This window comes from Ipomoea triloba, chromosome 10 (genome assembly GCF_003576645.1).
Source record: "Ipomoea triloba cultivar NCNSP0323 chromosome 10, ASM357664v1".
In the NCBI taxonomy this organism is placed as follows: Eukaryota; Viridiplantae; Streptophyta; class Magnoliopsida; order Solanales; family Convolvulaceae; genus Ipomoea; species Ipomoea triloba.
The window spans coordinates 2,888,113-2,960,201 of record NC_044925.1 but is presented as its reverse complement, the minus strand read 5'-3'; the positions used below and the strand labels follow the sequence as shown (position 1 = coordinate 2,960,201).

Below are 72,089 nucleotides of genomic sequence, written 5' to 3'. Positions count from 1 at the left end.
ACTGCTTTAAAATTTAAACAAATTAATGAAGACTTTAAAACACCAACATATGGAAATTACAACTTTACTCCTGAAAGTCAAAATTTGGTGGTTGGCCAACAGATTATTCTTACTAAAATGTTAAATCCCTAACTCCAAGGGCCTCTCACGCCTCAACCTGATAAAATATATGAGAGAATGTAAATTATGGTAACTCAGCTGAACACAGAGGTTAGACATTTACTTACTGCGCATAAGGAATGCCTCTCACTTTGAGAGGGGTTGCTCCCACACTGCCGTTGGTGAAACTCAATCTCGGATCATTGTTCTCAAACTTCATCCCTGTGACCAACTGAGCAGCCCATACGGGCTACAAATTATTGGCTCTATGTTTGGTGGATGAGAAATAAGTCGATGGAATAATTAGTATAAACATTTAAATGTCTCTACGTAATAAAGATATCCAATGATAATATAAAAATTCATGTGTATCTTTTCTCTCAAAAAAGTGTGAAAAATAAAAAACCAAATGAAGAATTCATTTTCCATAGAATAAATTCTACCATCGACCAAAAGGCAAAATCTATTTTTTCTTAAATTCAAAAAAATGTATATGTTTTTTTTTAAAAAAAAATTTGTGAAAAAATATTTTTTCTGTGAACCAAATAGACGATAATAGAACTGAAGCATGTGCTTCATTTCAATTAAAAGTCTAAGCTAATAGTTCAATTTCACACACACACACACATATATATATGCTCAACACGCTCCTTCACGTGTGTGGATTGATTACTTTTGATTCAAACCCATAACCTTTAACATGGATCCTCTAATATCGAATTAAAGCATGTGTTTCATTTCAACTAAAAATCTAAGTTAATAGTTAAATTGCGCATTTATGTGTATATATTATATACTCCGTATATGCTAAACAAATAGAATTAACTTTTAGAAAAAGTACAATGATACAAGATTTAATACATATAAACAAATACATCATAATGCGATTTCATGCCAGCCATTAATCTTTGTTTATGCTTTTTAATCTCCATAGCTGAGATCAGAATATTAGGCGCATTGACCACTTAATTAAAAATGATATCCAGAAACTTTCTAATACTTATTTTAGGCATTATTACTTACTAGTCATCCTCATCAACTTGAATGAACTTAGACAAATTCACCAAGAAATGGTCTGCCGACATTAGCAAGAGAAACTTAGAAATGGTATGCAAGAGAAACTTATACACAATATCCAACACCGCCTTCTGAAAACGACAAACTTGACTGAATTAGTCTTATTTTAAAAGAGATGTTCTGTTCTGAATAAAGTTCAATTGACCTTACTGAATTAGTCTTGTCTCTTGAGAGCTGTTATGAATATAGCTCAACTGACTTTTGAAAGAGATGCTCTGTTCCGAATAAAGTTCAACTGACCTTACTGAATTAGTCTTGTCTCTCGAGAGCTGTTACGAATATAGCTCAACTGACTTTTGAAAGAGATGCTCCGTTCCAAATAAAGTTCAACTGACCTTACTGAATTAGTCTTGTCTCTCGAGAGCTGTTATGAATATAGCTCAACTGACTTTGTTGAATTAGTCGTATCTTACGAGAAGGCATGTATTAGAACAATATAAAAATTGGGTAAAATATAAGGATTCATAAACTATGGCAAGTACCAAGTTGCATTATCACTGCCTATGATTTCCTATGAGCCTTGCAACAAACAAAGCATTAAAACTCCATTATATGATGATATTTCACCCCCAACACAAAAGCCTAATTGCTAAGAACACAATAGTCTTTGAAGTTGATGTATGGCATTTCTAATCTTTTTATTTTGTGGCATTTATAGATCAATAAAAGAATTTTTTGAGTATTACAAACAAAAAAAGGTTACATAATGGAGGGGAGAACAACAGATGATGGATGGTTACCATTATAATACTGGCACAGAAATGGACATTTGCACTGAGACATCACTGGCAAAAGTTGTGTCTCTAGTGTTGGCCGAGTTTCCTGCGAATGCATATCCTACGCCCAGCCCGCCATAGTGCATCGAGGCGTGTTCACACCGCTGGAAAACCCGGGCGAGCGACGCTGCTTTTCTCCGTGCGCGTTTTGTCCCGGTGAAGAGCAGCGACTGGAGCAATCCCGCCAAGGCGGGCGCCTTTAACACCCTCTCGGTTGCAGCCTCCCCGCCACTTCGACACAGCTCGAGCAACGCTGCAACTGCGTTCTCTTTCCCTTTAGGCGTCCCGCATCTCATCATCCCGATTAGCCCTGCTACCGCTGTTTCTTCCTTCCCAACTGCGGCTGCCCCGATTGGCTGCCTGACGATCAGTGCCAACGCACCGGCTGCTTCTTCGGCCACGCCTTCGCATCCCAACGCCCCGACTAACGCGTTGACAGCTCCGGAATCTATCATTCTCACGCAGTTCTCCGTGTGAGTAGATAAATTGAATAGAGCTGTCACCGCATCCTTTTTCCCTCTCAACGACCCTTCTCTCAACAGCCCCGCCAATGCTTCTACCCCGCCATCTTGTTCTGCGATCCTTTTCTTGTAGTCATGAACCGCGGAGAGGCTGAATAACGTTGCTGCAGCGTTTTCCCTAGCCTCTGATGTGTGCCCAAACCTTAGAACTCCAACTATCAATTCTAGACACCCTATTTCGTCCATAATTCGGCTTTTATTCTTTTCGTAGATTGACAAATTAAGCATTGCAGTCACAGAATTCTCTTGTGCGACCGCATCGGGAGAAGAAAGCAGATCTTTCAGATGATGAATCGCCCCAACCTCAGCTATATAAGCTCGATTTTCCTTTCCAGTTTTCGCTAACAACCTAATCTCCCGAGCAGCAATAGTTTTTGCATTCTGCGTCCCATCTTCTAGCTGTTTTATTAGATGAGCTGCTGTGGCTTTATTAGCCTCGAATGTCGCCTTGCCAGGCGACACCGCTGCAAAACCTTCACTACACGACTCTCCCGGCTCTGGCAGATCATACGGGATTTTATGAGCAGCACACCACTGCATAATCAAATTCTTGAGAGCCCTATTGGGCACGAGACGAGTATGAACAAGCATTTGCCCCGTCTTTGGACAATTACAATGACCCTCCTCCATCCACCTCAAGATGGAAGCCCGGTCATACGTCTGTCCGGTGGATACAATCACCGGATCCCTCATCAAATCCAACGAAATCGGACAGCAAAAATCCTTTGGCACCGAAACAAACGTCTCAGCGATTTCTTGAGAAATTAAACCCTTACTCGGGTTCTTATTACTATGCCTTCCAACCCCAAACTCTACATCATCCTCATCGAATCCAAACAGCAAGAACCGGGAATATCTCGCCATTGCCACGAATCCATTAAGCACAGAGGCTGTGGGATCAATATCCCCTTCATGGTTCACAATCTGCTCCTCTAAGAACTCAATTTCCACCCTGCAGCTCCTCGCGTCACGAATCTCCAATTTCTCCACAAAGAACGAGTATAGCTCGAGAGAATCCGGGATTTTCCCGTTCTCAAACTCATCCAAGAATTCATACAACTTCAACCTCAACAACTCATCATTCTCATCAATAAAAAGTTTGGATTTTTTGGATTGTTTCTGTAACAAAACTACTTGTTCCCTAACATCATCAGGCAAATTCAATCCATTAATTGGCAAAACATCCAAAAGGGTGGAAATTTCTTGGTTCAGATCATGGAAATGACCCGAAATAGAGTGGTTTTGCAGCAAAAGCCAGAGTTTACTGGACTGTACACAATAATCAAGCAGGATTTTGGAGCGGTACAGCAGAAGGTACAGCTCTTTAAAGCACAGAAAAGCAGTAGAAGGAAACCTCGAAGAAGAAGAAGCTCTGTTTTCTCTAAGGCATTCCATGGCGACGGAGAAAATCTGTATTTTCCGGAGGAGAGATTTGGAGTTCTTCCGCTGATACGCCGGCCCCTCCTTGCCGGAAAACGACGAAATCAGCTCCGTTGCCAACGCCGCCAGCGTCTCCACCAGCGCCCAATCCGTCAGATCCAGCGGCGCCAAGAACGCCTCCAGCGACGGCGACCGCCGCCGCCGCAGCGACGAGAATATAGCCGCGGACGCCATTCAAAGTCAACCCAACGCCTCTTTCTCTCTCTAGACCAAAAAAGCTTCGGCCTTTATCCCTCTCTCTCTCTCAAGAATTCGCAAACCCAAAAATCCTCTCAAGAATTCGCGAACCCGAAAATCCTCTGAAGAAAAAAATCTTCGGAATCCCGGAGAAGAAGACGAGTTGGAAAATTAATGGCGACCCTTTTTTGCGCTATTTAAGGAAATTAAAACCAATATTTTTGAGTGCGTGAATTGAATTGAATATGTACACATATAATTAATTGTAAATCCGCGTGAGAAGATGAAGAAAGATATGAAAAAGGAAGAAGTTTGGAGAAAATGGTAAAGAACAGGGGAAGCGTTTGGGGTGGTTGTATACTTGGTATTTATTAATTAATAATTATTATTTCTTCTCCATTTCATCACTCAATTTTCAACCATTTCTACAGTATTCCATATTTCTTCTTCTTCTTTTTCTTTTTTTATTTGTAAATATTTCCTTTTCTTTTGTTTTTTATTGTGTTTTTCTTATTGTTGTTTTTCCCATTTATTTCCCCCTTAGCAAATTCTGGGCAGCCCTCGTGAAAATGACCTTTGCCTTCCTATGACGGATTGTACTATCCTAATTCTTGTCCATTCATTTTCTTCCCCTCTTCAAATATATGGCTCCGGCCTATACAAAAAGTCATGAGTTAGAGTTTAATAAAAAAAAATGGTGTGTATTCATACTAATCCTCGTTTGCACCGAGACGGGCTCAATTAAGAGATAAAGTGTTGGTCAGATTGATTTTTTCACACGAGAGGGTGTTCAAATTCTTAACCTCTCCAAGGGACAAGACTGCACGGCCACTCACGCTAACCAAGCTGATTTAATAATCATAAAATTATAAGTGATCCTCATAATATTTTAACTTTTTTAATTTGAATCGATCAAATATAAACAACTTAGGCTGATTTTTGCGAAGTTTCTCACGTCATGACCTCAAAGGAATCGGACAACTATAAGTAACGTGAGTTGATTTTTGCGAGTATTTCTTTTCATCTACCCAAAAAGTGAAGTGTTGCTTGTTAAAAAAAAAATATTTATGGGACGAATTAAGAAATGAGTGTTAAAAAATTTTTTTTTAAAAAAAAGTAGGGGAGGGGGGATAAAATCCATTTCTTTTTATATATTGTTGACTTACTATTCCTTTTACCTTTATGAAGCAGTTAATCGAGAGGGCAGAGTAAGAAGAAAAAAAAGGTTCAAAAGTCCAGATGTAGAATGTATGATTCCCATAATACATTGAAGGGTTGACTAAGGAAAAGCTCATTTGTCCTTTTGCGGGCCCAATACATTACGCATGCAATGTTTCCAACCTTAAACAACACTATTATTCTATTCTCATTAATTATTTCTATTTTTTTTTTTTTGGTTTGTCCAATTAAAAATTCTCTTATTTTAATATCCATTCTTATTTCACTTCATATTTTTGACATATTATAAAATAATATTCACTTCTTTTCACTTTACTCTATTATTACCCCTTGTTAGCATAGCATGCCCCTATTGGTAAATTTTTTTTATTTATTTCATTGTTCAATAAAATTAAACCAAGTATTTTTTAATGTAAATGTGTAATGACATCACTGAGATTTCAAGTTTAATTTTCATTCCAAAAAATTAAAGTATACACCAAGAATTTTAACATTACAAAATACACTTATCATTTTTCCCTAGCATTTATTATAATATTATTACAATCCAGATTAAATTATACATAAACATAGGGCTTTAACCGAAATTATTTCAATTAACCATTAACTTAATTAATTCTATTAACGGTCGTAGATTTTGAAAATTTTCATTCATATTAACAATTTTAAAATTTACTAAATTAATAATAAATAAGATGTTAAAATATATTTCTATAAGTCTACTGAGAACACCTGTGGTTTAACTAAAAAAATATTATTTTTTTTTTTTGTAAATGGTATCATATATAATGAATCGAATAATTTAGCTAACTACCTGAATGGCTGAATTAATCAAAACATAATTTCATAAAATTAATTTGATAAATTAAATTTCAATTTATTCAATAATTTTATCAAAACATAAGGTACAACTAATTTTTAACGGCTTATTGATCTTCTTTATTTATGTCAATCAACTATAACAACATAAAGTGTCTCTCAAATACTGTCTACTGAACTAGTGAGTTGAGTTCGTGCAGACATAAGAGTGTAAGGTGATGATTTATTTCTTTTTAGTCATTTATCAAGTAGGATCATAATTCATAAATTGATTTACCTCGTGATTGGTGAATTTCTCTCGTTATTCAAAATAATAATAATTTTTTTATTTTAATTAATTGGGTGTAAAAATAACGGAATTGTGTGGTCGCATAGAAAAGGAATCAGAGTGGGTGTTGGGAATAGTGTATTAATTGTTGGGAAGAAGAAGGTGGGAGGCGTTGTTTTAATGAAGCCATTAAAGTTCCCAACAACCAAGGATGGATGGTTTGGTTTGGATCAATAGCGGCTTTGTTGAACATGAACTAACCCTTTATTTATGACTGTTTTGACTTTTCAGTTCTTTACCGGACCATGATTTTTAATAAAATGACGAAATAATTCCGATGTGAATAATATCAAAGATAACCTTTCAGTTTAAAACAATTGATAAGGACAGTTATGTAATTGTATAGTTAAATGATTTGCTCTTGTATGTATATTAGTTTTTGGCAAAAGGGTCAAATAGGCACATGTACTATCATTGATTGTTCATTTAGCACCATGAACTAAAATATGGTCCATCTAGGTCATTATACTCTTAATTATTTTTCATCTAGCATTTTTAGCCTATTTCTAACAAGTAACCCATCTAATTTGATGACATGGAAAAATAAAATTAGAAAAAATGATGACATGTTATTTATATGGATGTTTTGGATGATTTCTACCATATTTCATTAATGACAAAAAATAATTTCTTGCAATGAAATAAGGTAGAAATCAAAATTGTTATATAAAGTTTTAACTACATGAGTGTATATATAGCGAGATATTCACTATCGTTCGGCAATGAGATTTCATGGAAATCGATATATGAAAATTAAATTATTTTTATAATAACTTAAGATATATTGTATTGGGTAAATTTTATTTTATTTTAAAAATAAATTAATATTTTTGGATAATTGAATTGAATAACTTAAGACATTGTATTTTTGGATGATTTCTTGGAAAGAAATAGGGCAGAAATCAAAGTTGCTATATAAAGTTTCAACTACAGTGTACTGTGTATGTACAGCGGAGTGTACTGTATATGTATAGCGGGGTATTCAATGTCGTTCGACAATGAGATTCCATTAAAATTGATATATAAAAATTAAATGATTTTTTAAAAAATAATAAAATTTACCCAATATAATATCTTAAGTTATTATATTTAATTTTAATATATCGATTTTCATGGAATTTCATTGTTGAACAACTTTGAATATCTCACTATACATACACAGTCGAGTCAGTCGTGCAGTACACTGTAATTAAAACATTATATAACAACTTTGTTTTCTACCCTATTTCATTGCAAGAAATCATTTTCTTCATTAATGAAATAGGGTAAAATCATCCAAAGCATTCATATAAATAACATGTCATCATTTTTTATTATTTTATTTTTCCATGTCAACAAATTAGATGGGTTACTTGTTAGAAATGGGCTAAAAATGCTAGATGAAAAATAATTAGGAGTATAATGACTTATATGAACCATATTTTAGTTCATGGTGCTGGATGAACAATCAGTGTTAATACATGTCTCTATTTGACCCTTTTGCCTTAGTTTTTTTATGTGCATTGTGAGAATGTGATAATGTGTAATAGACTTCTTAAATTTTAGGGTTTTTGACTAAAATGTGACAAACCATAAAGTAAGAGACAAAAATAGGAAATTTTTTTTTGACAAAAATAGGAAAATCAAGTTTGGGTAATGCGTTTAGCGTCAGAAACGCATTTCTCAAACTCGAATTATCTTTTATTTTTTCCAAATACGCACAGCATACGCATTTCTCAAATGCGTTTGATAAAAAAAAAGTGTCTGGTCAGGCGACTAGACTTTTTATTTTATTTATTTTATCAAACGCATTTATCGAAATGTATTGTATTTTAAAATGTAAAAGTGTTACATTTCGATTTATGTTAAACCAATATATGTAAAAGTGTTATATTTTAATTTCCCTTAAAAGTATTACATTTACCCTTATAAGTAACAAAATTTTTATTTCTGATTAGTATTACATTTGATCGTATAAGTATGACATTTATGCATATAAATATCACATTTGTATCTTGATCCGACCCGTCTCACGGTGAGACGGTCTCACACAATTTTTGCCTACTTTTATATTCTCTCATGCTCCGTCAATTTCAAATTATAAAATAATCCTTCATAAAAGTAACAATTCTTTTAAATGGAAATTAGGGTTTATTGAGAAGATATTTTGATATATATATATATATATACATAGCGTAATCTAGGATTTTCACTGTCGAACACAGTGACTAATCCTCTCGTTGTATTATAGGCACCTCTATTGGATGAGATAATTGGCTTGGAGATTTAAAGTTGTTCCATACCCAAAACTAAGGATCAAACTGTTGACATTTAATACCGATAATATATAGTACAAGTGTACATAACATTGAATTCTAATGACACCGTAGAAATTTTCCTTTAGGTTTATCCAATTAAGTTTTCTTCAACGTTGACTTTCACACACAAGTAGGCCACACGAAGGTTGTTCTCTTTGAAAAAAATATTGCATGTACTTCTTAATTTATTCTTAATTTTTACTCTTTACCTTCAAATTTGTAATGTAGACATTTTTTTAAATTTATGAAATGAAAATGTGTTATCCATATTACATTATTAAGAAGCTTAATTGAGGGAGTAAATTTTGAAATTCTTTAATTCAGTATGGTAGATTGGTAGAACTCTTCTCTATGGTAATCTTGGGTCGGGGTCAACTCTTAATCAGGCCCTCAAGTCCTATGATGCCGGCACGTGTCAGCTGAAGAGGCCAAGAAGCCTTCTTAGTTCTTGATCTTTTTGAACAATAGTTTTTGTTTTGAGTGTTAATACACACAATTGTGTACACTTAATTATGATGATATATTTGTAATTAATGAAATATATTAATCAATACAGTAATATATATATATATATATATATATATATATATATATATATATATGGGTCACACTTGTGTGAGACCGTCTCACGGATCCTTATTCGTGAGACGGGTCGGGTCGGGTCAATGCACCATACAAATGTCACACTTATATGTGCAAATGTCATACTTATATGCTCAAATATAACACTAATCAAGAATATAATACAATTTTTGTTACTTATTAGAGAAAAAGTAATACATTTTTCATAATAAGTAATGTTGACAAGTGCCCCTCACTTATAAGGGCAAATATAATACTTTTGTGTAAAAATGTAATACTTTTAAATTGAAATGTAAAAGTATTGTATTTTCTCTTAAAAGTATTACATTTACCCTTATAAGTAAAAAAATTTTTTATTCCTGATTAGTATTACATTTGAGCATATAAGTATGACATCTGTGCATGTAAGTGTTACATTTGCATCTTGACCCGACCCGTCTCATGGTGAGACGGTCTCACACAAGTTTTTGCATATATATATATATATATATATATATATATATATATATATATATATGCTTTGATATAATAATGTGTTAATATTAATTTAAATAATTATATAGACAACATATTGTACGAGGATGAATATCTAACATAAAGTAACAATGTTTGTAGATCTGTATAATTAGGAATATAAATGAATTTAATAGAAATATTTGAAAATATTATTGAAATTTTATAAGAAACCTTATTCCCATCTCTATATATGTATTGACTAAATTGAAACCTACTGTAATAAATTTTACTCCGTATTTATATTGCAATAAATAAAATAAAGAGAGTATTTTTTTTAATTATTTTATTTTTAAAACAAAACTACAAAAATATTATACTGATTATATTTTTTGGGGTGACAAAAGAAACCAGCCACTACTATTTCAACAATATTATGGAGGTTTTTTCTCTAATGTTTTTGGGTTGAAGAAATAAAACTTTAAAAAGAATAAAGAACAATTAATAAACTTCTCCTCAAGATATATAGTTCATCATTAAAAAAAAATTAAATATACTCGGTATTATGTTTAACAAATAAAATAAGAATTATTTTTTATTTGAAGTGTAGGAAAAAATGAGAGATATCTTTGAAAATATGAAGATAAATGTGCAAGCAACAAGTTATTTATTTATTTTTACAAATAGATATCAATTAAGAAGAATAAAATTAATCTTTAATAATGTTTGAAATAAGCATTAATGCATTGGAAGATGTGGCTAAGTGGATAAAGTATGATTATAGTTTCTGAATGGTAACGAGTTCAATTATTGTCAACACTCTCTTCATCATGCCTGTTGCACAAAAAAATATTGTATAGTTTGTAAACTAAAATACACAAAGATTATATTACATATATTGCTTGTTCACTTGCCCTATCATCTTAGAATCAAATACTTAATAATTGGAATAAATAAATGACTTTTTTGAACACATGACCTACACATTTTCTTGTTTATATATATATTTTTTTATATTTGCTCTATAAAAATAAGTCTAGATCATAAATATACTCAATCTTATTTACATATTTATACGTATCTTTTATGCTTTTTTTTAATCTTTATTTTTATGGTATATAAGTGTACACCATAAATATGAGGGTGTATATTGGATAGTCGGATACACTTGGCGGAAAGTTGTGGAAAAGACGCGTTGGCGGCACAGTTGGGTTGGATTGGGCAAACCGTTCATCTCACGGCACTTAATTATCATGCCGGTCAACCACTTTGACTTCTCTTTTTATTTTTAAAACTTGTTATATACTCCGTATATAAATACACACAATAAAATTCAATTAATACAAAGTATACACTTTCTCTTGGATCCACAGATTTTGACTCTTTAACATTTCAATTTTCTTTCATTTTAAAATGCATTATGATCTTACTGCATTTTAGAATATATTATACTTTTTTTGTATTCACAATTTATTATTACGTATTACCACGGTGATACACAAAAATTTATTCTTAATATTAAAATATTCATCAATAAAAATAATGTAAAACTTTTTAGTTTAAATTATATTTCATAATTCGTTAAAGTTGTCAATTTTTTAATTTTCACATTTGAAAAATGTAAAGAAAAAAGAATTTATATATTTTTTTAATAATAATGTAAAGAATTTTCGAAAAATTTTAAATTTTACAAAACTATTAAAAAAAGAAAAGAAAAAAAATTATAATAAGTGTTATTTTCATTTTTAGTCCAAGACTTATAGGTATCATTCCACTTTTAATTCTTGTTTTTAAGAATATCCTTTGTTGGTCCTATATTATTATGGCTTGACCAATTTTGGTTATCGGTTTACAAATATGTTTAAATGACGTTAAATACGCATTCATGGGCCAAAGTATTTGTCTTTGCTCAATGGCATGAAGAAGAGAGCATGGAGCAAAATATTAAATGAAGAAGCATAGAGCAAAATATTAAAGGAATACAGTGTTACTAAGGGGTATCAACCCATGACTTCTAACATAACAACACAAGTACCAACCAACTAAGCCACTCAAGGTATCATTTATAAAAAGGTAGAATGCTCTATTTATCCGTGTGAAGATCGTTGACATCCAAGTAGGGGGAGGGGAGGGGCACGTGTATGGCAAATATTGAAGTTAAGTTGGTGACGTACATTTGTCAACGATCCGAACAGTCTTCAACTATATATAAGGCACCCTTATTATTTTTAGTCCACCATTGGGCTACAACTTGTATCATTTATTTATTATTAGGACTGCCATTTTCCAATATCTCAAGCTTTGTACGTACTCTTTTGGGCCTAGTGCCCCGAGCAATAATACTACTATTTTCATACCCCAAGTTCTATACTTCCATACCGATTTATGATAGACCCGATTCCGACAAAATAATCATTGGCGTTGTCTTTGAAAACACTACAAAAAGAACACATTCCTAGTTTCTACCCGTTCTATCCTTCTCTTTACGCACCCAAACCTGATCGAGATACGCCAAAATGGCCGAGTTACAAAGCGAACGTTCTCCGAACTGCAGGAAAGCCTTAACTAGCGCAACAAAGCGGTGGTTGGCCTAGTTCGTGAGGGCCAGTTCCTCGCCTGGAAGACATGAGAGGTCCAACATGCATTATAGTCGGAGGAGAGGACGCTACTATCAGCGGGACAAACCAGGGTCCCCTAAGGTTCGGACTTAACTTCCAACCGTTAGCCCATGAGGTAGCCAAGATCATTAGCAGATGGTCTACTCAACAGCAAAGGGGAAGACATCCCGACCTTATCCAACCACCGGCAATCGATTTAAACACCCAAGTGAATCCTCCCCCAGCCTGGTTTAGGATTCCTCAAGCTAGCAGGAAAGCGCTACCAAGAGAAGGAATAAGGATCCAAGTAAGGAGACTAAAACTCAAGAACAGATCAAAATGAGTGAAACTGTCAAAGAGGGGAGCTTAAATCCATTCACAAGGGCGTCATCAATGACGGTGTCGATCATACCCAACCATTAGGGGCCCGCAGGCTAGTTAGTTGCCCCGGACCGAATAACAACACCTTGGTGGGCTTGCAAATAACCTAGCCTACAAGCTCCTAATGGTTAGGTACGATCCAGGGTACAGGCCCCTAGGTAGTTGCCCCAGACCGAGTAACAGCACCTTGGTGGGCTTGCAAACAACCTAGCCCCGGACCAAATAACAGCACCTTGGTGGGCTTGCAAACAACACAAGGAGGTAAGAAAAATATTTAAACATTAGAAAAACATTAACATATTTTTGGTTGGGCTTGCAGGCTAAGCAAACTATCAAAAAAGAAAAAGAGAAAAAAATGAACACGAGTTGGAAGTCATGCAATCAAGACAATAAATGTTATAGTAAAAAATAACACCCAAATGGGCTCGCAAGCATGGTAGGCAGCCCACGTACGCGTAGCTCTATTTCGTACTAAGCTGGCCTAGCGGAGTAGGTAGCCCATGTACGCGCAGTTTCTATTTCGTACCAAGCTGGCCTAGTGGGGTAGGCAACCCACGTATGCGCAGTTCTATTTCGTACTAAGCTAGCCTAGCGGAGTAGGCAGTCAATATACGCGCAGTTTTTATTTCGTACCAAGCTGGTCTAGCGGCTAGCGAGATAGGTAGCCCACGTACGCGCAGTTCTATTATGTAGTAAGTTGGCCTAGAGGAGTAGGCAACCCACGTACGTATAGTTTCTATTTCGTACCAAGCTGGCCTAGCGGGGTAGGGCGCCCACTTATGCGCAGTTTCTATTTCGTATTAAGCTAGCCTAATGGAGTAGGCAGCCCACTTACGCGTAATTCTATTTCGTACTAAGCTGGCCTAGTGGAGTAGGCAATCTACATACGCACAATTCTTATTTCGTGCTAAGTTGGCCTAGTGGAGTAGGCAGCCCATGAACTAGTTTAGTTCAGTTTGATTCGGGAAAACCGAATCGAATTGCCCACTCCTATTAGTGACTTTCATCATGAATCTTTCTAGTAATGAACGAAAGAATTTTTATTTTTATTTTTTTTGCTAATTTTGACTTGGGGATTGGGTTTTCAAGATTGTAGGCACCCCTGCAATGTCTAGTATCCTTGTGTTGAATTAAGTGATGCTTTCTTCTTCTCCCTTTTTTAGGTTTTCGAATTGAGTTTGAACTGTTTAGAATTTTACCATTTTTACCAAGGTGTTTCCTTCGTGGTGATCACAAAGATTTTTCATGCATCCTTTGCTATGTCGGTGATGGAGATGAACTTGAATATTTTATCATCTACTACTCCAAATAGGCACTCATGGATTTGGAAGTGGATTCGATTTCTTTGATTTCTTCTTTTGTCCAAAGCTTATTTTCTTTAATGTTTCCTCTGTCAATGGTACGAAGGGTGGATTCCAACCTTCTTCTACTGCTCTCCACACCCTTTCTCTTTGAGATTGAATGTATATTCTCATAATTACCTTCCAATAGGAGTAGTTGGCTCTATTTAGAGCAAGTGATTTACTATTTGATAGTCTATCTCGTTGGAAATCCATGACGTCTTTTGCTAGGTGATCATGCTAGTAACTTAAGCAACCTTGCTCTAATACCAATTGAAATTTTAGGATGTGTGTTTTCGTTGGGAGACATAGTAATGTTGAAACTCTAGTTATAACACAACGAAGATTACTAACACGGTTTGGAATTCTTCCAATCTACAGGGCAATTCACTGTTTAGGTGAAAAGCCTAATTTACTATGAGCAATGTTTAAAGTACAAAATGTTAGGACCATTATTAAACAATAGACAATATAACTTATACCTCTATGGTAACTTACATAAGTACTATTCTCTAGTGAATCAATACGATATAAGGTCATGTCTTATACTTTTCCGTAAAGCCATGATTACTCAAAAGCCAACCTTGGGGTAGGCTAAGTATGAGCTCAAAAGATGTACGAAAAAGATCTTGGGTCAACCAAAAGTTACCCAATGAAGTGGAGGTCGCGTCAATTGTCCATCCCGATGTCAGCCATGACATAGGAAGAAGCAGAAGTCACGGGGATGCCCAATCATGGGGTCAACATGGGACTTTGTTGTTAAACTTCTAGGTTGATTGGTGTGACGGTTGAGCGAAGACTCAGTATTGCTAGGAGGCTTTATTAGCGTGAGAGTTGTTAGAAAGGCTAATATAAATAATTGATTCATTGTCTAGTTTGGAACATGTTTTGTCCTATTCTAACACACTTGTAATAGTGAGTAATACAGTACGAGATTCTTGGTTTCTTCACCAAACATTGTCTCTACTTTCCTATTCTATTCAGGGTCGTGTTTTGAATTTTTGTGGCTCCGTTCTTATTAATAAATGCGAACATAATTTAGCCGTTTGATACATAAAAACTGAAGATTTGATTGAGATGAAAATTGAATTATGTCAAAGATTTTGAACGATTTTGCCATAATCATGCTCAATTAATTAGGAGAAAGAAGTGAAAATTGAATTGCAACTTTGGTAATCAAAGAAATTTGGGAGAAAGTTGTAAAATTAATGGAAGAAGGAAGAATCTTGCCATCTTCAATGGTGGTGCGTGATTTGTGAAAAAAAATTGATGAGTTTTAGGCAAGATAGAAAGAGGCGTGAAGGAATGTGGGCTTAATTGCATTTTTTTCTTAAGCAACTAGGTCAAAAATAGATATTGGATCCTCTAAAATTGAGGTCATGTGCTGTTGGGGATTATTACAGGCCCAAAATGGCCCTGGTTCTATTAATCCGGCAAATTATGTCTACACAATTGTGTGAACCATGGTCGAAAGCGATGATATTAAATTTTAGTAGTTAGAATAATGTACATTATGTGTTAGAATAATGAAACTTCAGGGGTAAGATAATGTACTTTATAAGTTAGAATAATTTACATTATGCTTTAAAATAATGTATATTGCAATGGGTCACGTGAAAACAATTATGCGGAACGACGTCGTTTTTGGACAGTAATCCACACAGTTGTGGGCAATAATTATTGCTATTAATCCTTAATCTATTATTTAGGCTAATTAATTTGCACCTTCGGATTAATTCCAGCAGTTTAACTATAATGATATTTTTACTTTTACTTATTCATTATTAATTTAACCACTTTTTGTTTTTTTTTTTTAAATCACTTCTGATTCTTCAATTTTACCACTTAACTAAATTTAATTCATTTTTTTATATGGGGGTCAGTATTCAAAATATTATAATTATCGAATTTGATTAATTAAAAAAATTGAGAGATCACATGTAAATCAAATTAATAATGCAAATCTAAAAGTAAAAAAATGACACAATGGTCAAAAAATTCAAAATGAATTCAAGTGTTTCAATCAAACATTTTCCTCAATGTAATCGAATGCCACGTAGTAGAAATCTTCTCATGCATCGTCAACAATTGGTGAGTTGTATTGGTTGACCATGAGCCACTCTGCTCTACTAGATAGCTATGACCATAAATAAATAAATAAAATATTTAGTGTGAAAGCTTAATTTGTTATAAAACAATGTGAAAAACTGGGTTGTTTATATATATATTCCTGTTTTTATACATGAACCAATATTCTATTTTGTCTGTCACATAAGATGACAATGCAAACTTATACATACTGAATTACTGACAATTAAATGAATTAATATAAGTGTATTGCTGGATGCATATATAGTCGGCAGGTATATATTTATTTATAGACCCGCCCCCAATGTGAAGGACTTGATTAATACGATGCTAGCAAGAATTAAGGTTTAATTTGAATTCGTAGCCATTCAGGTATTAATGTTATGTTTTTTTTCGAGGTTTTTTTTTTTTTTTTTTTTTTAAGAATTCAAGGTTAATTTTTTTTATGAAAAGAAAAACTTGCAACTACTACTCAATGGTACAGAAAGTAAACCCTGTTTATTTGTAATAACATGTAAACTACACATGAGAAGTGAATTTAATCATACTAGGAAGATTATATGTAACTAGACCAAGATTGTGTAATTATTATAAGATATTGGTAATTTATTTTGTGTTTTAATTTCTCAGTTAGAAAAAACGTGACTGGAATTTCATGTGCTGTGTGTTTTTATTTACCTAATTAGTTGACTAAAAAATTGTATTTGTGCACAAATTCTGCTCAAAGTCAACACAATTGCCTGTCATTGGAATTGCTATGCAAATATATAGTAAGATAATTCATGTATTTGTAAACAGAATTTCATGGCTATGTTTGGCAAACCTAGCTGAAACGGTAGCTGAAAGCTGAAAAGTAGCTGAAAACTGAAAAGCTATAAGCTCAAAGCTGAAATCTGAAGAGCTGTTAAGCTAGTTGTTATGCTTAAAAGTGTTTGGTAAAATTAACTTTTTGATAAGTTGATAAAGGTAAAAAGACTAAAAAGGACATCTTCATAAAAGTTAAATAGTTTTAAATTTAAATAGGTTTGTTTACATATTAAAATATAAAATAATGAAATCAATATAATTTCATAAAATATAAAGTAAGAACATATATTTGAAAATATATATAGTAAAATAAGATGTTTATAATTCATAAAATTAGTTTATACAAAAATTAATGTTCAAACACAAATATCAAATTAAAATTACAATGAAACATATTGAAGAAAAAAGGCCAAAAGAATTTTAATTGGGAGGGATAAATGATGTCATTTATATAAAATAATAAGGATAAATATGGAAAAAAGTTCAGAAGCTACTAGCTTATTTTTGAAAAGCTACCTGAAGTAGCGTTTCAAAATAAGCTCTTATTTTAAGCTACTAGCTTATTTTGAGAACATTACCAAACAAAGCTTATAGCTTATTAGTAGCTTAAAATAAGCTATAAGCTCCTAAATAAGCTTTGCCAAACACAGCCCATGTCTTGCAACTTCTATATTTTGGTGCATATATAAAAATTGTTAGAAAGAGTGTTTTCTTAAATACTATCCAACAAATTAACACACCAATGGCGTCTCTTCTTTTTTATTTTATTTTATTGTATTCTTAAAAATAAAAAAAGGACAAATATTCCATCTAACTATATATCAAACAATAAATTGGCGCCTAGGCGCTTGTGTACTTTTTATTTGTTTAAAACTATCAAACAATAAATTGGCGCCTAGGCGCCTGTGTATTTTTATTTGTTTAAAACTTTTTAATTTTTAAGACTTGATAATTATAAACTATTAATACTTTAATAGTTAATACTAAAATATTAAATATTAACCTAAAAAATATGAGCTTGAACAATTTAAGATTATTTCGCTCAAAACGAGTGAAACAACCCATTTAAAAAACAAGAGAACAATAGCTGATCGGCTGACTAGGCGACCTAGTCGGTGCCTAGGTTGTGCTTAGGCGGCCTAGTCAGTCAACTAGCTGGCCAACTGTCTAGACCATCGGTTATGGTGATATGCTAGGCGGCCGGCCTGCATCTAGTGCCTAGGCTCTGATTAATCATAGTCTAGGCGGGATTTTTGCAACACTACTATTACCACACCACCACCACTATCACCACTTATTATTATTATTATTTTATTATTATTATTATTATAACAAATAATATGTCAATTTTTAGGAAAATAAACCAAAAAAAAAAAAAGGAAAAAAATACAATTTCTTAACTTCCAGTTAAACAGAAAAAGATATGATATAGTTATTTGATATTTAAGCAAACGCCAAAAAAATAAAATATTTTTTTTATAATGAGTCATTTTTTGAGAAATATTTTCAGGTTTCCAAACGGACCCTAAATTTAAACGCACAAAAAAACTAACATTTAAAATAATAAAAAGATATTAAAAAAAAATAAACAAGCAAAAAGAGTTAATTTGACTAATAAATAGTAAACAAAACTGGCTTAGTAAAATGAGATAGAGTCAATAATATTTAAAAATAAATTAAATTATAAATACTTTTATTCAAACCTCATTAATTGAATTAAACACATCAAATGAGACTTAGGAGTTAGGATGCATTATCTTAACAACTAAAACTAACTCTCCAAGATAGCAACTAAGGGTTGTTTGGTTCGCACTTTGGGAATTAGAATCGAAATGGGTTTCAAATACTTGGTAATGGTAATGTGTTTTGGTGAAAGTAATTTGCATATTTAGTAGTAGGGTGGAATGAGAATGATTATTAATATTTAATAGTTGGGGAAGCGGAGGAGGAATGAAATGGACCCTTATTTTATTAGGGAATGAGTTTTGTGCATTGTAATCAAAACCCATAGTAGTATTCTAAAAACCTGTTAACCAAATAATAACAATGACTTTGACACACATTTTCTGATAGCTAACCTGTCATTCTGTCAATCAAGCACACCCTGTCTTCACCAAATTAAATCGAGATAACTAATTAATAATTACGAAAAAAAAAAAGAGTCAAACATACATTATAGTCTTTCAAAGTAAAGATGGTTATAAATGCAAAACGAGTCAATAGATATATGTTATGGGATAACTTTAGTCAAGTTAATAGAACAGTTAACTTGGTCTAAATATGAAAATTATGCTTAATTAATTCGCTTCATCATTTCTTTCAAGACAATGGTAAATTAAATAATTTTTATGATACCTTAATGGCCACCTGACTTTATTTATTTAAGAATTACTTTCATTTTTTGTTTAAAATTTATAGGTGTCAGTTCACTTTTAATTTTTTTTTTTCAAAACATCCCCTTTGATTCTAGTATTTATTGTGGCATGATCATTTTTTTGTCCTTCGTCAATGATACAAAGGTTCTGCATTATCTTTAAAAATTCATATACGCAGATCATGCATTCATTAATAGCATAAATAATTTATAATTCATTCATATAGCATAATGGAACACAAATTGTTACCAATACATAAGGCTACTACAAAACCTAAACAAGTGCAATTGAAAAAATTTTAAGTTGGCTTCATGGCAAATCTTAAATCTAGTGCATAAGTTTATTTCATAAAAATTCACAAGATTACTTCATAAGTCTACTTCAAAATTATTTTAAATCGGTCTATTGTTAGGAAAACTTTGAAGGTCTTGTGGAATTTTATGAAGCAAACTTATGCACTAGACTTAAGGTATCTCATGAAGTAAACTTATTGTGGTTTTTTCAATTACACTTTTTTGCGTTTTGCAGTGTACTTATGTATTGGTAACAATTTTTTCTCCATTACACTATGAATGAATTAATCATGGATTATGTATACTATTAATGAATGTATATGATCAATGTATATATATTTTTTGAAGATGTTCTTTGTATTGTTCTATTACCAAGAAGAAAAATTGAGAATTTTTAGTGATTAATAATGTCATTTTTAATATCATTTAAATATATTTATTGATAGATGACAAAAAATATCATGTCACAATAGTGCTAGGACCAACGGAAATGTTTAAAAAATATGACTAAAAGTATATTTTTTTTTGGTCAGTTCACGGGGTCTTTCTCCGTTCGCTCCGGGAGGCACAGGAGCTGGCCCAGGGGGAAGCGCTCAGTTATGGTAATCGAACCCGAGTTCTCCCGGAATTCTTCCCAACAAAGAGAGCTCATTTGCCACTTGACTAAAAGTAGAATGATTCATATAAATCTAGGACAAAAAAAAAAAAAAAGAATTAACAATTAGAACTTAATAGACAGAAATGTCCTTATATTTAATCACATTCACTTTAAAAAAGAAAAAATTAAAAGTGAACTGATATTTATAAATTTATGATTAAAAATGGAATTAAATCTTTATTATTTATTTATTGAAAACTTATAGGCTTTCATTAACCCTACCCCATAGGAGCTTGTATGGAACCAAACACAATGTTGACTTAAAACCTTATGGCATGTTTGGTTGGATGTAGTTTGGGGGGATTGCAATTCAGTGAATTTCCAAATTACAGTGTTTGGTTGGAGGGAATTGCAATTCTGCAGAATTGCAATTCCCTCCAAACAAGGAATTGCAATCCATGGGGTACCCCCATGAATTGCAATTCGGTGGAGAGGAGGGGCAATTTGTTGGTGTAAAGACAATTTTGCCCCTCCTCCCATACCCTTTGTTTTTTTGTTTTTTGTTTTAATTTGAAAGAATTATTATTATTATTATTATTATTATTATTATTTTGAAAGGATTATTATTATTATTATTATTATTTGAATGAATTATTATTATTACTCCTTATTATTATTATTTGAAAGAATTATTATTATTATTATTATTATTGTTGTTGTTGTTGTTGTTATTATTATTATTATTATTATTATTACTACTACTACTACAATTACTACAACATCTACCACAACATAAGGGCATTTTAGTCATTTTGTCGTTTATTACTTTTCAATTCCTTGTACTCCTATTTCTGCATACCAAACACTGTAATTTCAATTCCTACTTTATTCATTGAATTGTAATTCCACCGAATTACAATTCTTTTCCCCCCTAATTCCTTCCTCCCAACCAAACGCCCTGTTAGAAGTGGGGCTTGTTGACACTTTCAACCATTTTACCTAGGGATTGCCTAAAGCCATTTTTTTTTTCTTCTTTTTCAACAACCCAGAAAGCAAGAAAGCCCCATCTCTTCATACCCTTCTAGATCAGCCTGTCTTCCATACATCCAAAGATTTCCCACTCATCCCTATCAGGACCATTCTTGAATATTCACGTTAATGGTAGGGCCCCATGCCCTCCTTTTGAAACCTTATTTCACGTTACAGTTTGTGTCACCACATTCATCATCTTTTGATAGACTAATTTTGCATGCATACATGTGCTTGGAGACCCTGCCATGAGCCATTTGAATGATGTTGTTGCGTGAAAAATGGACGCCCAGCTCATCAGCTTTCAATTCAATTTCCAATATTGAAAGCCTCTGGTTAACGAAATGTTTATTATACGATACCAAGCAACAAGAAGTAGTATTTATAGAGGTGAATTGACTATTTGTGCTCCATTAGGTTGAGAAAATATGAACATATTCTACAATGTAATAGGGTCAGTTGTATTCCAAAAAAAAAAGTGCGGAGTAGTATTTATAGACTTTGATGGCTTGTAGCCGTTACAAGTGATTAAAGCTAAGGAGATTTAGACACATGTATGTCTCAATAGTTTTCCTAACATTAAGAGCCATCGGCGTGGGCAAATTTTATTGTGGACCTGTCCACAATGCATGGTAGTTCATGCATCAAAACGGAGTTGTTTTGATTCAATGAAAAGAAATAGTATAAACGGTATTCCTTTCACGCCGTTCCGCAAAAACGTAATTTTGTGTGTATAACATATTCCGTTACATTTTATATGCATTGCAGTTTCCTTTCAATACAAATACAGTTTCTTTTCGATATTATATACTCAAACATGTGAAACTATTATTCAGTTTCATTTTATATACACTGCAGTTTTCTTTCAACACAACTACAATTTCATTTTGATATAATTACAGTTTTATTTGATAATATAAAAACAAATATGAGGCAGTACCATTGAAGATGAACTGTAGTTTTATTTACGGAGTTTCGTTAGGATGTGACGGCAACCATTTCTTTATTTAAAAAAATTGTGCCATTTTTGGACCATGATCCACGATATAAGACCATCCACACCAATGAATCATACACGGTTCTTGAGAAAATATTGCCAACATGGCAAGAGAAAAGTGGAGTGAGAGAAGGAAGAAGTTGGTTCTGGAAAACAAAGGATCATATCAATAAAGTGGGCCCCACACATTTTTTGCCCAGCCACACACGCGTGCGTGGCTGTCACTATGCGCCCAGCGGGAGCGTGGCTGTCACTATGCGCCCAGCGGGTGCGTGCACCTGACATTATCATTTATTTTTTTTTTTTTGAAATTTTGTTTTGTTTTGTTTTTTTATTCCTCCCTTCTCATTTTCTCTTTCCTAATCACATTTAAAAAAACTTCTCAATTATCGCGAAATATCCCCATTGATAAGGATGCTCTAACAACTAATCGGCGTGAGTCCACAACAATTATTTAGGTTCATAACAAGCCAATAGTTCGTTTTCTTGATTTAGGTTCATAGTGACCAACCACGGAGTTATGTCAGATTTAGTCTCCCCTCTTGATGAGGGAAGATTTATATGTATTTATATGTATTTTGGCATTTGAGCCTGTGACAAATTTGAAGATTACAACTTTCATTCTTGAATTTTATATTGTCGGGACTCTAACCATGACTACTAACTCAAATAAATGTTCATATGCGGAGTACATTGTGAAAATGGAAATTCTAAACACCATATTTCAATTTGATTATCGAATCTTGAAAGCAGTTGTTATGCCATGGACCCGGGTCACCTTACAATGTGATTCAGGTCACCTTGCAAGGTGAACCCGAATCTATGTTTACATTTTCATAACTCCATGTTCACAGTAAACTTAAATGTATAAACTGTGAACATAGAGTTATGAAATTGTGAACATAAACTACTCGAGTTCACATTGCAATGTGGACCCTGGTCTATAGTATAATTTGATTATTGGGGTCTCTAATTTAAAAAAAAAAAAATTGTGTACGTTTATAAAAAGTCCAAAGTTTCTAATTAAAGAAATTTGTATGGTTATAAGATATCAAAAATCTTTTAATAAAAAAAACATAGACTTTCATTTTCTTGATTGAAGTTCATAGAGACCGACCACGGAGTTTGCCAGCGGGTCGTGACAGATTTTTTTTAGTCTTCCCTTTTGACGAAGGAATATTCAGATGTAGATATAGCCTTTGAACTTGTGACAAATTTGAAGATTATTACAACTTTGATTCTTTGCTTTCATATTGTCTGGCTCACATACACTGATGCCAAACAGTTGGGCTAGCACAATGTCATGTTTACATTGATTACGTTAGTTTTTCAACTCATTATTGTATTGTCAAATATGGTATAATCTACCAACATAAACTGATTAATTATTATAATGCTCGTTGTATTATTAAATACTGTATAATTTATCAACATAACTTAGCTGGCTTACATTGATACCAAACACTAGCAAGAAGGTGTTCATCGTGTTTATGTTGTGATAGGGATTATTCTCTGATCTAGGTATACTTCCCGATATGTTCCTGTGTATCTGCTTGATATTAGGTCAGAATCGAGTGTTTCTTAAAAAATATTTTATTCCTGTAAAGTTGGGGCCTGCACCTATATAAGGTTCTTTTTACACCATCGCAATGCTAGTCATATTGTAAAATACTGTATAATTTAGCAATTTAGCAATCAAATGTTCATCATGTTTATGTTGAATATATTCTTTTTCCACCATTATAATTCTAGTCGTATTGTTAGACATAAGCTGACGCAAAAATATAATTTGTGTGTTGATGTCCCTGTCTTTGCCTATTCCACAGTGATTCTGGGTCATAGGATTAGGTCAGAGAATAATGAGGGAGCTGAGGACCACACTTCTCAGAATCCTGAATGAGAGATGAACAATTCTAATGCCATTGATCAAAATAAAGAACAATGCAGAAAGGGTTTTCTTTTCTATTCTTTCAATGAGCTGAGATTCGATTCTTTCAAACTTCAAAGTGTATGCTACAAAGATGACAGGGCTAGTGAACAAGATGTATCCTTCTCTGCTTTTTAAGGGGAAACTTTATAGGTATTCCTATTCATCTTAACCGTTGCGTTTTGTACTAGATATAATTTCGTACAGTGTGTCTGATTAATTTGAATATAGTGTAAATAAATATTGACAATACTAAGTATAACTCAAATAGCCAACTGTTAAGAGTTTCACATTGAAAAAATAAGGAAGATGTGATTTTAGTTATTTTCATGACTCTTTCCATGCCACCATGCTCACCCCCTTCTTTCCCTCTCCGGCCTTTCCACGTACACATGCCTACTCCTGTCGGTGGAAGTGTTGATGGTGCGCCTGGGGTACTTGGCCCTCGCTAGCCATGCCACGTCATTGGGAATTTGATGGGCTAACCTCGCTGACCATGCACCAGCCACCTCACCACTGCACCCCCTCCATGTCTCCTACCCATATATGCCCATGCCTTCATATATGCCACGATTCCAAATTTGCACCAGCCCAAACTACCACCTCACCAGTGGGGGGCGCGCCACCCTGTCGGCCATGCCATGGCTAGAGGAGGTAGGTTGGCCATGGGCAACCCACTCCCCCGTGGCTACAACGCCTTCCAAGGGCGCGGGCCACGTTGTAGGGCGCATCGCCTGTGCCAGTCACGCTATGGCATTTGCTCTTCTTGTTTTGGTGGTCCAATTGACGCCACCCTTGCCTTCCACACCTTGTTAGTCCATTACGAATTCTATCTTCTTACATTCTACTCTACCACCTCTTGGACCAAGACTTTCCCAATAAAATGGCCTCCGAGGTCCCACGACCCCATCACATTTAATGAATCAATCTCATTTTTTTTTTCATTTTAACCTTAAATCTCAATGCCAAACTATAAAATATAAAGAAATAAAGTCTTACCTATCAATTTTATTTTGTTTTTTTTTTAAATATAAAAAAATAGCACATTAGAATTATCATCACTTTAACTTTATTTATGGGATTTGAGCTAGAGTTTAGACTTTATAGATTAATTATCATTATGTATATGTTAATGGGATTCTTAATGATCTCTCTTATCTCACTTGCAATACAACCAAATTCTCTTTATAAATGTTATGTATATCATCTTTGCTTATCTACATCCTGAAAAAAAAATAAACAACACAAAATTTGTATTCAAATATATCAATTCAAAAAGATAAAATATTAAATTTTGTGCGTTTTTTTTTTATACAAGTGATGCTTTATGTAGAATCTCAATATTTCAACTCTTTCATCACTATTATAATCTATAACATTAGCTCCATATTCCTTACCATTTTAGTATAGTACTTCACTAAAACAGGACAATTCAACATTTGCCACTGAATTAATTCAAAACTCTTTGTCAACTATTATGTAGTATAATAAAATTCCAGTCGACACTCGATGTTAGGGTGCTTAGATTCTTTGAGCTGAAAATATTTGAGAAATGATAGAACAATGTATTTATTGGAATATGTATTTACTGACAAATTTATTGTTTTAAATTTGTTTTGAATTGAAGACTTATCATTTATTTTTGTTTATTACTTATAGATGGATGCTCTGAAAACTAACAATTTTGTAGATAGATTTAATGAGTGGATCATCGATCTGAGGGTATATAAAAGCATAAACAAGTAAAACAACTCAAAGCTTTATGTGGTTGCACATTCATTGACCAATATGATGTTGGATTTTAAATTATTGAAATGTATGTGCAATCAATATGAGTATATGAGGATGACAAATTTGACTTTCAAGAAAAAAGTGTTAAATTAAGTCTAGAAAATATTTATTTTTCAACGGGACTTCTCATAAATGGTAAATTAATCTTTTTTTTTTTAGTATTACTGACTCTTTTATAATGTAATATTGTAACACATTGGCATTTGAACCTAAAACCTCTCATTTGAGAGAGTTACAATTATGTCGCTCGACCACAAGGTCTTTGACAACTAGGAATTTAGTCTAATTTAACCATTATCAAAAAGTTAAAGCACAAAAAATCTATGAACATCCAACGCAATTATCAAAAGTGGATCCTACTTCAACATTATCAATTTTACAATTCATTCGCTATTTTCTTTACATCCTTGTAATACTCTCTTACTCTCAAAAGTGATCACACTTACAAATTACATTTAAAAAAAAAAACAATTGTGAGAACAAAGTAATTGCATCGGATATTTTGAGAACAAGTATTGGCAATACCTGGTACAATCTAAATAGTATACATAGTTATACCAGATACATAAAAACACTGGTGCCGATCAGTACCGCAATGAAGTAGCAAACATGAGGGCAAGAATGAAAAAAACACAAATCCATCATGTTTACAACAAACAATATCCCATATTAAAAAGCAATTTTATTTCATAATTTTGCAACTTGATTAATCATCACTTGGACCATACTATTCAGTGTCAAATTGATCCCATAAAGAAATGTCAATTACACAAGCAAGAAAACTGGTAAACTTAAACAGATGCTGTCCAGTATCAAGGATATTTCAAGTTCAGATGTAATTAACTAAAAGAAGCAACATTTAGGATTGAGATAAACAATCGAAGAAACTATTCGTGCGGATTCAGAGAATTCTATGCATACCTTAAAGTCCACCAAAAGTGGGATTGAACAAAGAGTATTTTCTCTCAACAATGTTCTTCTGTTTTGCACTGGATCATTTGACGAGGACGAGGAGTAATTCGGAAAGCACACAGAAAAATAAAAACGAATAACTTTCACGACCTGATCAATATCCATGATACAATTAACGGTGTAGTGATATTATTCCAAACAAATATCAAGTTCGAAATCAATGGCATTTAAAGGTAGACATAAGACGTTAGTAAATAAATCTAAAGAGGAGAGCCGGGGGGTTGTTAGGGTGGCTAACGCTTTGTGCAGTTTTAGAGAAGCGAGAAAAGCAAAGAGGCGTAAATCGTAATCAATAGAAGCTCTGATCTTCCATTTCTTATCATCTATCATCATACCATTGAAACATGTATTTAACAAATAAAATATGAACTTTTCATTTCGTATGCATAAAAAAAAAAACAGAAAAGTACAACTGAAATCTGCATTGCAGCCTTTAGGCACATCTGGTATGTTTTTCTATCGTTACCTTGAAGACCTACCAGAGAGACACTTCCCGCAAGAGACCAACTTCAGTAAAGCTTTCGGTCTCCTACTTCTGGTTTTCAAGCGCGAAAGCTGCACATTCAAAACTCTGTAAGTTTACTATAAATTAATCAAGAAAAGCATAAACAAAATTCCGTCCTCCACTCCTCCCCCGAGCCCCCAGACATAATAGCAAATCAGATTGCGAAACTTTTGTTTTTTTGTTTTTTTTTTTTTTTGAGTACTACTAACTCTGTTACAATGTAGTATCTGTTCATAGCTACTTTCTTAACCTATTGAAGCACAAAGAGTCAATATTGCTCCCACTAGGACTAAGCCCATGACCTCCCATTTGCGAAACTTTTGTCTTAATTTCAGCAAATTCATGCAAATGACAAATTTTAGTGTTGATCAAACATTTTGGACCCAACCCAAAAAAAAATGTTTTTGGAAAGGTTGGACAAAAAATAATCACAGCTACCTTTCGACGTGATACTCTTGTAGTCTTCCAGCAAAGCAAGCTTCTAGATCTTGGTTCCAGTCTCCTGCAAAACAGAAAATATTAGTTTGCTTATGTTCTATGGTCGAAAAATGTACGATACTCAATATGGAACTTATTACATTTACTATACAAAGCATTATATTGACACATGGGGCACACGCACATTTTACTACTCTACATAAATAAACACTGTTCACAAAATAGAGGTATGTGATAATTAGGAAAAGCACATACAGATTCTCTTGTTCGAGCTTTTCGGCAATAGAAACAGCCTTGCGTTGTGACCATCCACTCTGCTGGGCGCATCCTTCTGCCCGTTGAAGTACATGAGCAAGAGATACCTTGCGTCTCATCAGGCTCAGGTTCGGGTTTCCGTTCCCCAATTTCCTTACATCCGATACAGATGGTACGTTAGAATTCTTAGCGGTTGAGGATGCTTCTCCAATATAATCATTTCCAAAACTCCGCCTATCAGGTTGTGTCTCGTGAATATGCCTCTCGTGTTTGACCTCTTTCGGAGAAGTTTCTAATTCCACGATCTCGCTTTTACCGATTCTAGTAGTGTCAATCTCTGTCGAAGCACCTTCTCGTTCTTTTCGAGGCCTTCTATTGACATCATCATTGCCAAGACCGGAGGATAAACCATCGTGAGATGCGGGAAAGATGATCGATCCTGCTCTTGAATCTTTCCTTGATTCACATCTGATTTCGATTGTCACGGGGGATCCAATAACAGATTCAAACGCTTGTAAAATATGTACCCTAAATTTCTCTGCCTTGGACTTCGTTACGTGTGAACTGAAAACTAAATGCACTGTTGGAGCTGCAGAAAGACATTCAGAAGAAACAGTAATTATCGGATTGCTCGAGGCAACTTTAATACAAGCAAATGAAAGAACCGCGATACAATCAAGAGACTTCATATACAGGACTAATCGTTAAAAATTTTGTTAGCTTAATCAAAATCTTCATTACATACATAGTATCAATGTATCAGCTAAATATGTTAATCCGATTCACACACTACACCTAATTCAGTATGAAAGTACAGACAAATAATATGTCCAAGCCTCCAAGGTTTCATCGACTTAAGGTTTTTTGTAAATGCAATGAAAATTAAGGGAGGGAAAGAGAATATGAGATTCAAAAACCACCATACAATACAAGTAATAGTAATGGTTTTACGGATTAAATAAATGTAATTAAAGTACCTGCACCAAATCTAACGGAGGTCAGGTTTCCTTCCCGATACAGGAACTCCTTTAAGCTAGTTATCTGAATCCTTTTGAGCACATTCAACCAAATATCTTCAATTTCATTTTGAAATTTACCGGGCCCTTGTCCACTACTTACTCTATTTCGATCACTAGAAATGCTGTTAGACTTTTGAGGAATAACTCCAGCTCCAGCATGTCCATTTCTATCAACGATACCTCTCTTCTTAGAACTTTCAGCTTGAACTTTTAATCCTCTTTCTCTTTGAGACATCTTAGTATGCCCGACATTGCTTGTCCCGGGTATCTCTCTTCCACCTCCATAGTTTAAGCCTAGGGGGCTTTGATTAAAACTAGTGTCTGCAGAGGAACTGGGTAACAGATACTGCTGATCTGGTGCGAGTTGCAGTAATGCTGCAGTAAGCCAGGTTAGTCTGTCGTTCGACACTCTCAGCTGCTTTTCGGCCTCGGATAACGTTTTCAGAGCCTGACGCAATTTTTCCATATCATCTTTAGATACTGAAATCAAACCAAAAAAGCGGTCCCTTCAATTAAGGAAATATAAACATATGTAGCTTGGTAAAGGACGACAAAGTTGGAACTTAGAAAATAGGGTTTTAGAAATGTCGGAGATCAAATTTGGAATTGTTTCCAGAGCAAATTCGAAGAAATCGAGAAGGTTATCAAATATGGGCGATTGTATGAAGCGGAAATGTGTTAGTTTTAAGCTATACGCGATTTCAGATTGTTTAGGAGTCTTTAAGGAATGAAATTATGGAATTCTGTTCCATAGACCACTCAATCTTCTATGCTAAACAATGATAAACACTGAAAACTAACTATTGAGTCATTCATATATTGAATTATTGATTCGGTAGGTACTTTGAATCAATTTGAGCTATAAAAATATCCCTAGCCATCAACAAAAGTTCACTTGTACCACAACGATCTTACCAATATGTAAGAATATATCAACAATGCTAATGACTATGCAATTGAAGATGCAAAATTATAATATGCGTACATGCTTGGCGGCGAAAGAACTTCCTTCGAGGTCTTTCTTTTGTGAAGTCATAGATACCGGCAAGAATGTCAGTAATAACAGTAGCAAGTTGTGACATTAAAGCCAAGGGCTCGACACCGGATTCCATTATCTCCCGCAGACTTTTCACAGTATTGACAGTGTCTGCTGATAATGCCAGGTCAAGTAGATCGACCAATTTCTCATCCGAAATAAGCCCAACCTGTCATGCAACACAAGAATCTTAAGAAAAAAATAAATTGTAAAAAATCCAATGTTCATGACTAATGACTTGTTAATCCCATACAGAAGTAATTTTTATAGCCAAAGGGTTAATTATCATTAAAAAAATGACATTTTTATCACCAGGAAATAACTTGCAGCTTTAGCAAGGTAAATGCTATTAACAATGATGGTTTTTGAGGTTCAGAAATAATACCAATAGCTAAGATCCAATTACACGAAATAACGAAACTCACCAGTTCTTGTACCAACGAAACAGAGATTCTCTGCCCAAGCAAACTCAACTGCTCAAGAGTCATCTCAGCATCCCTCAACGATCCATCTGATCTTGTTGAAATAAGCTTTAATGCATCCTTATCAATTTCTAGACCTTCTTTGGTAGCAATCCATTGCAACGTATAGATTATATCTGCATCTTTCAACTTTGGGAAAAAGAACTTTTGGCACCTCGATATGATTATATGAGGCAATGTATCTAGGCTTGAACAAACAAGGACAAAAAGAACTCGCCTAGGAGCCCGATCGATAACCTTTAGAATAGCACTCCAACAATCAGGAGGCAAATTATCGCAATCATCAAAGATAAAAATTCTATACTGAGATGGAAAATGGGAAATGATCATAGTGTCAAGAAGGTCCATAATATTCTCAAAATCAAAATTACTGACAGGGCCTATTTCTCTTATATTTCGACTTTTCCCCATATCGTGTGAAATGCAAGAATTGCAAGCTCCACAAGGCTTGGGATGCTCTAGAGACTGGCAATTTAAAGCCCTAGCAAATATGCGTGCACAAGAAGTCTTCCCTGTACCATTAGGCCCGTAGAACACATAAAGCAATCCAACCTTCCTCTTTGCAACAGCATTAGAAAGAGCTTGCACAACCAAACTCTGCCCCACCAGATCTCTAAAGGTTTTTGGCATGTATTTTTGAGTAAGACTTCGGTGCCTCACATTACCATGACCATGAAAATTACGCTGCCCACCAAACCTAGCTTCTGAAGCAAGATCAGAGTCAATTTCGTGCTTAAGTAGATTGTCAGCAAAGATACCCAATTCTCCCGAATAATCGTGAAACCAAGCAGCATTTTCAGCACTTTCTTGGGAGCCAGAAGGATCAAGTAGTAAAGGCAATGCTTCTGCAGATTTACAAGATGAACTCGAGTATTCAGACATCATAGGGATATTTTGACTGTCCCTCACTTGAGGAGCAGCACCAGTTTTCTTTAACCTTGACTCAGACAGCCCACAATACAAACTCCTACCTGCCAAATCAAGAAAAGATTTTCCCCTATGGTGAATTCTTGACCAGTTCCAAGGAATGCCACATCCATTCCTAGGAGCCCTAGTGACGTTTTGGTGGCCATATTCTTCATCTCCCTGTTCTACTTGGTATCTCTGGTTTGACGTACACTGACCAAAAGAATTAGAAGCCACAGACATTTCATTCTCACCAAATGCATCTCTGGAAGCAACAGAAGCACGGGATCTCCTTGCACCTCTAAGTTTACGTTGTTTTACCCTCCCACTGTGGTGCCCGCTAATGGATGCTTCCCCTCTCTTTGAAATCTTCTTGCTGTGACCATGTCTTCCGTGAACACGAACCTGCGATGAAGCCACCTCATCACTGTCCAAAGAGAACTCATTCAGTTTTTCAGATAAAGTCTTCACACGATCATCTGGCCCATGCCGTCTGCTCTGCTTAATACTTTTATCCCTTTGTTCAGAGTTTCCATGAATACTTTCCTGAACGAGATCCTTTACCTCATCTCGAAGCCCATTTCCTCCAGCAACAAGATCAGTCCCCAGATTCCTCCCACTTGATTCTTCTCTCCTGACCCTTCTCTGTTCTCGATTTCCACTCTTGTTACTGCACTCACTTGCAACTGCTGTCCCACCAATATTCCGCCTATTAACTTCACCACTGCCCACTTTTGAAGTCGATAGGTCAGCTATAGGTGGTAAGGTTTCAGATAACCCTCTACCATCCCTTGGTATCTCCAATCCTACAGACTGTCTAGCAGTGCTCATCTCCGCAGCCCTTTCAGCTGCTACGGGAGGGGCTTCCACAACCGAAGGGGAATGCCACGAGGGCGGGCTTGCAGAAGGATCCCTCAAGGACCTCGATCTCTGAAGGGCAGCAAGGTCCCTCATAAGAGACCTATCACCCAAGATGGGACTCTGCTTATGCATATGATTCTTTAAATGAATACAATTTGTCAAATGTATATGATTCCGAAGGTGATCATTAATGTTACCATTTACATCTTTAAGTATGCGGTTACGAACAGCCTTGGTCATGATCACCAGCACACAAGTTGATCCAAAATTGGAAATTCTCTAGAATTATTAATACTAGAAATCAAGAAAATCAACATTCTATCAACCCAATTCTACCCCAGATCTTCTCATTAACCAAATCACTATTTGAAACTTGAAACAACTTCCAATTCACCAAAACAAATATTAATAGCGTCTCAATAGGAAACAAGAAACCCCCAAGTAATCAAAGATTCACCTTCCGGAAATCCCCAAACATACTATTACTACACTACTTAAGCATATATTATATTGTAACTACAAACTCATGTCCAATGATGACCCAGAAAACTATTGACCAACTTTAACCCCAAAAATTCAAAATTCATTGCTACTCATGCAAAAACCAGGGAAAAAATCTGAATTAGAACATACTTTGAAACTGTCAATTACTGAGAGGCAGTGACAAAGTTACCATCTTTTCTTGAAACCCTTGATTTCTGGTTCAAAGGCCACAACTTTACAGCCTTGCAGCATAAAGGGTGAATGCAAACAGCATGAAACCGGAGGGGAATTGTCAGTTCAGACTTGAAACATCACCACATTCACCTCAATCAAGAGGCAACACACTTGTCCACTATTGCCATCACTTTCTTTCACTTAAATCAGATCTCCCTCTATACACTTTCACGGGAGCTTCTTTGAATAAAAACAATGGGCGTGCTCACAACTATGTAAGTCTATGTGTGTGTGGGAGTGATAGGGAGAGCTAGCTGAGAGTTGAGAGTGAGGAGAACACAGTAGAGTGTAAAGTGTTGTGTTTGAGAGTGAGATTGTGAGGATGGGAGGTAGAGAGAGAGATGGAGAGTGGAAAGTGTGAGTGTGTGTGTGTGTAGAGACAAAAACGGAAATCGTTGAATGGGAAAACGCTACGCAGGACGGAGGGCGTAAGGAATAAGGATGGGACTATGGAGAATATGGTGATGACAGATAGCTCCGGAAGTGGAACAGGACAACAACCAAAACTACTGTTTTTATTTGCTCTGTAGTTTTACCCCCAAAAAACTGTAAAAATATATATATAAATGATAAATGATAAAATGTTAATATTGTATCTATTTAGTATTTATACAAGGTACAATCAATAAAGTTTTTTGAAATACACCATGTAGTGGAGACAAGTTTCTCCTTTATGGTGGCAACCTCAATCAAGTTAGTTAGACAGTCAGCTTGGTAACTCCTCCCGCTATGAAGTAGTGCGGAAATACCATGTCCAACTAGGTATGCACCTTAGATTATACTCTATGAATTGGTCAAACAGTTAACTTGGTAACTCCTCCCGCTATGATGTAGTGCGGAAATACCATGTCCAACAAGGTATGCAACTTAGATTATACTCTATGAATTGGTCATACAGTTAGCTTGGTAACTCTCATTCCTGTGGAGTAGTGTTGTAATACCATGTTCAAGTAGATATGCGGCTTAGATTATACTCTATGAGTTAGTTAAACAGTTAGCTTGGTAACTCCCCTTAATGTGGAGTAGTGCTATAATACCATGTCCAATTAGGTATGCAGCTTAGATTATACTCTATGAGTTGGTAAGACAATTAATTTGGTAACTTCCCTCGATATGGAGTAGTGCAGAAATACCATGTCCAACTAGGTATGCAACTTAGATTATAATCCATGAGTTGTTCAGACAATTAGCTTGGTAACTCTCCTTGCTATGGAGTAGTGCGGAAATACCATGTCCAACTAGGTATGCAACTTAGATTATAATCCATGAGTTGGTCGGATTGTTAGCTTGGTAACTCCCCTCACTGTGGAGTAGTGCTATAATATGATGTCCAACTAGATATGCAGCTTAGATTATACTCCATGAGTTAGTCAAACAATTAGTTTGGTAACTCTCCTTCCTGTGATGTAGTGCAAAAATACGATATTCAACTAGATACGTAATTTAGATTATACTCCACCGATACAGACATACAGTGTTGACTAGCACTGTAGCACCTTAAAGATTTCCTAAAAATATTATATTTGGCTTTATTGGTAGAAAATTTTAAATAGTTTATGATAATCATATTTAATTCTTTATATTTGACAATTTTAATAATAAATCTCTGTTACTTGATAATTATATTATCATACTAACCAGAATTTTTTTTTTATTCAAACCTACTAGATTCGCAACCTAAGCATCTAGACTGTCATGTGATTAGACATTAACATAAATATATACTCGGTATTTATTTAGAGGTTTATTTTAAAATTGTAATTATATTTAGTAAACATTTTGATACATTATACTAAAAAAAAAAAAACTACTACATGCATTAGTTAAATAAAAATTAGTGTTAAAATTATCAAATATAAAATAATTTGGTAATAATTATTAATTATTACAATGTGCAAAAGTTGATAGCTACACGTTTGACTTGCCCACATTTGACTTATGTGGTAAGCATAGTGGATGCTAAAATAATGGACATTTTAAGTAATTTTGTTGAGCATTATATATATGTGTGTGTAAAACAAGAAATGTTGTTTAATTTGGTAAATAGTCAATTCAATCAAAATGGTCTAGATTGGATAGTTAAATAGAATTATTATAAAATATAGAAGTATGGTATAATTGTCAAAATTAGAACTTTTTATAGAATTGTTACAAGATTAAAATATGTGAGTTTTTCATTCTGAATCAAAATTTCTTATTTCAAATCAAATTTTAGACTTCATATTTTGAAAATTGTGATGTTTACCTTATGAAATAATTACTTATTAATATTCACTCGCTAACGTAACAACTATTATGTCAAATATTATGCATTGATGCATAAAAACATATTTTCTAACCAAGATTTTGTGGTCTAGTAACACCCGGTCAGTTGGTATATGGGAGTGGGTTCAAGTTTCAGTAGGAATAATATTGACTTTTTGTGCTTCAGTAAAGTGACATGTGGATCTATCATGCACAATTGCACGGTGCAAAAGTGGTTGTCTTCTGATAAACAAACGACAAATGTAAATACTAAATAAATTAAAGTGGTGTGGTCTGTTTCAAAGCAGAAAAACTAGGAGCATAGAATCCCAATAAAAGCAACAGTGGATGAAACATGACATGTGTGATGTGTATGCCATTCAACAGACTGGTGAAAGATATCATCTTCATTAATTATATTATCATGAACAAAAATTTACAGAGTATTTATTTTTCGTTAATTAATTTTAATTGACAACTTGATGTAATTAATTTCGTATTAATTTAAAGTGTGTTTGGTTGACGGGTTTTGGTATAAGGTATGGGTATCAAAGTTATTGTTATTGATTGGTTGACAGGTTTTTAGAATACTACTACCGGTTTGGAATACCCTATTAATTGAAAAACCCATACCTTTATTAAATAAGGGTTTCATTTATCTTCCTCTTTTCTTCCCCAACTATCAATAATCATTTACATTTCACCCTGCTACCAAACATGCATAATATTTTCACCAAAACCCATTACCCTTACCAAGTATTTGATACCCATATCGATTCCGATTCCCATGTGCGAACCAAACACATTCTTAGTGATTTTAATTATTTAAATCTTTTTTATACTAATTTCATCTTATTTTCAAAGAATTTTAGAGCTATAATATAAAATATTATTTAAATCTTTTTTATACTAATTTCATCTTATTTTCAAAGAATTTTAGAGCTATAATATAAAATTATCTAATTCAAGACTCAAGTAACCTTTGCATATGGGACAATCCATGTCAAGTTACTCTGAGATGTTGTCTTGAACTCTTGGTATCACAAGATTTTAAGTTTGACTCTCATTGAGAATTATCTATTGATTTTGTTGGTTTGAACCGGTTAGCTATGGACAACCTAAACTGGTTTACCTCTTCAGTGTAGTCATTTACGGATTATGGTTACAATGCAAGTTTCCCTCAAAAGTAGACCACACACTATTAAGTGAATATGAAATTAATTATTACCATATTAATTATGTTTATAATGAAAAAAAAAAGAGAAGTAATTCAATTATGTGAGCTAATAATTTTGGGATAGAATAATTAATAAGATGATTAATAAATATGGTATAATTAACTAGATTGTCATAATTATAACAATCTAGGTATGTTTTCAAAAAAAAAACAATCTAGGTATAATTAACTAGATTGTCATAATTTTGGTACAATGTAACATATAACGAAATTGTGATATTTTGTCAAGGTAAAATATAATGTACAATATTTTAAACCCAATATAACCCTTAAAATAGGGACAAAAACCAATGATATAATATATATTCACAGCTATAATTTTGAGCCATTTATATTTTACCTTGTTTAAAGCATCAATCTTTAATTAATATGAAGAAAAAAACAATCTCTTTTAAAACCTAAATTGTTTCACTTTTAGAAATGTAGTTCATATAAGTTAATTTAACAAATTTAGCCACGCTTCTCAAATGAGAGGCCTCGGGTTCAATTCTCCGTGTGGGACATTTGACTCTTTGTGCTTCAGTAGGTTGAGAAAGTATGTATCAACATATACTACATTGTAACAAAGTCAATGGTACTCAAAAAAAAAAACAAATTTAGCCACTTAATTTGTTCATAATGTTGTACTTTTAATTTATAATAACCACTTTATTAAGTCTTCACCGCCACTATCTGTACACTTATGTGCACAAAAAGTCTTCACCACTATTAGTTGGTCAAAGTCGCGCATTAACTACTCAGGTGCCATTTGTAATTGTGACCTAGCTTTATATTGTTGGAGTGTAGTTGTTATAGTAGGGAATTCTTCATCCATTAATGAGTGCTGAGATAGTTGTACAGGAGATTTGGGCAGTGCTGCCAAGACCACTGACTACAGTTTACACCCTTTATAGCTTTCTTCATTGTCCAATATAATCTCTTCATGTGTAATGGTGTGGGCACTGGGTAGTGCCTCTTTAATTATAATTAATTTGTTATTAAACAATTAATAATATTTCTTTATAATTTATGTATAGAAAGTGTTATTTTTCCTGATACAAAATAATTCTTTTTAAAATTCAAATTCATCCCCTAAAAATCTTTCAAATGGTTAATTTAGCAATTATAATATAAGTATAATAATACTATACTTATTCTCATTTTTTACTCCATCCTAGCATGACACACTTAGATTAATATATACAGAATTGAAGCATGCGCTCCATCTCAACTAAAAACCTAAGCTAATAAAAGCCACACAGTGAGGAGTGGGGTTTACTTCACATACTCACACAGTGAAGAGTGAGGTTTACCTAGTTAATCCAAAATAAAAGCCTAAGCTAATAGTTGTATTGCATATTTATGTTTATATATCATATGCTCAACACGCCCCTCACATGTGTGGGCCGATTATTTTTTTTATGGACTTCAAGCAACATGTGGACTATAGTCTCATTTTTATCGGGTGACACGGAAGTTAGAATCCATGAACTTTGGCATGGGGTTGTCTGATATCAAATTGAAGCTTGTACTATATTTCAACTAAAAGGCTAAGATGATAGTTGCATTGCCCTATAAAGGCCTATATTTATGTTTATATTATATTTTTTATATATATGCTCAAGAAAAAAAAAAGTAGATTATAATTTTTTTATCCCATTTTCTTATCTCTTACTCCGTATCTAAAAACATAATAAGTCTCAATCAAAGTTATATCCCTCATTTATGTCCATATCTTTAGTGCTAATCATTTTGTACATTGTGTTTTTAGAGTTGTACTATACAATCTTTTGGACAAAAATACCATTACCGTTATAACTTCCGTTATCTTTTCCATTAACTTTACAATACACATGCATCTACATACCATAACTTTTCTTATATTATTTAATGATAATAACATTTGTAGACATTATATATTGGATTAATATAATAAATAATTTTTTTATTTAGATTTTAATTAGTAAGAATTTGTAAGTTATTTTTTAAAATATAAATATTGGGCATACGTTTTTGCGCATGGTGCACAGAAAAGACTAGTATTCTAATAAGATCGAGATATGTTACAAGAGTTTTACACTTTGAGGTATATTTATTATTATTTTTATAATATTTAAAAGTAGGCAATTAATTAATTACAGAAATGGAAAGAATATAATTAATGTATATATGCCCTACAATACTTCTTGGATGCTCTGAGATATTCAGATGGGCAGGACCATGCATGTTAAAGAGACATTTTTGTAGTTTAGTGCATCATAATTAATTAAGAATGTCATGTGTTCTACCGATCGGAGAAATTCAGAAGCAAACAAAACCCTCTTTTATTTATTAAGGATGGGATCCTAAGATCACCCTTATCTTCGTAAATAAATAAGGAGTTATAGCTCAACTCAGGGCACAGCTCAAGTAATCAACTAATAACACAAAATAGTATCTGTATGTACGCCAATTAAGATACACCTCATAATATGTCTCTTCCACAGTTTTACATGTCTCCGGAACAGGAGCAGAGATTCTTAAATTATATTTTAAGTTCAAATTTGTAAATAAGATGTTATAATTGCGTAGGTACTATAATCAATTATTTGCAATATAGATTATTCGTTCAATTGCATAGTTTTATTGGCTTAAACAATATTCTTATAATTAATTAATACTCCGTAAGAAATGAGAACGCTTCACAGCCATCCACGTGTCCAGATCAACGAATCAGATGCAATTTTAAAAAAATGACGCAGTGACATTTTCGTAAATAACTGGAACTTTGGTGCACCTAGTTTCACTTACAAGTGCACATATTTTCGCACCTATTTTTACTTATAAGTGCAAGTAATTACCTTATTAATATTCATGCACCTATTTTCGCAAATACTTTCACTTACAAATGCAAGTAATTTACCTTGTTAATATTTATGTACCTGGGTGCAACCTAGGTGCAACTAGTTATAACATAGGTTGCACCTAGTTATAACATTAGGTGCACTTAGTATTGATGCTCAATGTACAATTCACTTGCACCTGTAATGCATTTTACTTGCATCTGCAATACATTTTACTTGCACTTGTGCAAGTAATTTACTTTGTTAACATTCATGCACCTGATTGCAACCTATGTGCACCTAGTTATAACATTAGGTGCACCTAGTTATAACGTTAGGTGCATTTAGTATTGATGCTCATTGTACAATTTACTTGCACTTGTAATACATTTTACTTGCACGTGTGCACCTATTTTCACTGCAGGTGCAAATAATTTACCTTGTTAACATTTATGCACCTGGGTGCACCTATGTGCACCTAGTTATAACATGACGTGCACCTAGTTATAACGTTAGGTGCAACTACATTCCGGACACGTGGCGCGCTGTGATTCGTCCGCATTTCTCTCCTGGGCGGCCAGTACGCATTTGAACGCGATCCCTCCGTAATAATAAATTTTTAAAAAAATTAGTTATTGTTAGTGAAATTATTGTATAGATTTTATATTGGCAATTTATTTGTTAACCTTAGATAGTTTTAATTGGTCAGTTTAATTAATTATGCCTAAGGTTTGTCATAATGCATGGATGAGTTAAATGCATGGGATGAGTGGTTGTTAATGACTCAAACAATAATGTTTGAGATGAGAATTTCAAGGGAGATGTAATTGAGTGAGCATCCTTGAATTGAGGAGATCTAATACAGGGAAGATGCTCAAGTTTTCAAGTATAAATAGAGCTGAAGCTTCAGAGATTAATTTGCTGATTTCATACAAAAGAATGTCAAGTTCCCTGTTGTTTTAATATTAAGCACTAATGTATTAGGCTTAGCCTACTGTTTTAATATGTATAGTCTGTTACACTAATACAGACTTAAGATCATTGTAATATGGCTACCTAGACTAGAATTGTGCTGAGGTCTTGTTTTCTACATCAAGTGGAAGTCTTGCTGATTGGCCTAGGAAAGTTGAAGAAGTCATCAAGTGGAAGTCTTGCTGATTGGCCTAGGAAAGTTGAAGAAGTGCATTCTCACATCACTACCAACTCAGAAGATGATGATGATTAGTAGGTGTAAAGATTAAGCCATTGTTGGTTCGAAATCTGGTGAACCTTGTATCGTTTTTGATCATCTAGTGGAGTTGGGTTTCACCTTTGTGTGGCCCCGTAAATGTAGGAGAAGTTCTCCGAATTGCGTGAACATATTATGGTTCCATTTATATTTCCTACACTATTTTTTTAATTGTGTTTCTAATACATTAATAAACAGAGCTGATTAATTTGTTTTAAAAACAAAGTAGGAACAAGGTAGGTTATCACCTGCATTCAAGATTCACAATCTTTCAGTTAGGAGTAAATAAAAGATATAATTTGAGAAATTTTTAAAAATTAATATATTAACATTTGTTGGTTTTATTTGTGGTGATTCAACATGAACTCAAAAATAAAATATAAATATTAAAAAAGAGGGCGCGCTCAGGTGAGAATCCTCGCCCGCGCCCAGGAGAGAAATAAGAACCATTCACAACCGTCCACATATCCAGATCAATGAATCAGATGTAATTTTAAAGAAACGACGCGGTGACATTTACGTAAATAACTCGAACTTTGGTGCAATTAATTTTGGTATAAGTGCAAGTAGTTGGTGCACATTTACAAGTAAAAAATGCAAGTAAAATCACTTATAAGTGCACATTTTCTCACTTACAAGTACAAGTAATTTACCTTGTTAACATTCGTGCACCTAATTATAACATTACGTGCAACTAGTTATAATGTTAGGTGCACTTAATATTGATACTCAATGTACATTTTACTTGCACCTGTAATACATTTTACTTGCACTTGTAATTCAATTTACTTGCATTTAGGTTCACTATATGAAACTGCTACTTGCACTTAGCTTGTAATACATTTTACTTGCACTTCAATGTTCAATTATTTACAAAAATGCTACCGCATTTTTTTAAATCAGTGTTTTTGATTCGTTATATCTGGACACGTAGACGGATGACATGCGTTCTCACTTCTCTCTTGGGCGAGTAGTTCGCACCTAAACGCGATCCTATTAAACAAATAGCAGAAAATAAATAGAAACATGAGAATATTTATGGGCAAATTATTGTGTGCATCATGGTCCATATATATAGTGCTCTGTGGACCATAACAAAATGTACATTTTAAATATATTTAAAGTACATTATTCATGTATTGAATGTACATTATACAAAATAATGTATTTTCAGTATTCAAATAATATATTTTCTCTAAATATAATATCTATTTTTAATATACTAAAAGTACATTATTTGTATACTAAATATACATTATTTAATAGTATGATCCACGTACTAATGATTGATTTTTAGGTGGAAACCATAAATTTGAAAATCACAAGCCTAAAGAGTTCAAACAATGAATAATTTGATAAAATATTTGAGCCCAATGATGAAGGTGTTCATACTGTGTCTCCCTTTCCTTCGGCAAAATTTTTTTTTTTTTTTAGATCATGTACATTTTTAATATATTAAAAATATATTATTTAATAATATACAAAAAAATGTATGTATTTTCATTATTCAAATAGTACACTTTCAAATAATATATTTTATGTATATAAATAATGTACTTTTAGCATATTAAAAATGTACATTTTATTTATGATACACATAGTTGTGTGGAACATGATCTATGGAATAATGATTCTTTTCCTTCCTTGATTATTGAGCTTTTATAGTAGAAGATAATGAAGGGTGCCTTTATAGTGAAATAATGATTTTTAATGTCTCGCATGGCTTAGTTCAATGGTATGAGTAAAAAAAATAAATAAATAAAAAATTGATTTTCTCTTATTTTCCTTATATGAGACAAATCAATGATCTAAGTGTTCCAATAAATTCATTTGATAAATTTTAAGTTGCAACCTAGTAGAAATTTGCAATTTCAGCTATCATTATATACCATAACAGTTTTTGGTCTTTAAGGTCAATAGAAACTGCAAACAAGCATCTCAATGAAATATTAAATTCCATCTTTTCTAACATTCATTGTCCATTTTAATTGACATGGCATGCATGCTATGATTAATTATTTAATTCATAAAAAATAACTACAATTTTCATGCATCTTTGTTCAATAAAATTAAAATAAACACAAAATTTACTTTCTATGAATACATTTACAATTTTTCTTATAAAATTGCAAGTATCATTTATCATTTTCTCAAGTCTTGGTCAATTATTTGTTTTGTTGCAATACTTTCCTAGTTGGTCGTCAATAAAGAAAAAAAAATACAAATAATTTCATTGTCAATAGAGAAGAAAACTAAAATCCCATGAAATTAGACCTTGAATTGAAGTACACTACATTATTGTGCACCAAGAAAACACAGAAATGCAGAAAATTAAAAGAAAGATTGAGAATTGAAATACATCCAAGTTGAGAACTAAAATACCAACAAAAATTCATACTCACTAACTCCAGTAAATTGATGTTCAATATTGTAAAGTTGTACCCAAGAAAATGTCGGCAAATGGAGTTAGGCAACATCCATGCAGCAGCCAAATTAGGAAGTTGCCAACTTTGAACAAGAATGTTAGGTAGCCAAACTTTGTTGAACAAAATATTTATTGTTTGGTCCTTACATTTTAGGCTAATTACAAAATGACCCCAAATCTACAACTATAAATAGAGAGGTCATTTGTCATTCTAGTCATCCCAAATCATTCTATTCTTCCCTCATATACTAGAGATATTAGAGAGTTTGTTGAGTGTATTTCTCCTTCCTAGCAAGAGAGAATTATCCTTGTTTTCTCCTTGTTAGTTAGAGAGTGGTTGTAACTCCTATTTTCTCATAGTGAAATTCTTCTACCCTTGCCCGTGGTTTTTACCCTAATTTGTTTAGGGGTTTTCCACGTAAAATCTGTGCCTCATTTATTTTTCTTTCTCAAATTATTGTTGCAATCTGATCTATCCCACTTCCGCGGGCGCAACAATTGGTATCAGAGCCTTCAGATATATTGTTCAGAATTTGTTTCAAGAACAATATGGCAGCGAAATTTGAGATTGAAAAATTCAATGGGAAAAATTTCTAATTGTGGAAATTGAAGGTGAAGGCTATCCTGAGGAAAGACAACTGTCTAGCAGCTATCAGTGAAAGGCCAGTGGATTTTACTGATGACAAAAAATGGAGCGAGATGAACGAGGATGCTATGGCGGATCTATACCTATCAATAGCAGATGGAGTATTGTCAAGCATCGAGGAGAAGAAGACGGCCAAGGAGATTTGGGATCACCTCAACCGGTTGTACGAGGCCAAGTCACTGCACAACAAAATTTTCCTTAAGAGGAAATTATATACTCTTCGTATGTCAGAATCTACTTCAGTGACGGAACACTTAAATACGCTGAATACTCTATTTTCCCAGCTTACATCTCTAAGCTGTAAAATAGAGCCACAGGAGTGTGCAGAATTTCTACTTCAGAGTCTACCTGATTTGTATGATCAGCTCATCATCAACTTAACAAACAACATCCTTACAGACTATCTAGTCTTCGATGATGTTGCAGCTGCAGTTCTTGAAGAAGAAAGTCGGTTCGATGATGTTGCAGCTGCAGTTCTTGAAGAAGAAAGTCGGCGCAAGAACAAGGAGGACAGACAAGTCAATCTGCAACAGGCAGAGGCGTTAAAGGAGGACAGACAAGTCAATCTGCAACAGGCAGAGGCGTTAACGGTGATGAGACAAGTCAATCTGCAACAGGCAGAGGCGTTAACGGTGATGAAAGGAAGGTCAACAGAACGTGGCCAAAGCAGTGGTCGTGGTAGATCAAAATCAAGTAAGAAGAATTTAAAGTGTTACAACTGTGGAAAGAAGGGTCACCTGAAGAAAGATTGTTGGAATTTACCTCAAAATTCCAATCCTCAAGGAAATGTTGCAAGTACCTCAGATGATGGAAGTGCTCTTTGTTGCGAAGCACCAATAGTCAGGGAAGGCAGAAAAAGGTTCGCGGATATATGGCTCATAGACTCGGGAGCCACATATCACATGACCTCAAGGAGAGAATGGTTCCATCATTATGAACCAATCTCAGGAGGATCTGTGTACAGTTGCGACGATCATGCCTTGGAGATTATCGGCATTGGAACCATCAAGCTGAAGATGTACGATGGAACAGTCCAAACTGTTCAGGATGTGCGGCACGTGAAGGGCCTGAAGAAAAATCTATTATCCTATGGAATATTGGATAATAGTGCAACCAAGATTGAAACACAGAAAGGAGTCATGAAGATTTTCCAAGGAGCGCTTGTGGTGATGAAAGGGGAGAAGATAGCTGCAAATCTATACATGCTGAAGGGAGAGACTTTGCAAGAAGCAGAGGCATCGGTTGCCGCATGTAGTCCAGACTCTACGCTGCTATGGCATCAGAAACTTGGGCACATGTCAGAACAAGGAATGAAGATTCTTGTGGAGCAAAAGCTACTTCTGGGGTTAACAAAGGTATCACTTCCTTTGTGTGAGCATTGTATAACAAGTAAGCAGCATCGTCTTAAATTCAGCACATCAAATTCTAGAGGCAAGGTTGTTCTAGAATTGGTTCACTCTGATGTGTGGCAAGCACCGGTTCCATCCCTAGGAGGGGCAAAGTATTTTGTCTCATTCATCGACGATTACTCTAGGAGATGCTGGGTGTACCCTATCAAGAGAAAGTCAGATGTGTTTGCGACTTTCAAAGCCTTCAAAGCACGGGTGGAACTTGATTCCGGGAAGAAGATCAAGTGTTTCAGGACAGATAATGGAGGGGAATATACAAGTGAGGAATTTGATGACTTCTGCAAGAAGGAAGGCATCAAAAGGCAGTTCACGGTGGCATACACTCCTCAACAAAATGGAGTGGCAGAGCGGATGAACAGAACCTTGCTGGAAAGGACAAGAGCAATGTTGAGGGCTGCGGGCTTAGAAAAATCATTCTGGGCAGAAGCAGTCAATACCGCCTGTTATTTGGTGAATCGAGCTCCATCAACTGCAATCGAGCTGAAGACACCAATGGAGATGTGGACTGGTAAGCCTGTTGATTATTCAAACCTCCATATATTTGGAAGCATTGTGTATGCAATGTACAATGCCCAGGAAATTACAAAGTTGGATCCGAAGTCCAGGAAATGTAGATTCTTGGGGTATGCTGATGGAGTAAAGGGGTATCGCTTGTGGGATCCCACTGCCCACAAAGTTGTCATCAGCAGGGATGTTATCTTTGTAGAGGACAAGCTACAAAGAGGAGAAGTTGATGATAGCACGGAAAAGGAAAAGCCAGAAACTACTCAGATACAGGTAGAGGAGGAATTTGAACAAGATTCTTCTGAAGCAGAACCGGCGCACGAGGAACCAGAACCAGAACGCTCTAGAGCTCCAACAACTCGTCAATCAGACCGTGAAAGAAGACGTCCCACTTGGCACTCAGATTATGTTATGGAAGGGAATGTTGCATACTGCCTTCTAACAGAGGATGGTGAGCCATCAACCTTTCAGAAGGCGATAAACAGCTCAGGTGTTTCTCAATGGACGGCAGCAATGCAGGAAGAAATAGAAGCTCTCCATAAAAATAATACATGGGAACTTGTGCCACTACCACAAGGAAGGAAGCCAATTGGTAACAAATGGGTCTTCAAAATCAAAAGGAATGGTGACGATCAAGTGGAGCGGTATCGTGCAAGACTGGTGGTGAAGGGATATGCTCAGAAAGAAGGTATTGATTTCAATGAAATATTTTCACCTGTGGTTCGACTGACAACAGTTCGTGTAGTTCTAGCGATGTGTGCTACATTCAACTTACATCTAGAGCAGCTAGATGTGAAAACGGCTTTTCTTCATGGAGATCTTGAAGAAGAGATATATATGCTCCAGCCTGAAGGATTTGAAGACAAAGAGAATCAGAACTTGGTTTGCAGGTTGAACAAATCTCTGTACGGTTTAAAGCAGGCGCCAAGGTGTTGGTATAAGAGATTTGATTCCTTCATCATGTGCCTTGGATACAACAGACTGAATGCAGACCCTTGTGCATATTTCAAGAGGTTTGGAAAAGATAACTTTGTTATATTGCTGTTGTATGTAGATGACATGTTGGTCGCAGGCCCCAACAAAGATCACATTGATGAATTGAAGGCACAACTGGCTAGGGAATTCGAAATGAAGGACTTGGGACCAGCAAACAAGATTCTAGGGATGCAAATTCACCGAGACAGAGGTAATAGGAAGATTTGGCTTTCTCAAAAGAATTATTTAAAGAAAATCTTGTCACGTTTCAGCATGCAAGATTGTAAGCCAATTTCTACCCCTCTTCCTATTAATCTCAAAGTATCCTCAAGTATGAGTCCTAGCAATGAAGAAGGGAGGATGGAGATGTCTCGAGTACCGTATGCATCAGCGGTGGGGAGTCTAATGTTCGCTATGATATGTACAAGACCAGACATTGCGCAAGCAGTGGGAGTAGTTAGTCGGTACATGGCGAATCCAGGCAGAGAGCATTGGAACTGTGTGAAGAGGATCCTAAGATACATCAAGGTGACCTCAGATGTTGCATTATGTTATGGAGGATCAGACTTTATTATCAACGGGTATGTGGATTCTGACTATGCAGGGGATTTGGATAAAAGTAAATCTACGACAGGATATGTGTTCAAAGTTGCTGGTGGAGCTGTAAGCTGGGTTTCAAAACTGCAAGCAGTTGTGGCTACGTCAACAACAGAAGCAGAATACGTAGCAGCTACACAAGCCAGCAAAGAAGCAATTTGGTTGAAAATGCTATTGGAGGAGCTCGAGCACAAACAAGAGTTTGTCTCTTTGTTTTGTGACAGTCAGAGTGCCTTGCATCTAGCAAGGAATCCTGCATTTCATTCAAGGACGAAACACATACGAGTGCAGTACCATTTCATCCGAGAGAAGGTGGAAGAAGGGACAGTAGATTCGCAGAAAATCCATACCACGGACAACGTAGCAGATTTCCTAACAAAGGTAATCAATGTTGATAAGTTTACTTGGTGTCGATCTTCCTATGGCCTGATAGAGACGTAAGCGACATGGAAAGTGCAAGGTAGAAAGAATGGTGTGAAGATATGATTGTTACAATCTGATCTTCAAGTGGGAGATTGTCGGCAAATGGAGTTAGGCAACATCCATGCAGCAGCCAAATTAGGAAGTTGCCAACTTTGAACAAGAATGTTAGGTAGCCAAACTTTGTTGAACAAAATATTTATTGTTTGGTCCTTACATTTTAGGCTAATTACAAAATGACCCCAAATCTACAACTATAAATAGAGAGGTCATTTGTCATTCTAGTCATCCCAAATCATTCTATTCTTCCCTCATATACTAGAGATATTAGAGAGTTTGTTGAGTGTATTTCTCCTTCCTAGCAAGAGAGAATTATCCTTGTTTTCTCCTTGTTAGTTAGAGAGTGGTTGTAACTCCTATTTTCTCATAGTGAAATTCTTCTACCCTTGCCCGTGGTTTTTACCCTAATTTGTTTAGGGGTTTTCCACGTAAAATCTGTGCCTCATTTATTTTTCTTTCTCAAATTATTGTTGCAATCTGATCTATCCCACTTCCGCGGGCGCAACAAAAATTCATACTCACTAACTCCAGTAAATTGATGTTCAATATTGTAAAGTTGTACCCAAGAAAACACATAAATGCAGAAAATTAAAAGAAAGATTTTGAGATTTGAAATACATCCAAGCTGAGAACTAAAACACCAACAAAAGTTCATACTCAGTAAGTGCAGTCAACTGATGTTCAATCTTGTGTCCATAATAGAGGACAGATCTTCAACGGGGAGCTGCTGAACAGGTCAAGCAGAGGACCAAAGCATTTCCACCCTGAATTCTCCCCCGTGCCTCCTTCTGCTTCAACTTCGCGAGCCTCCCCAGTGCCACATTCTTCTGCTTTAACTTCACGAGCCTCCCAGCGCCTCCTTCTTCTGCTTCAACTTCGCGAGCCTCCCCAGCGCCTCCTTCTTTTGCTTCAACTTCGTGAGCCTCCCCGAAGCCTCCTTCTTCTTAAACTTCACGAGCTTCAATTGAGGGTTTTGTTTTCAATAACATCACAATTGCTCTGTTTGACACTCAAATTACACAAATACAATATATATAAATTAAGAAGCTAGGGTCGTAGGTAGTATCATGAGATTCAACCATTTTACCATGGATTTCCCTAATTTCCTTCATCATGCTGGAAGTCTTTTCAGTTGAGGCTTTTGTATGCCATCGTTCTTGAGGGATTTCCCTACTTTCCTTCATCGGGCTGGAAGGCTTTAACTTACATTTGATATCAGAGCTAGGTCCCACGATCGAAATTTGACTCTAATACCAAATGTAAGTTAAAGCTTAAGCATACAAGATCTTTAGAACACATGATTTTCCATATATTATGATGAAAAGCCACATTAATTACAATTACGTATTGGTTGTATGGTTTGTGTATGTATGCCCTGATTTTAGAATATGACTTTTCATTCGCATGCCCAAGTTTCCGTAATTACATTGGCATGTTAATTTATATATTTGATAGCATGTATATATCCATATGCAGTAAGAAAGTTGCATGTGTATGTATTGTTTATATGAATTGCATGTGCCGAATTACAATATTCAATGCAATGGATTACATATATTTTCATAAATGCATTTTTTTTACACAACATTGTTTACAGAATGGATTACAAAGCATATGTCAGTATTCAATGCAATTATTAATTTTAAGTTTCTTCCAATGGATTACAAGTTCGGATTAAAGTATGCTGATTTCCACGGCATATGGTTTGTAATCATTATGTTCGACGCATGTGTTTATGGCTTCTTCGTCTGTGTTTTTTACTTCATATATTATTAATATGCCATAATATTACTGTATATTACTACTGTTTGCCGTAATTTGAATGTCATATATTAATTATGTATTAGAATTATTATTCTATTAGAATTGAATTACGTATTTCCTTTTAATATATTATTCTGCATTGATTTTCTAATATTATTTATTATGGTATATTTATTTGATATCTAATTATAATTATTTGTTAGTCACCAAAGTAACCAAATTATAAAGTTTCATAGATATATAGAGTTAATTCCAGCAAAGGTCCTCCGACTATTGTGATTTTCCAAATTTGGTCCCCGTTTTTTAATTTGGACGAATTAAACCCTTGACTATCAAAAACGTTCCACCATTAGTCCTTTTGTCAATCTAAGGTTAGTTTTCCGTTTAAATCAGGGGTAAAATAGACGTTTCATGTACTTAGTGTCTTCTCCCTCCTCTCTGCCATTTGTTACTCTCCAGCAAGGTAACAACTGGATCTCTCGATACCTGTGTCATTGTATATGAAGTGAGCAAGCCACATAACTACGATCAAGGGAGCTCATTTGGATGGGGTATATGGACTATATCTCTCTGGGATGACTACAATATTGTAAGTTCGGGGGAGGATGATTGTGTCTGCATATGGACTCTAACCCCACAATGATTGTGTGATTATGGTTCAAAGTGTTGAAGAATTGTTTGCAAGGCTAAACACCACTGCAAACAAACTACAAAACAAAAAAATGTTTAGAATCTGCCTCAAGAACAATATTTAATCATTCCATCATCATTCTTACCTCAACAACAACACCATCAAGTTCGCCGGAGAATCTGCCTCGTCGCCGTCGAACTCTTGCCGTAAGCCACTGTCATCAGCTGTCTTGTTGCTATTGTTCTGCTCACGTTGCTGCTGTTGGCCGAATGTTGTTTTGCCGGAATCCATGGAGGTTCCATGCTCGCTGCTACTGCTATCTTCGCCGAAGTATATTCACCGGCGCGAAGAGAGAGAACGGTAGAGATGCCGGCGGTGGTGGCGAAGGGTTGTTCGTTGCTGCTTGAGTCACCGCGGATGCCCACCGTTGGATCATTGTCGGAACTGCTGTCGTTATCGTCGGTCAACCTGCAACTCTAACAACCACCTCTCGTCAGAACTATGACAAACCCACGGCAATGGAATGATATATTCATGTTCTTAAAAAGATTTTTTTTTGTTTGCTTTTTTATTTTACATCTAATATATATTTTTTCTTTTTAATTTCATTCTATTACATGAGTATTGTTTCTTGTTTGGTTCTAGCACTCTTAGGCCATTGGAACTAATTGGAAGAAGAGACCCAACATATGAATGGAAGATTTTACCTCTGCTTTTAACGTCTAAATTCACGGAAGAACTAATGGTGGAACGTTTTTGATAGTCAAGGGTTTAATTCGTCCAAATTAAAACACGAGGACCAAATTTGGAAAAATCACAATAGTCGGAGGACCTTTGTTGGAATTAACTCTAGATATATATATCAAATTTAAATAAAAAAATTTCAATTACACATTATTATGTGATGCTTATAGTGAAATGACATGATTTCATTTTTCTATTATATTGGGTAAATTGAAGTTTAATCATTATGAAATATTTAAGAGTCGCCCAAAGGTTGATCAATTATTTCATAATTATAAACATAATAGCGATTAATTTTTTTTATATTTGATTGGGTTGTTTAGTATATCCAAAGATAGCAAACAAGTCTAGTCGTAATATAATTAATAACCAATTATGTGAAAATTGTAATAACTGAGCATCGTTATGTTCATGTTTTACGTTGTTGGCTCACCCAAAGGAGACATTCAATGTATTTAATTTTTTATGAGTATTTTAGTTAAATCTGTTTATGTGTTAATGTAGAATTAATATTTAAGTATTTTATATGTATTGCAGCATTAAGTTGTGTTTCAATGCATTTGCAAGCTGCGTCTATTGTAAAGTTTAATGGGCTGAATTTCGTTGAGTGGCATGAACAAATTCAGTTTTACCTTGGTGTTCTGGATCTTGATCTAGCACTCTTGACTGACAAGCCTGCTGGTATTGATAATACTAGCAGTGCTGATGATGTAGCTTTCCATCAAGCATGGGAAAGATCAAATAAACTCAGCTTAATGCTTATGCGAATGACACTTGGGAGCAACATCAAGTTAACAATTCCCAAATTTGACAGTGCTAAGAATTTGTTGAAACATGTAGAGAAAAAATTCACTTTCTGAATGTGCTGATAAGGCCCTAGCAGGCACACTTATGGGTAAACTGACCACCATGAAGTTTGATGGTTCGCATCCATGCATGGTCATGTTACTGAGAGGTTAACCTTAGCAACAAAATTAAGGTTCATGGAAATGGAAGTGAGTGATACTTTTCTTGTTCAATTTATTTTAAACTCTTTGCCTCACGAGTATGAAACATTCCAAGTGAATTATGATTCCATTAAAGATAAGCGGAATGTGCTCGAGTTGCTAAATTTGCACCGTTTGTGAATATTATAAGTGCCCTTTGTTCTAAGGGTGTGTTTGGTTCATGGATTTAGCTATCAGGAATGGAAATCAAAGTCATTGTTATTGTTTGGTTGATAGATTTTTAGAACACTATTATGTGATTTGATTACCCCCTTAATTAGAAAACTCATTCTCTAATAAAATAAGGGTTTTATTACCTTATTCCCTCTCCTAATTGGTAATTTGATTTAAAGTTTGGATTAGTGCTTTTAGATTTTTGTTTTTATTTTTTATTTTTTTGTTCATATTGATGCTTTAGATGTCTTTATATTAGAACAAATTGTCTTAATTTTTTGTTCTTGTATTTTTAAAACATTTATTCCCATTATAGGATCATACAACCAAACAGCAATATTAGTAATCATTCCAATTCCACCCTACTACCAAACATGCAAAATACTTTCACCAAAACTCATTACCATTACCAAGTATTTGATTCCCATTCCCATTCTGATTCTCATGTGTGAAACAAACACACCCTAAATTTATTGGTTATTAGCAAATTAATAAATATCTTGCACACAATTACTTTTGATGATTAATTTTAAAATTAAAATATAAACGAATCATAATTCACAACTGCTACCCAAAAGGTGTATTCTGGTATTTGACTCTTTGAGTATGATATATTTAATACCTACGCTTATGATAAGAAGCATATTTCCTTAGAAATCCCTGTTCCACTCATTATTATCATTCATTATTGAGCAAAATATACCCCAACAATGCAAAGGCTCTTACTTTTAGCTCAGAATTGAAGTGGTACAAATTGGATCTGCAGGTTCTCTCATTGGCCTAGTGTGAATGTGGAGCTACACCCAATTTCTCAGAAGCCATTGAATTTGCACAATGATTGAATTTCCATTATATATCAGTAGTCTCAAAGCTCCAACTGACCATGTTCTATGTTTGAGCATGATATGAGTGGCCACAAGATAGCCAGCTTAAAGTCTACAACATATTATACAGCTTTTGGGTGCATGCATTTGCATAAAACTGTGGCATTGCTATATTCCAACTGTGGGTTCTTCATGTCAACTACTAAATGGTGGATTGCTGCCCAGAAAACAAAATAAATCGCAGAGAGAATGGCGTAATATCACTTTACAGAATTTACGACGTTCCCATCCAGTCTTCTCTTCTTTAGCTCTCGCGGATCAAATTTGTCGGTTCACTCAAAACGTACTTTGGTAACTCATACTTTGCACCTGCAACAATGGAAATCCCCAAGGAGAGTGAGGTGATTTATATGTCTCTGCATAAAAAAGATAGATGAAAGACTAAAACGGAAGAATAAAAGGATACTAATGAACCTCTTTCGTCATAGCAGATTGTCAGATCAGAGGCTTGAACAATAATACCAGCACTGTCCACAATAGCCTGGGCAAAGGATATGTCAGCCTCAGCAGCAGCCCTAAGTGCATCCCAGATCTCTGGTAAAGATGTAAAAGCATGTTATGCTTATGTATGAGAGTACAAATAATCCCAGATCTCTGCTATGTATGTGAAGTATAATCACTCAAATATGACCCAATTATTAACCAACATATGAGAAATATCCAAGAATGAGATCAAGTACTAGGCAGTGCAGAAATGAGAGAAGGAAATGGTCCCTTAACAAGCCACACCACTGCTCAAAGTACATAATGTAAGTTGTATATTTTATCAAATTAATCATATATTTTTCTACTAATCCTCAATTAGCAGAACCTTAGGCTGTGAGAGAGCCAGATAGGATGAACAAACTCTTAAGTGTTATGCATGCTCAAGATAGAGAGATGCATGGTTAGTGATAGATGAACATTTAACATAACCAACCAACTATAGAATACCATTCTAGCAAGATCCTCCCACAAGAGAACATGTATTTCAATGTGGTGTACCATACAACTTCCAGTGCCCTGGCCCTCTAAAATATCAAGCCATTCTAAAGGCAGACCATAGATTTTTATGAGGAATATAGAATTGTTGCCATTTTATCGATAAAGAAAATATTCTAATGATTGCAATCTTTGTGTGGAACACTAAGAAATTCAAGAAACATGCTTTTGGCAGTCACATTGTCCAGCTGGAGGTCAATCACTGCACTTAAATGCATGCATGTCTGTGAACTGGGAAGGAAATAATACCTTTCCGACCACCATAGTGTGGAGCAGTGTCCCAAAATTCATCACGCATCTGTACAAGTTGAGCCCTTGTTATTGCTTCTGAATGTTTCCACGGTTTTGGCTTCCGTACCTTCTTAACAGTCTCTGCACCTGAGTACAAAAGATAATGTTAAATAAAGTGCAGCATTGGAAATTTCTTGGTGACTTGGTGAAGGTTGTTTTATTCTTTCTTATCTGTCTGCAGTGTACATGGCAAAGTCATTAAAGTTCCATAGAAATAAAGTTACAAGAATCCAATAAATAATATTCAGTTCAATCTGAATAAACAAGAATGAAAGAAAAAAAAACAGGTAGTGACATGAGACTGTATCATGACACTAGATAATGCCAACTACTTCACCAGTAGTAACATTTTACACAGCATAACCATTCAATATGGCAGAAGAAATTTCTGGATGAGATGTTTTAGGCAGCAAAAAGGCAACATTTTTTTTTATTTCATTTTATTCTGGTGAAGCCAAGGGGCTCGGTATTCAGATATTTACCCCTTGAGCAGAAAGTCCCTTTTTCTCAAACCAAGCCACCAGGAAAAACATTCCAGTCACTCTTCTCTGAGTGTATACCAGATATTTAACTCTCAAGTAGAAGCTTATCAGTAAACGAAAACCCCAAAAATGAATATGAATCACTATTTGGAACTTCAAGACCCCATTAATCAATCATTCTGCTAAAAAGGAAACACTAGCATTACCATATACCAACCCCAGATTTCTCTCCAAAGTCAACATCACAACCATAACCTAACTCATCCAACAAACAAAAGCGACATCAAATATTTAAATAGTAATAAATTCCTATCAGATAAGGGGGAAAACACAACTAATTACCTAACTCATACCTAATTCTCCAAGAACTAAAGAACCAATCAATCAATCAATCACTAAGCTATACTAGAAATTAAACAACAATTCAATCCAAAACAGTCGTTGACACAGAATTCCCAATTACTACTCAGCTCAAAACCAAGAGTGTGAGAGAGATGGATCTTTAGGGGCAAACAAATGCAGGTTTAAACAGCAATACACCATATCTAATTGGAAACATACAGTAAACCAACAAGACGAATGATATCAATCCAAGATGAATGAGGAGAAAGAAAGCAAGAAAGAAAGATTACCATCTCCTTTCGAATGCGAAGATCCAGCGCAGCCCATGCTACACAGCCACTGGGAATCTTGGGTAGCTAGCTAATTCAGGAATCTATTTTTATATATACACACAGTAGAGAGATAGAGATTACAGGGAATGAATTTATCGGTACTTGTTTCGAGAGCTTTTGCGTAATCGCGACTCTATCTCATTCCCAGCTATACACATACACACACATATATATTTATATAATCTGTACTCTCTCCTCTTCTCTTCCTATCCCCTCTCTCTCTCTCTCTCTCTCTCTCTACATATACATATATATGTGATGTATGTATCCGTCAGTTTTGAGTATTTACCATGGAGGCGCGGTGAAACAGAGTGTCCGTTTCTAGATAGAAAGAGAAAGAGAGATGAAGAGGTCAAGAAGACGAAGGAAGGAGAGTCCACTGTGATTCAACTCTGAAATGTTTTAGTACTCGATTTTCGGGTTGGGTTGAAGAGGATAAGATTGGGTGGTTTGGAGTTGCAGTGGACTTTCGGTGTAACGCTATCTGCGATGAGAGCACGTTTCCTAGTACCAAATTCGGGACCATTGAATTTCTCTACGTCCGGATTTTGTTTAGAGATCCCCAATAGTTACAGATTTTGAGAATGAGAATTTTTACAAGGAATAGAAGATGAAAAGAAAGAGAAAAAAATTAGTGTCAGATTACCAGGTCCAATTGGCACGTGGAGTGCACGCGACCGGCTAGGCGCATTATGTGAGCATCAGGCGGCAAATGGGGCAATTTTATTTTTTTGGGTGATCCCACTTTAGAGACAAAAACTGGGTCCTTACATAATGACATGGGTTCTTCTCTCCCCCCTTTCTCTCTCTTCATATAAACATTGCCTTCTCAAAAATCACACCAATAACCACTATTTAGGATGCCCTGAGAGCATCCATATCAGTTTAGAATTTTATTTGGTTTTTTGTCATTCCATGTATGATAGAGAGGGAGGATGAGAGAGGAATCAAAGAAAAAAAAAACAAAAATAACACTAACAAACTTCAAGGAAAAAAATAAAAGTAACAGCATTTACGCGCCAACTAGGCGCAATAGGTACGCAAAACGCGGACCTACCATGTTTTTCTGTGTTTAAAGCTAAAGCAGTGGGACCCACAAAAATGCATTGTTTGCCAAAGTTAAAAATCACAAAAATTCACCTTCCCACACTAGTTAAAAACTCACCTTTGATTTTTTGGTCTTGAAAAACCAAATAAAATCCACAAGTGTGGATGCTCTAAGTATCGTTTTGCGTGGTAAAACTTTGAATAAATGTTATTCGTCTAGCACCGTCTCTTTTTTTTTTAATAACCTAGGTATCTCGGCATTGTTGTATTATATCATGTATCCTATGAATTAGCTTTAAGTTCATAAGAAGTTAAATTGAGTCAATCTAGCTTTGAGACTCAACATCAAACTATAATTTTTGTGGTAAGAATCAAACCCCCGACTCTCTTCATAAGCAAGTCTCCAAGTGGCATCGTCATTTTTCAACCATATATTCTAATGAATAAATTTCACTTTCTGTCATCAAATATTATGGTTGTGTCTCATTTAAGTTTAATAAATTTAATCTAAAAAAATTTGCATATTATAATGCACATATAATATTTGAAATTTATCATGTAGTAATTATCTATAAATTATTAAATAACAACTTACCAAATTAATTATCTATGTCAAATCTAATATAATAAAAAATGCAATAACAAATATAAAACTCAAACTTGTAATTATATAGACCTAAAACCCTATAAGGCTCCTCCTTCTCTCTAAACTCTTCGCTTCTCTTCTCTTTGGTTTGGCAACCGCCGCCACCGCAGGCTTAGCAGAGGTGACGTCTTCTCCTCTTCCCAATTGTCGTCTTCTTTTGCTCTTTTCTCTCTGCCTCTCCTCTCCATTCTCGCCTCCCCCATCGCCGTCCACCACACCTACGATCTCGCACTGTTGCCTCTCCATCACCATTGAATAAGGAAAAGAAGGCTTTGGGTTTTGCAAAAGGTGAAGTAGGGAGTGGTTTTTCTTGATTCAATTTATTAGTAAGTTTTGTTGCTATTATACCTTTCGTTTATTTATCGAATTTGTTGCTTCTCGCATCTTTAGCAAGTTTATTCTCTCTCGCTTCTTTTGCGAGTTTATTCCCTCTCGTTTTTTTGGCGAGTTCTTGTTATAAGCGTAGAACGATAATTGGTCATGACGTATGTGAACCACAAAAGAATGAAGATTGATACTCGGGTGGTGTCAACGACTTTTGAACTAGAGTATGCCTTCGTTATGTTTGACCAAATTACTATTGACAGTAAAGAAGCTTGGAGAGCTCCTGTCGACTTCAGTTTCAAATTTGTGAAACAGTCTGCGATTCAAGTTTTCGATAATATTGTTAGGAAATTTGTTTCTATGTCTGACTTCAAGGAATGTTTGTCCATTCCATTAATCTTTCTTGTAAACGTTTCCGCTTATGATTCAATGAATTAGTCGAGATTATTATCAAAAAAAAATGCAATAACAATAAATTATAAATCAATTTTAATTAAGTGATTGTATTATATTGATAAGTAAGTAAATTAACCTTTTAAAAATAAGATCACTATTAAATATTATGGATATTGATACTCATTAAATTAATTAGATTATGTATAATTTAGTCCAGTAATTTAGTCAAGATTAATGAGTTTGACAATTATACAATGAAATGGTCCAAATGTTATGTTGTTTAGTCATTGTTGTTAATTATTTCAATTAAATTGCATTAATTAGTAATAGATGGGTGGCTTGGATATAGAACTATAGAAGGTTTGAAATTTACCTTTAGCTAGGGTATGTAGTCGAACTCGACTCAAGTTAAATATGGTCTGAAACTTGGGGAACACATTGTAATATTTATGGAAAGTGTAGCTAGAAGATATTGGTATAGTTTTAGGAGATCGCTTTCCTTATTTATTTGGAGATCACTTTCTTGATGTTATAGGATATTAACTTGTAATTAATAGTTTGCATGGTATAAATAGAGAGAAAAAAAAAAAAAAAAGAGTTGACATGGGTTCATAATCTTTTTTTCACTAAAAGGTGTGTTTGGTAAGCTGGAAAATGTTTTTCGAGTTTTTGGTGTTTAGCAACGTCCGGAAAATGTGGTCAACGGAAAATATTTTCCGTTGACCAAGGAAAATCGGTTCATTTTTTCGGAATCACACCAAAATGCGGTCACCGTCCGCAAATGGCCAAAATGGCTGTTTCACATGTGTTCGCCCAAAATGAACCAAGCACACCAAGATAGTTTTTCATAACGCAACCAAACACTGGAAATGAAAATGTTTTCCCAGAAAAAATATTTTCCGGAAAATGACTCATTTTCCAAAAAAATATTTTTCGGTAAGTCATTTTTCTGCTTTCCAAACGGACCCCAAGAGCAATAAAAATACTTTATTTTTTTAGTTCCTTTGAGCGTCTACTTTGACGGCAATTTATATCGTGGACTAGGGTTCACAGTGCACTGTGGATTATGATCCAATATATAGAATTTGACTTCATAATGTAGAATTCATATTCACATAATTCAATCGTTATATCATGGACCAGGATCCACAGTGTACTGTGGACCCTGGACCGAAACGACATCGTTTCAAATGTTAGTGGACGATGGACGCGAATGACTTCAGGGAATACACAGAATCCTTGTCTAGAATACACATAATGACTTGAGGGAATACACAGAATATTGACACAAATACACAGAAATCATCATCCTAACATTCGAATACACAAAACACGTCATAGCCTATGTTTAAGTACCCCCCTAACATGAATACACAGAATCGTAGTCTACAATACACAAAATGCATTCAAAGAATACACAGAAAATGAAAACACCAAATACACAAACATATCATCCTTGTGTTTAAGACCACTAACATGAATACAAAGAATCATTGTATAGAATACACATAATGACTTGAGAGAATACACAAAATATTGACACAACTACACATAAATCATCCTCCTAACATTCGAATACACAAAACACGTCACAACCTATGTTTAAGTACCCTAACATGAATACACAGAATCGTATTCTACAATACACAGAATGTCTTCAAAGAATACACAGAATGCCTTCAAAGAATACACAAAATATTAACACAAATACACAAACCTCATCCTCATAACCTTCGAATCATCTAGTTGTTTAAAAAACAATCATATAACTATTATCATATAGTTCAATCAACGAATATCAAATAGGAATCCATTTATTTGCATCAACAGCAAACAAATCAAAACCGCTAATCTGAACAACATAATTTTTATTTTATTTTATATTTGGAAGTTAACGGCCGAAACAGGAAACACGATTTTCAAGCAAACAAATCATTAATTAAAATGACCAAAATGACGTAGTTTTGATAGGGATACACAATGCATTGTGCACCCTAGTCCACGATATAAATTGTCAACATAATTCATGTTCATAATACATATACAAATAACTGTGGACCTGATCCAATACACGAAATTTGACTTCATAATGTACATAATTCACATTCATAATGCACATAATTCATGTTCATAATACACATACAAATAAATAAAGTATAACGAAAATGAATTAAACACATAACATAATATACAGAATTCATATTCATAATGCAAAGAATTCATGTTCATTATATTATATTTATATGTATGTGTATAATGCACATTAATTATGTACATAATGACCATGAATTATGTACATTATGAAGTCATATTTTGTGTATATATTGAATTAGAATTTATATTGTGCTGTGAATCTTGATCCACAATATAACGATTGTAATTTTACTACTCTAGTCATGAAACTAATGTCATATGTAAGGATGAATAAAGAGTTTTGTGTGCCTACCAAAATTTTGAGCTTAGAAGATTAATTTTATACTCACTCATTATTTGAAGTATATGAGTCTAAAAGAATCATATGCACATATAGAGAACTTATAGAGAACTTGAATTCACTTTGCCCCAACTAAAATCGTTAGTGAAACACATTCAAAATAATGTTCTAAATTAATTATTCATATCTCAATTTTTCGATAAATTTCATATATTTTTTATTTACGAGAAAGTATACGATCGTTACCTAAAAGTGCACTTTGGGTAAAGCTTGCTTGTGACCTTAGATATCAAAGACGTAAACTAACACAGAGTCGATTTTAAAATATTATGATTATTAAGTCAACATATCGTCACATCCATTTTCTCTTCATTTGGAATTTAAGTATCTAGTGTTGTTCGAATTATACGTATAAAGTAAGTTTGAGACATTTTCACAGTTGCTATTATCCATCTTTTGCGATAACTTTTTATTCAAATTACACGTATAAAGTGACCTTGAGGCATTCTCTTAATTGCTATTATCCATCTTTTTTGTGATAATCTCCCCTTCAAACTTGGGTACACCACTTTTTTTTTCTTTTTTCTTTTTCCCTATAATTAGTTCACTATTGCAATTATGATAATGAAAATATGAAAAAACAATCAAAAGAAAAATAAAATAAGGATCAAATTAACATTTTACTAAAAACTTATTTCTATCGAATTTTACATGTCAAATTTATTAGTCAAAGCAATTACTTTTTAAATTTATTATTTTTATTACTTTTAAATTAATTCATGTGTTTAATAATACTGTTAACATATATTTTTTATATACTAAAATTAAATTTAATATTTCTCAAAAAAAATTAAATTTAATATCATAAAAAATTAAATTATAAACAATTTTAATCAATTCTCGCTGGAAGAAATATTAAACATCATGGTAAATTACTCAATTTAGTCTTAAATGACTTTTTGTATTCAATTTAATCATTGACTTTAATGGTTTTACACAATTTAATCATTTTGTTAAAAATTATGTCAATTGACAGTTAGAAATAAGGTTCTAATGATAATTTCTCATCATTCATCCTATTTGGGATAATTCTTTCTTCTTCCCCTTATTAAGATCCACACAGAAATGCAAATCTTCGTACCCAAATTAACTTCAACCTGAATAAATAAATACAGAGTAAATAAACTTAACCCTGAATAAATAAATACAGAGTAAATAAATATTTAGGTACAAAGATTTCCATTTTTATGTGGGTCTTAATAAGGGGAAGAAAAAGAAGAAGGAATCATCCAAATGAGATGAAGGGTGAAAAATTATTATTAGGATCTTATTTCTAACTGTCATCTAACAAAATTTTTAATAAAAAAATAATTTGTGTAAAACGATCAAAGTTGAAGACTAAATTGAACATAAAAAGTCCTTTAAAACTAAATTGAGTAAAATTATTATACTATAGAACAGGGACTATATGGGTATTAAGTATTAACTGTAATAAAATTGATCGCTAAAACCGTAAATAAGATGAAAAGATTACTGTCTAGTGCCTTCTTTCATTTCTTTCGGCTTCGTATTTCCTCGTTCAGTAGCGCTGAAGCTTTCTCACTCTAAGAAATTTCTCTCTCTAGAATCTAGGGCTGAAGTCTCTGTACTCTACCATCGGCAACCATGAATATCTTCAGACTCGCCGGCGACATGACGCATTTGATCAGCATTCTCGTCCTCCTACTCAAAATTTACGCCACCAAATCATGCTCAGGTCTCATTTCCACCGCATTCATTTATGTATTATTCAAGGTTTAAATGGACAGGCGCTATCTTATATTCCGGTTGATTGAATCTGAAACTGACAATTTTAGGTTTTTATTCCGTTAATTTTGCGGTGGTAACTCCAAATACTTACCACATTCGGAGTATATTATATAGTTAACAAAATGTTATAGAATTTCTGATGTGTATGCGCGCTGTCTTGTTAAACTGGTGTTGATATTATAAATTCTGATTTCATAGGTTGAATAGTACTCTATGTATTTGCTACTTGATGTGCTCTTTGCTCTTGCTGGTTTTATTGATTAATTGCACGACTGTTGGCAAATGCGTGTAAATGGTAGTGTAGATGATTTAACTATTATTATTAATTTTTAAATTGGTCTCTTATACTTTCAATTGAGTTATGTTGAGGCCATGGATGAAGTACTTCAGATGTGGCTTGAATGATTAATGGAAAATATTGAGTTTACATGTTTGAAGGTCTCTGCTGCATTTGGATGAGCAGTTATTTAGCTATAATGATGATTTACAGTCTAATGATCCAGCAAACTTTCCGGCTTGGCTGGCCAAATTTCAGGGTTTTTTTCTCGTGATTAATTTTGTCAATTGCCTAAAGGAATATGTTAGAGTGTGCATATACACTTAAGAAAACAGTTCTTAGCTGTCAAAATTATTTTTTTAGACCCTCAAGTACTTACTAACTGAAAGTATTTTGAGTTTTTGACTTGATATATCCTTCCACCTAGTGCACAATGCATATATTTGTAGGATGTGAATTATGTACTTTTGAAGATTATTTTTAGTAATGCCATATTCAATTCTAGCTGAGAGGTTCAAAGAATATGAGATTGTGAAGCTGATTCTCCTTTGAACCCTAATTTGACATTTTGACCATAACTTAGGCTCAATTTACTTAACATAATGCTTCTTTTAAAAATGTGATTACCCTTTTCTGTTATGTTTCTTTTTGAGTTCTAAATCTTGTGGGACTGGTGCTTGTTAGATAATGGCTGAGCTCAACACTTGTGGCTGGATAGCATTTTATGTGTATGGTCATAATTGAATTGCTTGTTTACTGATGAGAGAGCGTGAAGCTGTTTGCTCATGTGCTTATATCATTTCCGCTTTACTTTTGTTTTTTTATTTGTTTTTTGAATAATACCTCGTAAGTTCAAAATCTGTTTTGGTTCTTGTTTAGGACCAATTTCCTTGGGTATTTGCCTGCTAGACAATAGGAGTTTGTTGGCTAAGTAGAGCTCCAATGACTGAATGTTTGGTGTATCCTTTCTAGGAATTTCTCTGAAGACCCAAGAGTTGTACACAATTGTGTTTTTGGCACGATATCTGGATTTGTTCACTGAATTTATATCTGTCTATAACACCATTATGAAGATAGTGTTTATTGTGAGCACTTTGGCAATTGTATGGTGCATGAGGTTTCACAGAACTGTTAAGCGGTCATATGACCAAGAGCTAGACACTTTCCGTCACTGGATTCTTATCGCTGCTAGTTTTGTGTTGGCTCTTTTGATTCATGAGAAGTTCACTTTCCTGGAGGTCAGTTTCTTTAATGCTACTGAACTTCTGCAGGTCCACAGTACACTGCATTCTTGAATGCAACAGTGTGTACTGAAATTTTCCATATGTTTCTTTTGTAGGTATTTTGGAGTTTTTCAATATACCTGGAGGCAGTTGCAATTCTTCCACAGTTGGTTCTGTTGCAAAGAAGTGGAAATGTGGACAATCTAACTGGACAATATGTTTTCTTTCTTGGGTACTTTGTTTTTACTTAGCTTTGTCACACTTCGCAATTTGTCTTTTACCTTGCTTTCTTACTGAAGCTAGGCCATAGGTGGTTACTGATTGGTGTTAATATTATTTGTTTATGCCATTGTAGGGCTTATCGATCATTCTACATCTTGAATTGGATTTACCGTTATTTCACAGAGCCCCATTTCAGCAGATGGATATGTAAGTATACCTCTGATAGTATGGTGGATGAATTTTGCCTGACAGATGATTATTTTTCTGACTTTTCCTTTTCCCCTCTCAAGCTTGCATCTCTGGACTTGTCCAAACCGCTCTATATGCAGATTTTTTCTACTACTACTTTATAAGGTATAGTGTGCCAAATTTCTTTGCATTTTCTCTCTTTTCTTATTTTTTCCTTTTTCGTATGAAACTAAGCCTGAGAATTTATTTATTATTTTTTTTGCAGTTGGAAAAACAATGCGAAGCTTCAATTGCCTGCCTGAAACAATTATGATATAGTGATAATTTGACACTATGCGATTCTGCTGTTGCTGGGCACATATATATGAACCATTAAGGCCTTTTTTGAGAGCATACAAATTTATATTTGCGAAGAGAACTGGCGATGCAAATAGAGTTTGGGTGAGAAGACCTGTGTTGATATGATGGAAACATTTAGTTTTTGGAGGTTTAGTAGTGCAAAGATTTAGGTAATTCCAGTAGTCTTATTGCGGATTAGAGATTGCACCTTTACCTTTGTACATATTTAACGCCATAGTAACTGAGAACAGAGCTGCTTTTGAATTCATCTTGGCTTTGTGCTTGGTGGCTTTCTCCACTTTCAAACAGTGCTATCATAGGATTTTTAGCTTTACTATTGGTGGGTAGAAGAAAAACAAAAATGTTTGATTTTGTAAGTGGTTTGCATTTCAGATTATTATTTGTTACGTACCTTAGTGTGAGGTAACAGAAGAGTTAATAAGCAACCTGCAAATGCTGCTCCTAATTCCAAGCAGGAAGAGCCCCAATTGACAAAACTGTTAGTTACCATGAAGTGTTATTCTGTGACATTGTACCAGTGTTTTGAGTTCTCTTTATACTTTTGCGGCTTGCATTGTGATTCTAACATGTCAGTTAAATTGCTGGATGTGTCTTAATTGGCTTCCATGCCCTTACCTTGCGATTGTTAGCAAACCTAAATTTATGCACTTAGTTTGGGCTTAGTTTGGGTTGATTGTCCAATTTAGCTTTGTCTAGGGACATGATTAAAATGTCATGTCTTGTGGATTGAATTTTTTTTGGATGAGTATATTAGCACGGTTATCTGAGACTAATTTAATCAAGTTTAGGTCAAAATCTTTTTTGGGAACATCTTTTTAGAAGTATTGTTGCATACACAGTGCAATTAGTATCATGACATGACTATTAAAGGTATTTACATACATTTGTTGACTTGAAAAATTTTATTTGTATAATAAAAATTTGTGCAAAGTAATAAAAGTTCTTCAATTTATATAGACTCAATTTCAATTGTGTTTTATTTATTATTTTAAAAATTGTATGGAATGTTAATGTGATAATCGTTACTCCATATTAGTTAGTTTAAGAGTTCTAATTAAATCGGTTGATAATAACATGATACAAAACAATCTAGTAAAATTTTTAGTCAATCATATTTTATTTTGGAAGATCTTTTACTCCGAATTAATGTTGTGAGTTTTTTTGGACTGACTCAAGGACTCATAATGACAAATGTTGCGTAAAGAAATCATTAGAAGATTGTTTTCAAAAAAAATCATTAGAAGATAATTTTAGAAGGAAATCGGAATTTATCCAAAATTTTGAAACTAAAATACCACATGGCAGAATCCTATTGGTTCAATCTCGTGTCACCACGAAAGCGTTCCTGCCACGTCAACTTCGTTTCTCACTCAGAGAGATATTATTCCGTGTTGTACCTTCCATCTCCGGCTTAGTCTTCACATTCAAATTGCCCGTTCTCTCTCACACCAAAACCCTAGAAATATCAGAGAGAGACTGGGTGAAAGCCTTTCCTGCCATCCTCCTGCGGATCTGCGTTTCTTCCGTAAGTCTTCTGGCCTATACTATATCCTTAATCCGCATTCATTTCATGTGTTTGCGGTTCCGAATCGAGATGTAGTGATTGATCTGAGCTGATCTATGTATCTGTCATTCATACGAATCGGTGGATTCTTATTTTTATTAAATCATTTGTTTTTATGATTGTGAATTTTGAGGTTATTTGTGATTTGGTGTAGGTGAAATTTGAGATCAATTGATCTTAGATCGGAAGTTTGTTTGTGAAAAATAAAAATGTATTCTTTGCATGCGCTGATCTGCTGTCAAGATTTGTTTATTGGTTGAATTTTTGATGGTATATCAATATATCATAATTCAGAATCGTTGACTCTCAGTTGCCTAACTCTGGCAGTCTTAAGAATTTAGAACCTCCAGAATATTTTGGAATTTTTTACTTATTTATTTGCAAATTTAGTTTTGCTGGAAATGAAGATGTCATTATGTATGTGTGAAGCTCAATTGAGCTTAGATGCTTGATTCCCAATTGATATTCACTTGCCGAGAGGTCAGGGAGATATGTTTTGTTTCTACACAAACTTAACTCTTGCAAATAGATTGCATGGTGCATTATTTGTTATGTGTTTCTTAGTTGAATATATGTTAAAAATTTGTTTTTTAGATGATGTGTAATGTTTTTAGCCTCTTAATGTTAGTTTGGTCAATTATGAAGTAGGCTATTTATATATTCATTGAATGAATGGATTTCTTTTGGCCCTTATCTATTGGACATTGGTGATGAAGAAAGGAGACTATAATGTATGTGTCTGATGAATTTTATTTTGTTCTAGAGGGAAGTGGGTTTGATTAATGGTTGCATAATTTTGACCATTTTTCTTTGTTTATTGCTGTAAGTTGAATAATTTCTATGCATGCATGGATTGATCTTACTGCATGAATTTTATTCTGTGAACTGTTTATAGATTAATTTATTCTTCATTTCCCTTTGAAATGTGTTACAGCTCTTTGCTGTTTAACTGTTTATGTCACTATTTTATTGCTGATGGTCTAAATGTTTTTCTTGTGCAGTTTTGTGAAAATGGGTGGAGGGTTCAGAGTGCTGCATCTTGTCAAACCATTTCTCTCATTTCTGCCTGAAGTGCAGAGTGCTGACAGAAAGATTCCCTTCAGAGAGAAGGTCATATACACTGTGATCTCTCTTTTCATTTTCCTGGTCTGCAGTCAGCTTCCTCTTTATGGCATACACTCTACAACTGGTGCTGATCCATTTTATTGGATGCGTGTTATCCTTGCCTCAAACCGTGGTACGGTCATGGAGTTGGGAATCACACCAATTGTGACTTCTGGGTTGGTGATGCAACTATTGGCTGGTTCAAAAATCATTGAAGTGGACAACAATGTGAGAGAGGACCGGGCACTATTGTGAGTTAGACTTTAGTTCTAAATGAACATTTTCTATCCAATTCTATGTGATGGAGCTACGGAGATGCGTTTGTCTTTGAACCATATTAACTTCTATCTTCTAGGATTCTTCTAATAACAATTTTATTCTGCAGGAATGGTGCTCAAAAGTTGTTAGGTATCCTGATTGCTATTGGGGAGGCAGTTGCTTATGTCCTATCAGGGATGTATGGAAGTGTTGGCCAATTGGGTGTTGGGAATGCCATTCTTATCATTCTTCAACTTTGCTTTGCTGGTATTATCGTCATATGTTTAGATGAACTCCTCCAGAAAGGATATGGTCTTGGTTCTGGGATTTCCCTATTTATAGCTACCAATATCTGGTAAATTTTCAATTTTCTCTCAAAAGATTTTAGTTACACGTTTCTTTCCTTGTATGTATTGACACTAACAAGTTTTATTATGTCTCAGTGAAAATATTATCTGGAAAGCATTCAGTCCCACAACCATTAATACTGGCCGTGGAGCTGAATTTGAAGGTGCTATTATTGCTTTGTTCCATCTTCTGATAGCTAGAACAGACAAAGTACGAGCTCTTAGAGAGGCTTTCTACCGGCAAAATCTTCCCAACGTTACCAATCTGCTTGCCACAGTGTTGATCTTCCTCATTGTTATCTATTTCCAAGGTTTCCGTGTTGTTCTTCCTGTCAGGTCAAAGAATGCCCGTGGACAACAAGGCTCTTATCCAATAAAACTATTCTATACCTCCAACATGCCTATTATTCTTCAATCTGCTCTTGTATCCAACCTGTACTTCATTTCTCAGGTGCCTAAAGTTATTGTTCTTCTGTGAAATAGAAATTTTAAACATTTTAGCAAATCTAATAGGTCTTCATGTACAGTTACTGTACCGGAAGTACAGTGGAAACTTCTTCGTCAATTTGTTGGGCATATGGAAGGAATCTGAATACTCAGGCCAGTCTGTTCCTGTTGGTGGACTTGCTTATTATGTTACTGCGCCATCAAGGTGATTAGATGGGAAAATTAACACAATGTCTTCTTATATGCATTCTTGTTTGGACAAAATGCCATATTTCTTTGATATTGTATACCCCATGTGTGATTATTTACATTTGCAACATTGTTGGCTTGTTGCAGCCTGGCAGACATGTTGACTCATCCATTCCATGCTCTTTTCTACATAGTATTCATGCTTTCTGCTTGTGCACTGTTCTCAAAGACATGGATTGAAGTTTCAGGGTCCTCAGCTAAAGATGTTGCCAAGCAGCTTAAGGTAAGATGGTTCTTAGCATCATTTCTGTTGTTAAATTTACTTTAAGCTGTCTGTCAATTCTGTCAAGGGAGAAGGTTATTTCACCACATTTCATATTTTAATTAATTATGCTTTCTTATGGAACTTGTAACTTGGATAAAGCTTATTTTCACCTTGTCTATTGCAATGAACACTTTTGGTGATTTTAGAGTCATTGGATAGGTTTGTGAAAAGAGCATATATCTTTCTGAAAGCTCATTTTGCATATTTCCATAAGCTATTTCAAGTAGCTCGGTAATCGGTGTAAACTGAAATAGCTTATCAAAGGCTAGTGAAAATGAAACTTTTTATAAACTATTTTGAGCTTATGAAAGGTGCTTATTGAAGAAGTGTTCAACTTGCACTTATTAAGCTGTTTTTATTCAAACTGGGCTTTTATTCCATCATCAATAAACCCTACTCATAATTCATCTCATAAAAAAGCTATGTATTCCATGGTGTGCTTGGTTACGTAGGCTGTGCTTGAAATTTAGTGCTTTGCTGAATTTTTGCCATGTACCAACCCATATTATATTGTAACATTTTAGAAAAATATAGCTTCAATGTTCAAAATTTGTGTACAAATTATTGAGCAAAAGATTTGCTTATTGCTGTATTTGCTGAAACCGCTCTAATATGGGTAACAGTTTTACTATGCTCTTCATGTATCCAAAGTAGTTGCTGAGTTGCACTAAAACTTGTTTTGCACATACTTCCACCCAACTAAGCTCTTCATGTGATGATTCTAGTTCTCTGAGAATGGTATTTTATTCAGAAAATTTGTAATTGAAGAATGTGGATGGATTATTTTGCAGGAGCAACAAATGGTGATGCCTGGACATCGAGACTCCAATCTGCAGAAGGAATTGAACCGCTACATTCCCACTGCAGCTGCTTTTGGAGGAATGTGCATTGGCGCATTGACAGTGTTGGCAGACATGATGGGCGCTATTGGATCGGGAACTGGAATTCTTCTTGCAGTTACCATCATCTATCAGTATTTCGAGACATTTGAGAAGGAGAAAGCCACTGAACTAGGTTTCTTGGGCTTGTGAGAGACGGAGACAGACAGGGTTGTTGTAGAAAATCTGTTAGCTCGCGATGGAATATGGATAGAGAGATCAAGCCTTCACTTACCTCAATGTACCTTGTATTTTAATGTTATGTTTTTCCTCCCTTGTCAAACCTAGCTAGCTATGATGTTCCAAAAACTACTGACATCAATTTTGCTAAATTCCAAAAATGTGTTATTTTGTTCTTTGTTTTTTAGATTTTATATTTCTAAATTATGATTTATATATAGGCGTGAAAAATGCGGAACAGCATTTCTGCATTTGGTGGTACCCTATTTCTACTCTTTTTTTCTGTCTTACCATTATATATCAAAAGTGGGAGAACACTGAACACCTACTGCTAGTCAACCAAAATTCAATGTTTACATTATAGGTTTGCAAAAAAAAAAAGAAAAACTTAATAAGGCTGATAATAGCAACAACAGCAACAGCACTAGTAGTCCTGTAGTCTGAAATATAATTGTCACAAAAGAGAAACAAAAGATGAGGAATGGAATCCAATTGTGAGACAGCTTTGGCTTTAGGGCTTTTTACAGAGCAAATAAATCCATGAAGGGCCAGATTGTGTAAGTGGTTTGATTGGACAATGGCGGACAGGACACTAGGACAGGACATTAATGGTTGGCAAAAGGGTGAAAACAACGGCAATGTCTACACAGTACCCACAACTTGCCTGCTTTATTATTATTATTTTTTAATTATTGTCATTACCCGGAGGTGTGTACTGGGTAAATCTAGTCTTGTGACATTAGTTGGTAAAGGACCACAAGGAAGTAAACTAGCATAGGTTGTTCATAGCTGAACGATTCAAACCAAAAAGGGCCAATACCCAATAGGTTACTCCTGTTGAGAAGCGAACTTGTAACCTTGGGGTTGCCCATAACTGAACGATTCAAACAAAAAAGGCCAATACCCAATAGGCTACTCCCGTTGAGAAGCGAACTTGTAACCTTGTTGTTATTAAGTTAACAACCTGACCAACTTAGTTGAGGTTGTCACTAAAGCTGTAAGTGGTTTGTTTTCGAGGATGCTTCCCACTTTGATGCAGGTAGGCAGGCATTTGTCATCTCATAACTGCTACTCTAATAATCATCATAAATTCATCAACTCCATGAGTACAAGTGTGGGTGCATCCACAAAGAAATTAAATTACTCAGAAATTTCATTTCAACCAACATACATCTACGGAATTGAAGTGGCAAAGAAAAGATTCTTGGGATTACATTCCAACGTAACTTTTCCACTTTGGATTCTTGCCTATTGTCAAGTTGTGAATTGTGAGGATGATCTGACAAAAAAGAGTGTTGGGGGTACTACAGCTTGTGTAGCTCAAAGCCTGAAAATCCCACTATTTCATCAAAAGTTTTCTATCACTTTATGATGGAATTATTGAAAAGATGAGATGCGATATGATATTCATCCCCCTCTCCCCCAATAATACCTAACAAATTGAATGAAGAAGCACAACACATGTTAGCTCAATCCCAAACCAATAACATGCATCACATCTTCCACCCTAATTCACTACTCATATCAACACACAATATATATATAATGTTATATATATCTATGTATATTCACCCTATTTCAAATTTCCATGCTCATTAATTAATTCAATCTCTATGATTTCTTAAACAACTTCTTTAGTACTTCATGATTTCTGCGATACCGATTGACACCAGTGCCTTTTGTACCAAATGTAACTATGACGCAAGCTGTCTAATTGCAATGAAAATAAGTTTTGGCAGTACCTATTCAATCTCTACTATGATTTCTTAAACAACATATTTAATTTTTCGTGATTTCTAAAATGTCGATTGACACCAGTATCTTTTATACCTTATAATTACTCAAGGTGTGCCTAATTACACCAAGCATTGTGAGACAAATCTCGACAGTAGTTGGTATAAGTCAAATATCATACAATATTTTATCTAATACAAAAAGACACATGTGTCGATTAACATTGCTTAAATTCTCTCATAATTTAGAAAAAAAAAATTACAATATCAAATATTTCTACTTTTATTATTTTACAAAAAAAAAAATCATCAACTTTTTTCATTATTATTATAATAGTTGAATAACTTTTTTCATTTGATGATATTGTAGAATTTTAAAAATAATTCATAGTAAGTATATATATTTGTTGCTAAAATTGTAATTATGGTATGGATGGAGATCCAAGGTGAGTTGTACAAATGATGTCTAGGAATTAGTGAAGTTAAGTTTCTTACTTGAAAGCAACATGCCAAAAAAGTGAAGGGTTTTTATTAAGGTTTGAGTGCTCAAACATTGATGATAATCTAAACATTATATATGTGTGTGTGTGTGTGTCTATATACATAGAAAGAGAGATTCAAAGGATAAATATAAACCAACCAAACATAATCATTAATTCTAGTATATATCATGTCCTATATTTATGTTGTCTTCCATTTTATTTTATATAATATGCTTTGGAAGGCTTATTTTTGCTGTTGTTCTGGTGGTCCCTCGTGCATGCAAGCTAGGATCAACAATATATTATATATTCATTAATCATATAAACTTAATTAAT

General features: G+C 34.3%; 5 protein-coding genes across 6 annotated transcripts; 2 read left to right on the top strand and 3 right to left on the bottom strand.

The window, feature by feature from the left end:
* Nucleotides 1-1,646: 1,646 nt before the first annotated feature.
* On the bottom strand, nucleotides 1,647-4,459 carry LOC116032172 (U-box domain-containing protein 17). Its single transcript, XM_031274607.1, has one exon. The coding sequence runs from the start codon at nucleotides 4,085-4,087 to the stop codon at nucleotides 1,919-1,921; it is 2,169 nt and encodes a 722-aa protein (XP_031130467.1). The 5' UTR covers nucleotides 4,088-4,459; the 3' UTR covers nucleotides 1,647-1,918.
* Nucleotides 4,460-26,619: 22,160 nt separating this feature from the next.
* Nucleotides 26,620-33,626, bottom strand: LOC116032463 (protein STICHEL-like 3). Of its 2 annotated transcripts, XM_031275036.1 has the most exons (7): nucleotides 30,622-33,626; nucleotides 30,146-30,365; nucleotides 29,119-29,640; nucleotides 28,142-28,730; nucleotides 27,887-27,950; nucleotides 27,410-27,498; nucleotides 26,620-26,960 (listed from the first exon to the last, which is right to left on the bottom strand). In XM_031275036.1, the coding sequence occupies exons 1-7, from the start codon at nucleotides 32,683-32,685 to the stop codon at nucleotides 26,894-26,896; spliced, it is 3,615 nt and encodes a 1,204-aa protein (XP_031130896.1). In that variant the 5' UTR covers nucleotides 32,686-33,626; the 3' UTR covers nucleotides 26,620-26,893. The 2 variants fall into 2 exon arrangements, with proteins under 2 accessions (XP_031130896.1, XP_031130897.1); XM_031275037.1 differs by lacking the exon at nucleotides 26,620-26,960 and having other exon boundaries at nucleotides 27,215-27,498.
* A 19,207-nt stretch (nucleotides 33,627-52,833) lies between these two features.
* Nucleotides 52,834-55,719, bottom strand: LOC116031588 (ubiquitin domain-containing protein 1-like). Its single transcript, XM_031273824.1, has 4 exons — nucleotides 55,278-55,719; nucleotides 54,122-54,250; nucleotides 53,306-53,425; nucleotides 52,834-53,200 (listed from the first exon to the last, which is right to left on the bottom strand). Exons 1-4 carry the CDS (start codon nucleotides 55,312-55,314, stop codon nucleotides 53,136-53,138), a joined length of 351 nt encoding a protein of 116 aa, XP_031129684.1. The 5' UTR covers nucleotides 55,315-55,719; the 3' UTR covers nucleotides 52,834-53,135.
* A 5,993-nt stretch (nucleotides 55,720-61,712) lies between these two features.
* On the top strand, nucleotides 61,713-64,697 carry LOC116031814 (ER lumen protein-retaining receptor A-like). The gene is made up of 6 exons (XM_031274123.1): nucleotides 61,713-61,922; nucleotides 63,225-63,490; nucleotides 63,592-63,707; nucleotides 63,831-63,904; nucleotides 63,988-64,051; nucleotides 64,152-64,697. The coding sequence occupies exons 1-6, from the start codon at nucleotides 61,832-61,834 to the stop codon at nucleotides 64,186-64,188; spliced, it is 648 nt and encodes a 215-aa protein (XP_031129983.1). The 5' UTR covers nucleotides 61,713-61,831; the 3' UTR covers nucleotides 64,189-64,697.
* Nucleotides 64,698-65,632: 935 nt separating this feature from the next.
* LOC116032496 (protein transport protein Sec61 subunit alpha-like) lies at nucleotides 65,633-69,725 on the top strand. The gene is made up of 7 exons (XM_031275087.1): nucleotides 65,633-65,771; nucleotides 66,812-67,165; nucleotides 67,300-67,527; nucleotides 67,616-67,970; nucleotides 68,047-68,171; nucleotides 68,303-68,438; nucleotides 69,272-69,725. The coding sequence occupies exons 2-7, from the start codon at nucleotides 66,822-66,824 to the stop codon at nucleotides 69,509-69,511; spliced, it is 1,428 nt and encodes a 475-aa protein (XP_031130947.1). The 5' UTR covers nucleotides 65,633-65,771; nucleotides 66,812-66,821; the 3' UTR covers nucleotides 69,512-69,725.
* Nucleotides 69,726-72,089: the final 2,364 nt, after the last annotated feature.

What these genes read in the sequence shown, in the direction of transcription:
- LOC116031588 (XM_031273824.1), bottom strand. Translation starts at nt 55,314, where the DNA reads ATGGGCTGCGCTGGATCTTCGCATTCGAAAGGAGATG. An exon ending in TTCGCATTCGAAAGGAGATG is followed by an intron (nt 54,251 to 55,277) that starts GTAATCTTTCTT and finishes TTTTGTACTCAG; the next exon opens with GTGCAGAGACTGTTAAGAAG. An exon ending in AATCTGCTATGACGAAAGAG is followed by an intron (nt 53,201 to 53,305) that starts GTTCATTAGTAT and finishes CCATTGTTGCAG; the next exon opens with GTGCAAAGTATGAGTTACCA.
- LOC116031814 (XM_031274123.1), top strand. Translation starts at nt 61,832, where the DNA reads ATGAATATCTTCAGACTCGCCGGCGACATGACGCATTTGATCAGCATT. An exon ending in CGCCACCAAATCATGCTCAG is followed by an intron (nt 61,923 to 63,224) that starts GTCTCATTTCCA and finishes TATCCTTTCTAG; the next exon opens with GAATTTCTCTGAAGACCCAA. An exon ending in AGAAGTTCACTTTCCTGGAG is followed by an intron (nt 63,491 to 63,591) that starts GTCAGTTTCTTT and finishes TTTCTTTTGTAG; the next exon opens with GTATTTTGGAGTTTTTCAAT.
- LOC116032172 (XM_031274607.1), bottom strand. Translation starts at nt 4,087, where the DNA reads ATGGCGTCCGCGGCTATATTCTCGTCGCTGCGGCGGCGGCGGTCGCCG.
- LOC116032496 (XM_031275087.1), top strand. Translation starts at nt 66,822, where the DNA reads ATGGGTGGAGGGTTCAGAGTGCTGCATCTTGTCAAACCATTTCTCTCA. An exon ending in TTTATAGCTACCAATATCTG is followed by an intron (nt 67,528 to 67,615) that starts GTAAATTTTCAA and finishes ATTATGTCTCAG; the next exon opens with TGAAAATATTATCTGGAAAG. An exon ending in TATGTTACTGCGCCATCAAG is followed by an intron (nt 68,172 to 68,302) that starts GTGATTAGATGG and finishes GGCTTGTTGCAG; the next exon opens with CCTGGCAGACATGTTGACTC.
- LOC116032463 (XM_031275036.1), bottom strand. Translation starts at nt 32,685, where the DNA reads ATGACCAAGGCTGTTCGTAACCGCATACTTAAAGATGTAAATGGTAAC. An exon ending in GTTCTTTCGCCGCCAAGCAT is followed by an intron (nt 29,641 to 30,145) that starts GTACGCATATTA and finishes GTTTGATTTCAG; the next exon opens with TATCTAAAGATGATATGGAA. An exon ending in AAGCTCGAACAAGAGAATCT is followed by an intron (nt 27,951 to 28,141) that starts GTATGTGCTTTT and finishes TCTGTTTTGCAG; the next exon opens with GAGACTGGAACCAAGATCTA.